This window comes from Akebia trifoliata, chromosome 10, assembly GCF_017979445.1.
Source record: "Akebia trifoliata isolate Shusen 1 chromosome 10, ASM1797944v1, whole genome shotgun sequence".
Taxonomy (NCBI): Eukaryota; Viridiplantae; Streptophyta; class Magnoliopsida; order Ranunculales; family Lardizabalaceae; genus Akebia; species Akebia trifoliata.
Genome location: NC_141384.1, coordinates 8,062,585 through 8,134,673, shown reverse-complemented (window position 1 = coordinate 8,134,673; position 72,089 = coordinate 8,062,585). Strand labels below are relative to the sequence as shown.

General features: G+C 34.1%; 1 protein-coding gene across 1 annotated transcript; it reads left to right on the top strand.

Moving 5' to 3' along the window:
• Nucleotides 1-28,577: 28,577 nt before the first annotated feature.
• Nucleotides 28,578-58,956, top strand: LOC147393055 (pyrophosphate-energized membrane proton pump 2-like). Its single transcript, XM_086456710.1, has 15 exons — nucleotides 28,578-28,712; nucleotides 29,631-29,976; nucleotides 35,313-35,516; nucleotides 37,706-37,857; nucleotides 37,964-38,111; nucleotides 38,199-38,331; nucleotides 40,643-40,815; nucleotides 41,990-42,110; nucleotides 53,285-53,472; nucleotides 53,624-54,061; nucleotides 54,536-54,700; nucleotides 54,795-54,950; nucleotides 55,460-55,571; nucleotides 56,886-57,105; nucleotides 58,562-58,956. The coding sequence occupies exons 2-15, from the start codon at nucleotides 29,884-29,886 to the stop codon at nucleotides 58,659-58,661; spliced, it is 2,403 nt and encodes an 800-aa protein (XP_086312836.1). The 5' UTR covers nucleotides 28,578-28,712; nucleotides 29,631-29,883; the 3' UTR covers nucleotides 58,662-58,956.
• Nucleotides 58,957-72,089: the final 13,133 nt, after the last annotated feature.

Here is a 72,089-nt window from a genome sequence, read left to right as displayed (position 1 = left end):
TCACTTGGTGAGTATTGGGGTTATACCCCTAGTGGTATCGATTCGTCAAAGAGTTACATAGATTTTTGTTTTGAGTGTTAGAAATTTTGTTAGAGTGAGGAACCTCTGTAAAATCCTGTATATAAATTTTCTTCTTCCGCACTCTGATAATTCGTACATTATTAGACTTATATAGGCTTCCGCTAGTATTATATTTTGTATATATATGCAGCATTGTATGTCGTTTATCAGGTGCAGGTTGAACGCCTTGGAATGCTAACATAAACAGAGGAGACTATGCCGAAATTTCGAGGTGCCACCTAGTACCTCGAGATCTGACATAGGGATTTGTGTTAGCATTCGGCGGGGCGCCACAGATGGTATCAGAGCATAGTATTAGATCCGTATGGGATACAGATCTGCTATGTTTTGGAGAATTGGTTGATACCACAGATATTAAAGCGATAATCATAGAGTGTTACTAAGAATTCGGTATCCGAGCTCTCCAGTAGTTCCGTATTGGAATTACGAGTTCTTCCGTGTCTAGAAGTCCATATAGCCTAGTAAGCCTAGGATTGGATTCTAGGTTCATTCTGCATGGTAGGAAACTGGATATCTATTCTCAACCTTGTATTGTTAATTTCTCTTTTGTTTTCAAATGAAAATAATATATATATGTACCTATTTTGTGAGCTGTTAAAGAGTTTGTGAATGCCTGAAGGGATAGTGCGTCATATCATACGGAGTGGTGTACTATCCTGGGATGTACGGTAGGGACCACCAAACTCATACGTGGTATGGGACGCGTATGAGAGTGGAGTCACAACTGGAATCCAGGTTTATTCCTCTCTATTTTTACCTGTGAACTTGTAATGTAAAGGTGGTCGTATACGAATGGTTTGTATATTTGGGAATCACATGCACGCCTGATAGGCATAGACGAATATGATTAGTCAGTTATCAGTAACAATCTATAGTCGAACGTTCTGACACATCGAAAAGAGACTCATTGCTTACGGTCACGTCAAACGGCCAGCCTGAGCCGGATAAATGGTTAACCAAGCGTGGTAAACAACGAGCAGCCACAAAATCAAGAACCAAAAGTCAGAAAAGAATTGTAACATCATGTCCCGACTGGGAGCAATCCAGTCGTGAATCCCAACTCTCTAATTCCAATACTCCACCATTGTGTATTTTGTATCTGTTGCTTATTTTGATATATAAAATGAAATGCATGTTTAATGTTTCCATTTGATCAATTAGATTTGTATAAAAAGATAATGTTATAGTGAGTAATGCAGATTGATGTAATGTCAGTTTTAAAATGATTAGTTTCTCATCCCTGGCTATATGTACCAATTAATCGTAGTTTTCTTCTGTAAAATTTTGTGTATTTTAAAATGATTTAGTATGTTTATTCGTTCATGTTAGAAGAGGTTATTGGCAGAAATTGTGTTATTCCTTACTGGGTAACCATTGTTACTCACCCTTTCATTCTCCATTTTTTAGTTTCAGATCCGAAGCTTAGCGAGGCAGGAGTAGAACATGAGAGAATCATCTGGTGGGTTAGATAGACAGCCAGAGTCTGTCACTTGGTGAGTATTGGGGTTATACCCCTAGTGGTATCGATTCGTCAAAGAGTTATATAGATTTTTGTTTTAAGTGTTAAGAATTTTGTTAGAGTGAGGAACCTCTGTAAAATCCTGTATATAAATTTTCTTCATCCGCACTCTGATAATTCGTACGTTATTAAACTTATATAGGCTTCCGCTAGTATTATATTTTGTATATATATGCAGGATTGTATGTCGTTTATCAGGTGCAGGTTGAACGCCTTGGAATGCTAACATAAATAGAAGAGACTATGCCGAAATTTCGATGTGCCACCTAGTACCTCGAGATCTGACATAGGGATTTGTGTTAGCGTTAGGCGGGGCGTCACACATTCTTAACTCTGTAATATTAATTTCTTATTTATTTTACAAAATAACTATATATATATATATGGGACGGTTCAGCAACACTAAAGTTTGCCAAGTTTGGTGCCAAACATTTTTCAAAATATGGGTTAAAAGCTTTGGAATGAGCTGATTTTTTGTGAGGATGATCTCTATGATGAGGAGATCATCCTCACCAAAAATTAGCCTATTCTAAAATTTCTAACCCCATCAAAAGTGATTTACAAAAATTGGACGGTCTACAATTCTTCAACTTGTAAACTAGGCTTAGAAGTTTCAAAATGAGCTGATTTTTTGTGAGGATGATCTATTCACTGTAGAGATCATCCTCACAAAAATTAGCCTATTCCAAAACTTCTAACCCCATCAAAAGTCATATTTTGAAAAATGTTTGGCACCAAACTTGGCAAACTTTAAAGCTACTGAACCACTCCCATATATATATAGCTATTTTGTAAATTGTTAAAAAGTTTGTAAATACCTAAAGAGATAGTTCTTTATATCATCTGAGTGATATATTATCCTGGGATTTTCGGTAGAAACAACCAAACTCATACGTGGTATGTGACGCGTATAAGGGTGGAATCACAATTGGAATCCGAGTTTATTCGTTTATATCTTTTTCAGTGAACTTATAATATAAAGGTGGTCGTATACGAATGGAAATCACATTCACGCCTGATAGGTATATACGAAGACTGCTTGTTAGTGATCACTAATAATCTATAATAATCGAATATCCTGATACATTGAAAAAAGACCCATTGCTTACGGTCACGTCAAACGACCAACTTGAGCCGAACAAATGGTCAACCAACCGTGGTAGTTAGTGAATTTTCCCTTCTACGATAAGCAACTTTTTCTTCAACCCCTAATTAAAAATACTTCGAATTTTCTCACCAAATTTAGTAATCCTCAAGCTCCTCAACCTTACCATGAATTATAATTTGCCTTCTCCCCTAAAAGAAAATCTTGGCTCCGTCCTTGTGGTCAGTTATTCCATATAGAAAAATCTTCCCGAGCTATTTAAAAAAACATACGTAATAATAGTCAAATAGACATTTAGATTAAAAGTTACACCAAATTTAAGACTAAAGTTAGTAAGACATAATTGTGTAACAAATAACTATTATATCATAAAAATTCTCTTGGACATTGAAATGATCCACTATTGCAGATGGATAGATTTTTGTAAACTATCCCAATATATATAATATTTTAGTAACAAAATGTTAAAGTAATTTACTATGATATTGATGTGATCTACTATTATAGATGGATATATCTTTGTGAGCTATTAAAAATATGTATAATAATGGCCAAACATACAACTAAATAACTAATTCTTTACTACTTAAGTTTAGTTTAACAAGACATCAATAAATTAGTTAATCACTTCAATATAACAATGAATCATTTGAAGTCATAATGATTCACTACGACATCGAAGTTCACTTTTATTGAAAATAAATAAATCTTTATAACAACTGAATCAAAAAGAATATCATGTTTGAGTCATTGTTGTCTCAACATCAATAATATAATGGATCCTTTCAACATCATGGCGATCCGTGGTAATATTAAAATAGTTTACTAGGATACAGTAAATGGATTGATATTTATGAGTTGTCCAAAATAATACATAATAATAGCCAAATAAATGCTCAAATTAACTTATTCTATGTATAAGTTTAAGGTAGATATGATATAATTATCACACCCTTAAATCCAACACAAATCCCAAGAATTCATATGCTAGATCTCAAAACATGATTATCTATTCCATCACATTTTAACATATAATAATAAGTAATAGCACCTCGCATATGGACAAGAACAATCCATTCATTCCCCTCACCTTAACTACAGACAAGACAAAACTTGTGGGACCATTTTACTTTTTACCTTACTAACCCCTCATTCTCTTGGGGCCACAAGGATTTTTACCTTTTTGACCCCATTTTATCATTACCTAGCACTTTATCCTTGGGTCCAAGATAATGCCAAACCTTTCATCTTTGATCATTATTTATTCTACGTTTCATCCCACTAACCTTTCTTGCTTTTGGGATCAAAAGGATCTTTTATTATTTTGACCTTACTTTAGCATCACTCAACATTCTACACCTTGGTCTTAAGGTAATTAGGTCATTTCCCTTATCTTTGACCTTGGTCACTTTGACTCCATAAGAGAATAATGACTTTTATACCCCTACTTTGTTGAAATTTCTTTTATGGTATTTGACCAATAGGTCCATCACTTCTCACATTTAAAAGTATTTTCTCCCAAATTCAACCATATTTGACCAAGACCAAGGGACCTTAACCCTTTCTCTCTCTCTCTCTCTCTCCCCCCCCCCCCCCAAAAGAGAATTCTTTAGAACTTCATGTACCTTTACTCTTTTGCCTTTTGATGATCTTAATTAATAAGTTTCAAATGGATAAGAATGACCATCAAGGACAAGATGATGGAAGGCAATCCGTTCATTCAATGTAATTTTCTTGGAAATATTGTGAACTTGAAAAAATTTGGACTCTTTTGTTGCCAAAGGTCTCCAAAAAAATTTACAAATAGAAAGTTGTTCTAAGGCAAAGAAGATGTAAGTTTGAGTATCAAAATTCTGTCCATTTGATTTATCAACCATTTCAGGAGCCTAAAACAATAAGGAAAAGGAAAAAAAAAGAGAACATAAGACCAAGGTAGGGTGAACACCCCATTTTTTAATTTTTGTGCCAATTATGCCCTTTCAATCACTTTCTTATCTTTCTCCCTTCTTTACTTTTATGCACATTTAGTTCTTCGTAATGTAATGTAATTTTTTTTTTCTTTTTAAAGGCATAAAGTTGAAGAGAATAAATCGTCACCATATGAAGTTATCTTCCCTTTCTAAGTCTATCATAAATTCGTAGATGGTATTTAATTATTCATAACAAGTTGACTTTAGTTGACTTAAGTTTCAAGAATTTCTTTTAAATTTCAAGCTTAGTTTTTCATCTTTAATAACATAAGGAAGAAAGAGTAAACCTTCACTATGTGAAATAATCTATATATACTAAGTCCATGAATAAGTTACACTTGGAACATAGCATGTATACACCACTCTTGTAGTTTTCAAAGTAATTAAGAGTCAAAAGAATGATTCTTTCTAGGCTTACTATTAAAATTCTAAGTCTACAAAAAAACAGTCCCAAAAGGACACACTTTCATGTATAAGGTGAATGCCCCAAGTGGATTCATCCAACCCATAGATGTGTCTATAAAGCCTAACCACCAAAAACATACTCCCAAGAGAGTACATATATATGTGGTTTATGTTCGAGATTCAAAAATGGTGAAATCTTATTAGATTCACACCAAAATCTCAAGTTCAGACAAATTTATAGCAAACATATATTTTCTTACATGGCTTGCACATTGATCTCATTTGTTAATTAAGAGACTAACCTATACTTCATTTGATTTGTGAACATTTATTATTTTTCTAAGTTTCTAAAAAAAATAGTTTAAACTTCATATTTGGCCAATCTATGGTAACCACCAACTTGGTGGATGGGACAAGATGCTTAACACCTTCTTTGTCATATAATTGAACCACCTTATCCTTTATCTATAGGTGAATACCAAATTTTGAGTCACTATTTGCTAAAAACTTATATTTCTAAAATCATTTTTGTGGTGTTTATTCACACCTCAAACCCTTTGAATGGTAGCGACTCATAAACTCAAGTAGATGAGGTTTTATGTCTTAAACTCTTACCCATAGCCCATATCTACAAAAGTAATTTAATTTATTACCTAGACAAGGATATAAAATTATCCTCAATGTGAAGGTCTTAGTGGTTAGTTATCATTTGTGAATCTTGACTAATTGAGGTTAAGGTAGTCAATTATCAAATGGTTCACACCCTCATCATAGAGATAATTTACAAAAAATATATATATTTGATGAGGGTCTACCCTTATCCTTAATGAGGTAGATTTAGTGGTAATCCACCCTCACATGTGTTTTGGAAAACAATATTATATTGTGGTTAGTATGGTAAATTACCTCTTAGATATTTTTAGAAAAGCTTTTTAGCTTAAGGGTTTCAATTGCTCAAGTTACATTTATTTACAAAACATGTCTTGGAGAAAGCTTAATTTGAATGATGAATAGAAATACGAAACAAGGAAAATTCCTTTCATTTATTTAATGACAAAGAGGGTAATCAAGCTTATCAAGAAAGATTAAGGTGCATAAATACCTTAATATCTTCTATTCTTATTATTCAGCTTTTGAGGAGCCTTTCTTTGAGGAGTCATTCGAAGAGGTTCCTAAAGAAGATCATGTCGATGTCTTACCGCCGTCGTCGATTTGAGAATTATTAAAAGATTTTAACGATTATTTGAATAAACATGTTAGTTTGAGAGTTTTGTAATTTGATGTAGGGCTGTTAACGGATAGGTATCTGATCGGATACTACTATATCTGAATTTGAATTTGAAAAAAAAATACTATCCGAATTCGAATTCGAATCCGATCGGATATCTCTAACAAACTTTCGAATTCAAATCCGAAAATATATATCGGATATCCAATAATATCCGACCAATCAAAATTCGCACAGTCGAAACCCACAGATTTCATCTGAAAATCACTCCGACGGGTTCAGATCGTAGAGAGAGAGAAAGAGAGAGTATGTATTTGAATGGTCGCCGGCCGGAGTAGATGTGTCGGAGTTCGCACAGTTGAACTTGAAACCCACATATTTCCTTCAAAAAATCACTCCGATTGGTTTAGATCGGAGAGAAAGAGAGAGTAGGTATCTAATGCTCGTCGACCGGAGAAAATTGTGCTAGCGGAGTTCAATCGAAACGAAACCCACCATTAACGACGTCTGGTGTTTAGAGACGAAGGTTGTTTTGAGAAGATAAAACTTTGAAATATGTTTTGTTGTATGACACGAATACTTACACTATATATTTACATATATAAGGTTTTGTTGTAAAACATAAATATATAATATATGTATTATTATCGGAGCGGATATTATCGAATCGGATATCGCAATATCCGAATTCGTATCCAAAAGTTATTCGAATGTTAAAATGACATCCGAATCCGAATTCGATATCCGAATATTTGAATTCGAATTCGAATTCGGATTTCGGCTATCCATTGACACCCCTAATTTGATGTATTATGAGATTGAGGATTTGGATTATGATTATGTTTGATGACAGCTTCTGTATACTCTAGATATTTATAGATATTAGTTTTTTTTGTTTGTTCCATTGCGTATTTTTCATTCCATAAGTATATTGTCTGTGATTTTTCTATAAGGTTGTGTGTATGTTTATCTCATACCCCGAGATTCTAACGGATAAATCATTAAGATTCGTGTTGGAATTTTGGGGCATAACATTTTCTTTCTTGATTACTCTTTCATCAATGTTCTACCGTAGTAAGGGATTGATTCATCCGCCTTGCCAATTTTTGGATTGTTCTTGTGATTAGTCATGCAATCTTATGATGTCTACATTATGCCAGGTGAAAGAAAATTAATACAAAAGTCTTCAAAATATCTTTAAAAAAGCTAACATGTTGATTGAACTAATTTAATTAAACATGTGTAGGTTGTGAGAAAACATCTAATGAAGATGGGTGTATTATTAAGAAATTGATATTCTTTTTTTTTTTTGTTTGGCCTGAGTTGGAACTCTAACTCCTTTGCAATGTATTTTTATTTCGTAATATACATTTTTAAGTAATTGTGCAATTTAGAAGATTTTTAGCCATACAATCATGTTTTAATTATATAATAAGTATTTAAATTCTAAAAAATTAATTATTTTAATCAAAATCTACAAAATCCCAGTTGACTTGGTCGAGATTTTCAAAATATTGTCTGAGATATCTCGTTGTACATACTAAATTTAAAAGGGTACAAGGAGGATAAAATCTTAATATTGTATTGTGCCAATTAATATTAACTGATAGTCAAACCAACCACCTAAATCACTGTTCTTGCTCGTTTGGTGGTAGTTTCCGGTATATTGTGTCATTAAGTTTGGTGTCATCATTTCATTTCTTTGAATACTAAGTAGTGTTTTGAATACTCAAGTTCCCATGCTTCTAAGCCTTTAATGGTCTTTCTTCGAAGTAAATTTTTTTTTCAAGAATAACAAAAATGTCATTTTTTCATGATTGAGTCCTCTATTTATAGACTACACTCTGGGATCCTAGGCTACTCTTCTTTGGTCACCTGTCCCTCAGGTGACTTTATGAAACTCTGGACACACCAAAGTAGCAATTTGTCTTATTTATCACATATTCTCTTTTGTCATTTAATGTTAGATTTATATGTGTCCCCTTCATCATGCAAGTCTATGCTAGCGTCAGGGCCTCCCTTTGATGTCAACTCTTTTGTTTGGTACCCAGTGGACTGATGACACGTTTCTTCTCTCTTTCCCATGTAGCCTTATTTTCATCCCACATCACTAGCCTATACTTGTTTATCTCATGAGATGATATGAATGTTGAGACACTGTGTATATATGTATCATTGCTAAACGAGATTGAGATAACTTGGGCAAGTCATCTCGATCTTAGATGAGATTTAAAACCATGTGTTAGATAGCAGGAATCCAAGATCAACATTTGAACATGATAATAGAAACACTTTCCCTAAGGTTAATGAGTGGTGTCATAGGCACCCCGATTATTGTTGAGAAAATTAGTAATTTGCACATTTGGGTTGTCCCAATTTTTAGGATTGTTTGTGAGTTTATTTATGTTTACCTACTCAATAGGAGTTTGTTTATCTAGTTAATAGAAGTTTGTTTTTAAACAATGGGTAGTGCCTATTTTCATGTTATTATCAAGTATGTATTAGCCTATATATAAGTTGTTTGTTGATCAATAAAGTAATGCAGAAAATGTACATCTTCTGCTTTATCTACTGTTATTGTGTAAAAGCTTCCATATTTTGTTTCTAACAGTGATATCAGAAATAGGTTCATAACCTATAGGTTTCAAGTTTTGAGAAGAGTAAAAATGCAATTGATAACTTCCGAAAATTTTGTGCAGCCAACCATTCCATACTTTGATGGTCACTATGACCATTGGAGCATACTCATGGAGAACTTCTTGAGATCCAAAGTATATTGGATGGTTATTGTTTCTAGAGTAGCAGAACCAACAGAAGGTGTTGTGTAGACAGATGCGCAAAAGACAGAGCTTGAAGGATTGAAGTTGAAGGATCTTTAAGTCAAGAATTATCTCTTCCAAGCTATTGATTGCTCATTTTTGGAAACCATTTTTTTGCAAGGACACCGCCAAGCATATTTGGGATTCCATAAAGAATAAGTACCAAGGTACAGTAAGGGCTAAGAGGTAGCAGCTTCAAGCACTTCGTTCAGAGTTCAAAATGCTTCGAATGAAATTAGGAGAGTCAATTATAGATTATTTTTCAAGAACAATATCAATCGTTAACAAGATGCGGATCCATGACGACAAGGTAAAGGATGTGACCATTATTCAGAAGATTCTTCGATCCCTGACACCAAAATTTAATTTTGTTGTCTGTTCTATAGAAGAAGCTAATGATGTTGGTGAACTTTCAATTGATGAATTACAAAGATCTTTGTTGGTTCATGAGCAAAAAATTAACCAGCAAGAGACACAAGAACAAGCATTGAAAGCCTTATTAGAAAGTAACTCTACACCCAGTGGAGCTGATAGAGAACGAGGTAAAGAAAGCAAAAACAACAATGATCGTGAGAACCAACAATAACGATCGTGAAAACCAACAACAACATCATCAACATCAAGAAAATCAATTTCAAGGAAGAGGCAGAAGACGTGGCAGCCACCACTCAGCAACTTATAAACCAAAGTCAGTAGATAAGTCTAATGTTGAATGTTACAGATGTCATAAGTATAGCCATTGTAATTCAAAATGTCAAACTAATTTGAACAGAAAAAGTGGAGAAAAAACTAACTTTGCAGAAAAAGAAAAAGAGGTATATATTTTGAAGGTGTGTCACGTGAAAGAAGAAACTCAACAAAATATGTGATATTTAGACACTGGCTGTAGCATCTACATATGTGGAGATAAGGAGGCATTCTCTGACTTAGATGAATCTTTTCGCAGCTCTGTTAAGTTTGGTGACAATTTTATGGTTTCTGTTATTGGAAAAGGAAAGGTAATAGTCTAAACCAAAGGAAATTCCACCCACATTATCGCTAATGTTCTTTTTGTACCAGAATTAAATACCAACTCACTTAGTGTGGGTCAGTTGCAAGAAAAGGGATACGAGATTTTTATCAAAGATGGAGTATGTCAGATTCAAAATGCAAAGTTGGGCTTAATTGCCCAAGTTAACATGACAGCAAATCGTATGTTCCCACTTTATCTCCACAACACTACTCATTTAGGACTCTCAGTGAAATTGAAGGATGGGGCATGACTATGATACTTCCGATATGGGCATCTGAATTTTGGTGGATTAAAAACACTACAACAGAAGAACATGGTGAAGATTTTTCCTTAAATTACAGTTCCTTCTCAAGTCTATGAAGAATGTGTTGCTAACAAACAACACCGCAATCAATTCCCACAAGGAAAATATTTGAGAGTGAAGAAGGCATTGGAGTTTGTTCATTATGACATTTGCAGGCCAATAACACCACATTCTAATGGAGGTAAAAGATATATAATTACCTTCATTGATGATTATAATTGTAAATATGGGTTTATTTTTTGCAAGAAAAATCTGAAGCCTTTGTATCTTTTAAAAGTTATCAAACGCTTGTTGAGAAAGAGGTTGGTAACCCAATAAAAGTTCTTCGTACAGATCGTGATGGAGAATATAACACACATGAATTTGCAAATTTTTGTGAGAACCATGGTATCAAGAGACAACTTACAACAGCTTATACACCCCAACATAATGGTGTATGCTAGAGGAAGAATCACATTATTTTGAATATGGTGCGAAGCCTTTTGACAATGAGTGGCATTCCAAAAAGTTTATAGCCTAAAACAATTAATTGGAGCATTCATATATTGAACAAAATTCCCACACATGCTGTTCAAAATATGATACCAAAGGAAACATGGAGTGGAAGGAAACTTGCTGTAGATCATTTTTGGATTTTGGGTGTATTGCCTATGCCCATATACCAGATGAAAAGAGGAAGAAGCTAGATAACAAGGGAGAAAAATGTTTTTTTTCTTAGTGTTAGTGATAAATCTAAAGCTTATAAATTATACAATCTTAGCACCATGAAAATAGTTATCAACTATGATATGGTTTTTGATGAAGAAGGCACTTGGTCATGGAATGAAAATGGTGTTAAACAAAATATTCCAACATATTTTGATGATGATGAGAAAGGGCAGCAGCCTATGAAGAATGAGCAAGAATTGGAAGCCACTCAAAATGTTCCAATACCTAATCAAAACCCACTTGTAGCTGAATCACAAAGGCCTCAACGTGTTCAAAGAAGACCAACATGGGTGACTGATTATGAGATATCTAGAGTTGATTAAGGTGATGGCCCACTTACACATTTTGCTTTGTTTTCAGATTATGATCCTACCACTTTCGAAGTGGCTATCAAATAATCAAAGTGGTGAAAGGCTATGGATGCTGAAATTACATCCATCGAAAGAAATGATACTTGGGAGCTATGTGATCTTCCAAAAGGTCAGAAAATAATTGGTGTAAAATGGGTTTACAAGACAAAGCTAAAGGAAAATGGTGAAGTTGACAAGTATAAGGCATGCTTGGTGGCTAAAGGCTACAAGTAGGAGGTTGGTGATGATTATAAAGAAGTCTTTGCTCTAGTTGCAAGGCATGACACAATCATATTGGTGATTGCATTGACAACTCAAAACTTATGGCCTATCTTCCAGCTGGACGTAAAATCAGCATTCCTCCATGGAGATTTGAAAGAAAAGGTATTTATTGATCAACTTCCCAGTTATATGAAACTTGACAATGAGCATAAAGTGTATAAGTTAAATAAGGCTTTATGTGGATTAAAACAAGCTCCACGGGCTTGGTATAATCGTATAGAAACTTATTTTCTGAATGAAGGATTTCAAAAATGTCCTTATGAACATACATTTTTCATAAAGATTGAAAAATGAAAGAAAATGCTCATTGTTAGCTTATATGTAGATGATTTAATCTACACTGGAAATAATACAACCATGTTTGAAAGTTTTAAGAAATCCCTGATGGTTGAATTTGAGATGTCTGATCTTGGTATGACACATTACTTTCTTAGCATTTAAGTGGTGCAGTCTTTTGCTGTAATATTTATTTCTCAAAAGAAGTATGTGCGAGAAATCTTGGACAAGTTTCAGATGAAGGATTGTAATCTTTTAAATACACTATCTGAGTTTTGTTTGAAGCTAAACAAAGATAATGGAGGAAAGAAGGTTAAGAACACTCTTTACAAATAGATAGTGGGAGTTTAATGTATTTGACGACAACAAGACCTGATATAATGCATAATGTAAATGTGATTAGTAGGTATATGAAGTGTCCTACAAAGATTTATCTCTTAGCTGCAAAAAAAAAATTTCGATACTTGCAAGGTACTAAGGAGTGTGGGTTGTTTTACAAAAAGGGAGAAAAGTCAGATTGATTTGGCTTTACGGATAGTGATTATGCAGGAGATTAAGATGATCGAAAAGACACATCTGGGTATGTTTGCATAATGGGGATAAGAGTGTAGACACCCCATTTTTGCATCCGCCTGATTAATCAACTTGTCAACCCGATCGCAATGGTTCCCAATGATGGATGATTATTCCAATACTTTATTTTATTACCAGATATGTTTCAGAAATCCGGGTGAGGTATCTCAAACTGACAAAACCTTAGAAACCACGCTACGCTAGAAAAATACGACCCCAGAAACATAGAAATCATCATCTTGCAAACCAAAAAGAAACTTCACGATAAAAATCACTAAAAATGATCAAATTACTAAAATACCCCTAACATCAAAATAACCCTAGAGCCTACGTTACGATTAGGAAAACTCATTCAAACACATAAAATAACAAATCGAAACCAAATAAATCATTTCGTCAATTTTCACAGAATTCGACAAAATTACGAAAATGCCCCTCATAAAGTTCACGACCATTTCATACAAAAAACTTCATAAATGATAAAAATCAACATTACCATTGAATTTCTTATGAAAAATTGATTCCAAAACATCCTGGAACATTGAAAAACGACTTAAAACGTAAAAAATCATCTCTGAGGGTAAAACGGTAATTTCACAAATTTAATAATTAAAATTTTCGAAATTAATAAATAAAATATTAAATAATGTAAAGTGAAACATTAATAAAATTAATTTAAAATTTTAAACAAAAAAACTTGATCAATCAGGCTTTCAGGCAAAATTGTTGATGGTTGCCAAGATATTTATTCAAGGACTCCTCCATCTAGGGGCCCAAAGAATTAAAGATATAATAAAAGGGGGTTCTCCAAAAAATTAAAGTCAATCAAGAAAGACTCAAGTCAAGATATTAAAGTCAATCAAGTAAGACTAAAGTCAAAATTAAAGTCGATTAAGCAATACTAAAGTCAAAATATTAAAGTCAATCAATTAAGACTAAAGTCAAAATCTTAGAGTCAATCAAATAAGACCAAAAGTCAAAACCCTAATAGAGTTCTAATTAAATAATAAATCTATTTAATAGAATTTTAACTAAAATATAACTCTACCTAAAATAATTCTAATTAAAATACAATTCTACCTAATAGAATTCTAACTAAAATACAACTCTAACTAAAAGAATTCTAATTAAACACTAATTGTATCTAAACAAACCCTTAAAAAAAATCTATAAATAGAGGTCCTCACACCCTATTTTCGTATAAAAAAATAAACCCTAGGAAAAGTAGGTCAAGAAGCCTCCCCAACCTTCCCAAAATCCTAATTTTGAAGCCCTAACTCCTTACCTAACATCCATACCTCAATTTTAACTCAAAAAATAACCAAAAACCCTTCCAAAACACCTTCAAATCAAAAAACTCACAGATCTAAGAAGAAGATATCTCAACTTGGAGATCAGAAATCAAATCCGGTGACGGGCGAATAGCAAGAAAATACATACGTAGATACTCTTTACTGGTACTGAGGGAATCGTTGTAATCGGCAAGGTAACTTTCTTTTATATTTATTTTATTATAATTATTTTTTACTTTTGGTCTATTTTGCAATGTAACCAATTTTTGGGAAGAAGTAGAGATCGACACTTGCCGGGCGGGGTTGGTGCCTAACACCTTCAAACTCCGTAACGTGATCCCTGGACCCGTATTTTCTTTCATAGATTAGTTGTCATTGATTTTAGAGTCAATGATCGGTTCCTAGACCGTAATAACTAGGTGGCGACTCCCAAACCTCAAGGGTCAAAAGCGGATCCGCGCACCCGGCGGATCGAGGGCGCTTTCAGTGGCGACTCTACTGGGGACTATTGAGGATCAGACTTGAAAAACCCCAAGTATGGGAGTATTGCCAGGATGACCTAGTTTTTTTTTATTTAGTTCGATTGATTTTATTTATTTATTTATTTATTTTTGTGACTTGATTGTGGATGATTTTGGGTATTGTATTTTTGTCCAATTAAGGGTCATTTTTTTATGACCCCCTAAATAATGAGATATTCAAATTGAGATATGAAAATGATGGAATGATAAAGGTTGGGACAGCAATGTTAAAATATTTTTACAGAATATTCTAGTGAGAATTACGTCTGGATACCTGTTAATAAAATTTAGATCCCATCGAGTAGATTAATTTAGAACCTGAATTCACTCGATTTCATTATCGGGAGCCTTGGATATCATCGATGCAAGTTCAATATGTAAATCTGGAATTGTTGCTGAATGAAGATTGGGACAACAACGTTAAAACGTTTTTATAGAACATTCTAATAAGAATTAAGTCTGGGCACCTTTAATAAAACATAGATCTCATCGAGTAGATTAATTTAGAACTTGAATTCACTCAATTTCATTATCGAGAGTCTTAGATATCATCGACGCAAATTCAATCTGTAAATCTGGAATTTCTGCTGAATGAAGATTGGGACAGTAATGTTAAAACATTTTTACAGAATATTCTAGTAAGAATTAAGTCTGGGAATCTATTAATAAAACGTAGATCTCATCGAGTAGATTAATTTAGAATCTGAATTCACTCGATTTCATTATCAGGAGCCTTGGATATCATCGATGCAAGTTCAATATGTAAATCTAAAATTGTTGTTGAATGAAGATTGAGACAGCAATGTTAAAACGTTTTTACAGAACATTCTAGTTAGAATTAGGTCTGAGCACCTGTTAATAAAATGTAGATCCCATCGAGCAGATTAATTTAGAATCTAAATTCACTCGATTTCGTTATCGAGAACCTTAGATATCATCGATACAAGTTCAGATTGTATTTTTCTAATCACAGAAAATCCAAATTTATCTAATGTTAACACAGTTAATGTTTCTCAGAGCAAGCTCATTTGGCATTATGATCTTTTTCTTTGATTTTCTTTTGGGGTGTGTTTCTAGTTTTTTTTTCATAATTAAAAAAAAAATAGGGTTCATCGCTCCTCATCTCAACAATTATCATTCTATCATCAATATAACATCTATTGAAATCTTGATTTATTTAGGATCACCCAAAACAACCCTTGATTGGACCAAAAAATATTAAAAAAAGTTGTGCCTAATGCAGTGATTGGATTTGATCAATTATCATATGCTATGTTCAATTATTGATTTGCCATGATTTATGTATGCAGGAGATGTGCATGTTTTAATTTTGAATTGAACCATATTGATATGTTTTAATCTTTCTTGATTAATGTACACCTTTGTTTGTATGGTTTAATTGGACCCATGGGCCCATTTATTTGGAAAAAGACCCCGGGCATACCTCATCCTATTTTGCACACACCACGTGCACGTTTACTGTTTTGCGTACTTACACGTCCCATATAGCCAACGTGGCACTAATGCGTGGTCCGGTCTCTTCGAAAATGCAACGTTATTCATGAAAATCACAACTCCAATCACATATCTAAGGGTATATCAAACTGGGGCATCAATACCGTCTGATCAAGTGATTCTGAGAGGTATATTGATGCACCCAAACTGGAGCGACCTGAACCTTTGACCTATTGTAAGCTACATAGTCACATGTCTCGTTTGCCAATGTAGTACTAGTACGTAGTCGGTCCCCTCGTGGGATGCCAAACCATCTATAAAAGCTACAACTCTTAACTCATACCCATAGGTATATAAAAGATAATCCAAGTATATCAAAATCGGTGCCTAAGAGAGATCCTGTCCCGTTGTACCCTACTGTACGAGGGGGATAGACTACGTCTATTCTAAACGAGAGGTATTTAAGTGGGCCCTTCCTCAGCATTGTGTGCCACCTCTCAACTGGGGATCAAACTGGCTATTTTTGACTTCAAAGAAGTGAGTTGAGGTTTTAGATTATCACATATACTGTATATCAAACCAAGTCACCACGTATCGAGAGGTATATAGGTGTGCTTGGGCAAGGGTGGCCAGATAAATTGCATTGCACGTAGTAAACCTAGAGTCTAGAAGCTTTCATATAGGTCACGACCTGAACTGACTATGGGTGTTCCCGGGTTGCTCAATTTAATCCAACCAACAGGTAAGTGGGTGAACTGATTCAGACTGATCAAATAAAACCCGTAATATCGGTCTGACCCAATCGGTGAAATGTACCGATTAAGTTGAACCACTTAAACCAGTTGGCCCAATTGACAAATGGATCAAACTTATCAATACCAAATCAGTTGGACTAATTGGTTTCACTTTTAAAGATCCAGACCACTATGTATAGAAAGATTCGATCTTAGGATCAAATTAATTTGTCTAATTAAATGTTCAACCCCAATCAGGGGTAGACCCGTAATTAATTTCTTTCACCCTTGTGGTTTTTATAGACTTATAATACATTTGGACTTAATATTTACAACCAGACCTGGGCTAATTCAGATCAAACTTTTTTTATCATGTGGTTAAGAGTCAAACCTTCAGAGTCAATAGGTAACATTGGTTTACTTCCAATCAGGTTGGGTCTGTGAAAAAAGTCGTCTTTCTAGAGTACCATTATCAAGTAGTCAGTCTTTGCCACGAGAAGAAAAGAATATCATGGATGAAGCTGCACTCCGTCAGATTTTAGAATCTTTTCAAGCACAGATTATTGCTTCTGTTCAAACACAAATCGAATCCCTGAAAATTAAAAAGAAAAAAGATAAAGTTATAGAACCTCAGGTCGTGTTTGACCTGGTTGAAGATTTTAAAGATGATCAAGTGCCCGTTGACCCTATATTAGCTCATCGAATAACTCAGGTAGAAACTGCATTGAAGAATATCAAAGACCTTGACAATCTCGTCCTTAGATTATGGGCAATGACATTATTTCCTACAGTTTGTCTGCCAGAAAAGTTCACAATGCCAGATATGGATAAATTTGATGGGACTGGATGCCCTAGGACTCACTTAAAAATATATGTTGATATCATGCAGTCTCAGGATCTGAGTGAAGAACATATGGCCCAATTTTTTCAGAGAACCCTTACAGGTCCTACTTTACGCTGGTTAATGTCACTGGACTCGTCTCAGGTAAGAACATGGCACGAATTGATGAAAGAGTTCATTGATCGATATTCCTTTAAAACGGACATTGAACTCACAAAAAGAGATCTAGAAACAATTAAGCAGAAGCCCGGGGAAACCTTTACAGAATTCATTGCTAGATGGAGAGCCAAGGCCGCTCAGTTATGGGACCGACCTCAAAAAAAAGAGCAAGTTAAGATTATCCTCAGGAATCTTACTCCCAATTACGCCAAGTACTTGATGCCTCAATACTTGCCTACCTTTCAATCCCTTTTTGAAGCTGGAAATCAAGTCGAGGACGCCTATTCTTTAGGACTCTTTGGCAACTCGTCTGAGTCAAAATCCAAACACTTCAAACCTAATGTCAATTCTTTACAAGTGGCCAACACCTCCTTCGCACTATCTCCTCAAGCTACTCAGCATTTACAAGCTAAGCCTAGGAGACAGTTTGCCAATCTTGGGATGACCATTAGTATTGCTTATCAAAAATTGATAAAAAGGGGATTGCTGATACCTTTACAACCTAAGCCTTTGCCTAATCCTCTTCCCCCAAACATGGATAATGGACAATTCTCTGAATTCCATCAGATGCCTGGTCATGTTCTTGACAGGTGTGTTACTCTCCGACATGTTATCCAAGACCTTATTGAGAAAGGAAAAGTCATCATACCCACTCCTACTACTCCCAATGTTAAGACTAACCCTTTGCCTACTTTTCAAAATCAGCCACCTCCTACTCTGAACTTAATAGTCATATCCAAACTCGAATCAATTGACCCAGTTTCCTTCATTCACCTAGTTGGTCTTAACAGCATTCGCTCCATGCCAGAATGAGCACAACTACCCTAAGGCAGTGACAAAACTAAAGAACAGAGAAATTATTGAAGCAACGGGTTGTCGCGCATATGACAGGGGCTTGAATCAGAATATGAAGAGATAGTAAAAGCAGGCAAGTTCAAGTCATCCATCGAAGATAACCGAAGTGGCATAGATTCTAGAATTGTATCCTATTCATAATGATGTCGTCTTTTAAGTTTTCTTAGTTTTTTTAACTTTAGTTGCGTTAGTCTTTAAATTCAGTCAGTCATTTTTATTTTTTGGGTTTTAGTAAGGTTTGTCAGTCTATGTTCTTTTCAATTTCAATAAATAAAGAAGCTTTTGATTATCCTATGTGCAATAATGATATGAACATAAAATCTAACATGAGAAATGACTTAAAGCTCATTAATCAAATTTGATAAATATTAGAATTAAAGAGTACACTCAAGAAGTGCAAATTGGTGATACATTATCCTCAAGAAAATATGAGAATAGTAAACTTACTTGAGAAATTCAACAATGTTTCTTGCATGATCTCATAAGGATATATGGATGGATCGCATAAAAATATAGATCGAGACATAAAGTCAATAGTGATTTCAAAGTCAAAGATTATTGGTCAAAAATGAAAGTTTTCATTCATAAAAGGATAAAAGATTTTCTTGAAGTTTTAGAAGAGTTGAATAGCCAGAAAACTCGATCATACTCGATTTCACAAAAAAAGACTGAAGAATATTCATTCTCCAAAAGAAAGCTTTACTTGATAGAGCAATCCAGATATCGAATTCATGAAACTTTGACCAAGTCAAGCAGTATTCACCAAAGGAGGCCTTCTTTGGTCAAACCATTTTCCTATCTTACCAAAAAAATATATAACCTTCTTTAGCCTCTCGCAACCTCTAAAACAGGCAATAACCTTTTTTTTTTAAACCACACCGACCAACCTTGCAAGGGAGTCTAGGTATGAACTACGTTTTGACCTGATCCCAAAAGAAAAAAGAAATAGTTGGGGTACGTAGACAACCTAAGAAGTTACTTCAGGCTTGGTCAGACAAAGAATAAGTGTATTTTCTTAAGAAAAATGTCATCTAAAAGGAAAATCCCCTATTGAAAGGTTCAAAAGAAAAGAATGTCAAACTAAGGGCATTATAAAAAAGAATCAAAAGAATTGATAAAAAGAAAAGAATGCCAAAGTAGGGGCATTTAGAAAAAATTAAAATAATTGACAGAAAAGAGAGAATATCAAACTAGGGGCATTTTGGAAAGTTGAGCCTTATATCTTTTATTTCTAAATCATATCCTAAACCTACCTATTAAGTCCTCCTAAATGTTAATTGACTCGATTAAGGTGCAGAGAACCAAGAAATTATTGAGTTGGTTATTCAAGATCATCAAGAAAAAAGAGAAGCCCGCTAAGTCAAAAACCCGAAAAGGCGATTTAGGCAAAATTTAGGGCATAACCATAAAAAAGAAAGCCTGCTAGGTTGAAAACTTGAAAAGACGACCTAGGCAAAAATCAAGGCATCATCAGAAAAAAGAAAAATAAAACCCACTAGATTGAAAACCTGAAGAGGCGATTTAGGCAAAAATTAGGACATCATCAAATGAGAGAAAATGTCCCATCAAGAAGAAAAATTCAGAAGGAAGCTTGTGCAGAAACTAGAAAATACATAACCATTCAAGTCACAATATTCGTTTTTCAGCCAAGAACTCACATCCGACGAAAACAATGTTGAAGTCGAAAAAATCAGAAGTCATCTTAAACATTGTAGGATCTTCAAGAATATGTTTACTTGTTCAAGTGTTGACTAATGGAAGATGTAGAACCATCAACCACTTTGAAGAGAAAGATCTTCTATTCTAATATTTATCAAGATCTTTTTTAGTCCAACTCAAGCATTTTTCAAAAGAAATTCGAAAGAAAATTATCAATCCCTTATTGCACATATGATAATCTTAAGAGTCTTAAATTTAAGAGAATGTCAGTTCTTCTATCTGTCATACATCAGAGTCCATATTTTTCAAGAGTAATCCATTCCATCAGTCTCGTAGTCAAGTCACAGTTAAAGTCAACCTTGAAACTAGGGGTATTTTTGAAGGTTATTTTAATTCCAAAGTTTTTGTTCTTAATCACATGATAAAAAGAAAATCTTACAAAAGCTTAAAAGTCCGACGAAGCCCAATGATAATTATGAATCCAGATGCATGATAAGCCAATAAAGGCCTGATCTTTCAAACTTTGAGTTCGATTTTGAATCATAGAATGAATTAATAAGATTGTTTAAGTTCCTATAAATCTAAGCCCGAGAAACGTGACTTAGTAAGTTCGAGTCCGAGAAACGAAACTCCAACTTTTTGAATCATAGAATGAATAGGCTTTTTGAAGTGCCTACAAACTGAAGTTCGAGTCCGAGAAACGAGACTCCAACTTTTTGAATCATAGAATAAGTGGACTTTTTGAAGTGCCTACAAACCTAAGTTCGAGTCCGAGAAACGAGACTCCAACTTTTTGAGTCATAGAATGAATAGGCTTTTTGAAGTGCCTACAAACCTAAGTTCGAGTCCGAGAAACGAGACTCCAATTTTTTGAATCATAGAATGAATAGGTTTTTTGAAGTGCCTACAAACCTAAGTTCGAGTTCGAGAAACGAGACTCCAACTTTTTGAATCATAGAATGAATAGGTTTTTTGAAGTGCCTATAAACCTAAGTTCGAGTCCGAGAAACGAGATTCCAACTTTTTAAATCAGAGAATGAATAGGCTTTTTGAAGTGCCTACAAACCTAAGTGTGGGTCCGAGAAGCGAGACTCCAACTTTTTGAATAATAGAATGAGTAGGTTTTTTGAAGTGCCTACAAACCTAGGGTCGAGTCTGAGAAGCGAGACTCCAACTTTTTGAATCATAGAATGAATAGGTTTTTTGAAGTGCCTATAAACCTTAGCTCGAGTCCGAGAAACGAAACTCCAATTTTAATAGGATTGTTTAAGTTCCTATAAACCTTAGTCAGAGTCCGAGAAACGAGACTCTAGCTTTGTTTGAATCATATTAAATTAAAATGATTGTTTTAGTTCTTTAGCCCGAGAAACGTGGCTACAAAAGGTTCGAGTCCGATAAACGAGACTCAAATTTTTTCGAACTCTAAAAAAGAATTTCAAATAGGATTTAGCAAAGTTCCTACATTGTTATGACTCCAATTACCTCATTGCTTTCATTGCATAAACATATCTCAATTTTGAATCATTATCGTCAATGAGAGAAGAACTTTAGGACCTGACACATTTTTACTCAGTAAGCATCACACCATTGCACACACTTGTATAGTTGTTACATTAGTCAAGGAAATTTTTTTAAAATTCAAGGATCTGACACTGTCAGTGAAAGTTCTCGCTCAATGACCTGACAACCTTTTAGTTCGAAGAAAGTTTTACGCTCAAGGATCCGAACACCTTGACGAATTGCTAAATCAGGCTGCAAAATGAACTGTCACTAGCTTTGGCATTCGGATATCGCACTATCTACCAAAATAGATTTGCTATCTAGTTTGCTTCAACTTTCTACCAAAGAGGGGCATCTCTAGACGCCCCATTTTTGCATCCACCTGATTAATCAACTCGTCAACCCGATCGCAACGGTTCCCAATGATGGATGATTATTCCAATGCTTTATTTTGTTACCAGATATGTTTCAGAAATCCGGATGAGGTATCTCAAACTAACAAAATCTTAGAAATCACGCTACACTAGGAAAATACGACCCTAGAAACATAAAAATCATCATCTTACAAACCAAAAAGAAACTTCACGATAAAAATCACTAAAAATGATCAAATTACCAAAATACCCCTAACATCAAAACAACCCTAGAGCCTACGTTATGATTAGGAAAACTCATTTAAACACATAAAATAACAAATCAAAATCAAATAAATCATTTCGTCAATTTTTACAGAATTTGACAAAATTATGAAAATGCCCCTCATAAAGTTCACGACCATTTCATACAAAAAACTTCATAAATGACAAAAACCAATATTCTCATTGAATTCCTTACGAAAAACTGATTCCAAAACATCATGGAACATTGAAAAACAACTTAAAACGTAAAAAATCCTCTCCGAGGGTAAAACAGTAATTTCACAAATTTAATAATTAAAATTTTCGAAATTAATAAATAAAATATTAAATAATGTAAATTAAAACATTAATAAAATTAATTTAAAATTTTAAACTAAAAAACTCGATCAATCAGGCTTTCAGGCAAAATTGTTGATGGTTGCCAAGATATTTATTCAAGGACTCCTCCATCTAGGGGCCCAAAGAATTAAAGATATAATAAAAGGGGGTTCTCCAAAAAATTAAAGTCAATCAAGAAAGACTCAAGTCAAGATATTAAAGTCAATTAAGTAAGACTAAAGTCAAAATTAAAGTCAATTAAGCAATACTAAAGTCAAAATATTAAAGTCAATCAATTAAGACTAAAGTCAAAATCTTAGAGTCAATCAAATAAGACCAAAAGTCAAAACCCTAATAGAGTTCTAATTAAATAATAAATCTATTTAATAGAATTTTAACTAAAATATAACTCTACCTAAAATAATTCTAATTAAAATACAATTCTACCTAATAGAATTCTAACTAAAATACAACTCTAACTAAAAGAATTCTAATTAAACACTAATTGTATCTAAACAAACCCTTAAAAAAAATCTATAAATAGAGGTCCTCACACCCTATTTTCGTATAAAAAAATAAACCCTAGGAAAAGTAGGTCAAGAAGCCTCCCCAACCTTCCCAAAATCCTAATTTTGAAGCCCTAACTCCTTACCTAACATCCATACCTCAATTTTAACTCAAAAAATAACCAAAAACCCTTCCAAAACACCTTCAAATCAAAAAACTCACAGATCTAAGAAGAAGATATCTCAACTTGGAGATCAGAAATCAAATCCGGTGACGGGCGAATAGCAAGAAAATACATATGTAGATACTCTTCACTGGTGTTGAGGGAATCATTGTAATCGACAATGTAACTTTCTTTTATATTTATTTTATTATAATTATTTCTTATTTTTGGTCTATTTTGCAATGTAACCGATTTTTGGGAAGAAGTAGAAATCGACACTTGCCGGGCGGGGTTGGTGCCTAACACCTTCAAACTCCGTAACGTGATCCCCGGACCCGTATTTTCTTTCATAGATTAGTTGTCCTTGTTTTTAGAGTCAATGATCAGTTCCTAAATCATAATAACTAGGTGGCGACTCCCAAACCTCAAGGGTCTAAAACGGATCCGCGCACCTCACGAATCGAGGGCGCTTTCAAAGAGCTGTTTCATGGTCATTAAAGAAACAACCTATTGTCACATTATCAACCACTGAAGCTAAATTTGTTGCTGCAACAGCTTGTGCTTGTCATGTTATTTGGCTAAAGTAGATTCTTAAAGGGTTGCATTTCAAGGGGGATGGGCCTACTCAGATTTATTGTGACAACAGTTCAATAATAAAGCTTTTAAAAAGTCTTGTTCTACATGGTCGAAGCAAACATATAGATGTGAAGTATCATTTCTTGAGGAATCTCACGAATGATGGAGTCATTAATCTTATTTACTACAAAAGTGAAAACCAGATTGCTGACATTTTAACTAAGGCAGTATTTGTTTGCGCTATTTTTCAACGCTTATTGCTGATAAAAGTTAAATTCAACACTTTTTGTCAAAACAGCGTGTTTGTTTACTCTATATTTTCAGCGCTAATTGTTGAAAATAAGTGAAAAAAAATTCTGCACCATTTTGATGTTGAAAAAAAGTGCTGAAGTGGTAAGCACTTCACTTTTTTTGACATAGAGAAATATGTCCTTCGTTTTTTTGAGCATGGATAAGTATGCCCTTATCTTAAAAGGATATGACCTCTTATATCCCATATATAAGTATATAAAAATCTCACAAAATAATAAACTCGTACCATGGCTAAATTATTTTATCTTATATGGGTTAAAAGTTTTGGAATGAGTTGATTTTTGGTGAGGATGATCTCCTCATTAGTATAAAAACACCCCACAAATTAATAAACCCACACCATGGCTAAATTATTTTGTCTTATATGGGTTAAAAGTTTTGTAATAAGTTGATTTTTGATGAAGATGATCTCTACAATGACGAGATCATTATCACCAAAAATCAGCACATCCTGAAACTTCTAACCCTATCAAAAAAAATTCAAGATCCGTAAATCATCCATTTAAAAAAAAAAATCATTTTTGATGAGTTAGAAGTTTCAAAATGGGCTGATTTTTGTTGAGGATGATCTCTAGATCATATAGACCATCCTCACTAAAAACTTGCTCATTCAAAAAACTTTAACCCACATAAAAACAAAAAAAATTGGCTATGGTGTGGGTTGCCCTTATTAATTCATAGGGTGCTTTTATAATTACACATCCTTCATTTCCATCGAAAATTATTCATTCAAAATTAAGTTTTTTTAATGTTGATTTCAAATTTTTGTGACTTGTATGACATTATTATTTTTAATTTGAAATTTGTGGGCTTTTTTAAATAGAAATTATTATTTATAAATTGAAGATTTGAGTATTATTTATTATTTAAAAATGAATTGTATGTTAATTTTATTAGAAATAATATATTTTATTATGTTTGATAAGAAATAGGCATTTGAAACATGCAAACAATGTATAATATGAGTGTAAGGGTAATAAAGACAATTTACCAACTTCAGTAATGTGTAACAAACATGATTCAACATCTAAACAAACAACTTTTTCAACACTTAAATTTAGCGCTTATAAGTTTCAGCGCTTAATGCTATTCAACACTTATTTTTTTCAGTTTAACAAACAACACCTAAGCCTATCAAATTTCCTGCATTTCAAAAGCTTAGAAAACTACTTAGTGTTTGCACTTCAAATGATTAAATTTGAGGGATGGGACTTCAAAGTTTGATTCTTATCTGAATGTTATGTTTGGAACATCAGTTTACGGGAGGGATTGTCCTAGTTTTTAGGATTGTCTGTAAGTTTGTTTTTGTTTTCCTAGTCAATAGGCGTCTATTTACCTAGTTAATAGAAGTTTGTTTTTGAACAACGGGTAGTGCCTATTTTCATGTTATTATCAGTTATGTATTAGCCAATATACATACATATATATATATATATATATATGGGTCAGGTTCAAGGGCCATATGAGAAAACATATGAGAAAACTTTCGACGGTAAATAAAATTTTAAAATATGGGTTAGAAATTTTGGATTGAGCTGATTTTTTGTGAGGATGATCTTCTCATCATAGTGACCATCCTTGCAAAAAATCAGCTCAATCCAAAACCTCTAACCCTTATTTTGAAAAATGAAAGTTTTCTCATATGTTTTCTCATATGGCCCTTGAACCTGACCCTATATATATATATATATATATATATATATATATATATATATATAGGTCCCGTTCAGCAACACACATTTTGGCAAAACATTTTTCAAAACATGGGTTAGAGGTTTTGGAATGGGCTGATTTTTGGTGAGGATGATCTCTACGGTGAGGAGATCATCCTCACCAAAAATCAGCCCATTCCAAAACTTCTAGCCCCAGTTTACAAGTTGAAAAATCGTGGACCGTCCATTTTTGTAAATAATTTTTGATGGGGTTAGAAGTTTTGGAATGGGCTGATTTTTGGTGATGATGATCTCCTCACCGTAGAGATCATCCTCACAAAAAATCAGCCCATTCCAAAACTTCTAACCCATGTTTTGAAAAATGTTTTGCCAAAATGTTTGCCTAAATGTTTGTTGCTGAACATTTCCCTATATATATATATATATATATTGTTTGTTGATCAATAAAGCAATGCATAAAACGTACATCCTCTGTTTTTCCTACTATTATTGTGTAAAATCTTTCATATTTTGTTTCTAACAATTATTACTAGGGGCAACTCAAATTAAAGACAATTTTTTTTTGTCTTATATGGGTTAAAAGTTTCAACCCATATAAGACAAAAATCATCTCATTCGGAAACTTCTAACTAGGGGTACACATTGGATTGGGTAAATCCGAGAACCGAACCAATCCAAACCCTTTTGGATTGGATTGGATTGGTTCGGATTGAGTATGGTTTGGTTTGGGTGTGGATTGTAAAAAAAAAAAACAATCCGATTGTTTTGGTTCGATTTCAGATTAGGGTATAATAGAACCGAACCAATCCGAGAATAGAATTAATCTGAAGTATTTATTAATATATATAAATAAAACCCTTTCTTAGTTTCGTTCTTCTATTATCTATTTCCTTCTTCTTCAAATTTGAATAAAACCTAGTCGTCGTTCGTCTCCTTCACCTCGTCACTCGCCACCTCGTATGAAAACGAAGAGGTAACTCATCTCTCTCTCTCTCTTTCTCAATTGTGTTAGTATGTTACGAAGAGATAACTCATCAAAGTCTTCAACTTCATCTCCTCTATTTTAAAAAATAAAAATAAAAACTCATTAAAAAATGTACACAAATCTCTCTCTCAACTCTCAAATGGATTTACCCATTTATAAAACAACTTTCTCAAAGAGTTTGATTCATTATTTGTTTACGAGAATCTTTATGCCATTTTTATTAAATGAGATATACTATATGAACCTAGACTAGGATTTGTTAATCTACCGTTTATGGATTAGTTTCCTTACTAATCCATCCAAAATACTAATTTTAAAATTGTAATTTTTTTTTTAGTCTTATTGAGCTTCCTCTAATTTTTAATTTATACAAATTTCAGTCAAAATTTATTCATAAAATCATTTTCATTTTAAAAATATGCATTTTTTTTATGATGTAATCCATAGGGTTCATCTTTTGAAGGAAAAAAATACTAATTTTTCTATTATGAAAGTATGAGAATCGAGAATCGATCCGAATCAATTCGAACTAAGGTTAGTTTGGATTGATTTGATTCCAAATTTGTAGAACTGATCATGTTTGATTCGATTTCAATTTTGCCAGAATCCGAACCATGTGCACCCCTACTTCTAATCCCATCAAAATAAGTTAAAGACTCGTAGATCATCATTCTTTTTGTAAATCATTAAAAATCAGCTCATAATGAAATTTTTTACCCATATGAGACAAAAAAAACATTGGCTATGGTGTGGGTTGCCTTTAGTAATAATTGGGGTACCCCTAATACTAGCCAAGGTCAACACCACTTTGAGGAGGGAAATAAAAGGTTTCCTCAAACAAGGCCTCAAAATATAACTCTATGGGCTGGTTTTGTCGCGTCAACTTATCCCATGTGGCAAGATTCATCCCAATAGAATTTACCCACGTGGCAAGATTTTAGGTTACTTACAAAGTTTAACCCAAGTTGTCCCTCTAAATAAGCAAGAAAAGGCCACATCAGCATTATAAATATGGACGGAATTTAGAAATGCTCCTCCACATTTTGGTAAATATTAAAGATGCCCCATGTCTTCAAACTCATAACACGCCCCTTGACTTAGGTGGTTTTCTATAAGACCAATGTAAATGACCTAAATGCTTCCTTCTGCAATCCTTAATTGAAAATCCCACGATTTTCTCTCAAAACTAATCATCTTTAACCTGTCTTATACTATAGTTTTTAACCCTATGATTCTATCTTCTTTTTTTATCCACTTTCAAACCTCAAAAGAAAATGTAGAAAAACGGATTTTTGAATAGAAAAATAAAGAATTTCTACAAGATATTGAAAACTTCTTTTTTTGTTTTTTTGTTTTTTCAATTTCACCCTAAAAGTTAACAGCTTGAATACTTTTTTTAGATTTAACTCTTCTTTAATCCTAAAATTCTCTTTCCACCTTCAAATAGTAAGAACTAAATAGGATTTTTGGATTGAAAAAACCAATAATTGTATCCAAGACATTAATACAATCATTGAAGATGAAATTGAATAGTTTAAAAATAATATACCTTAGAAGTTAACAACTTGCAAATGTCATACTATTTAGGAGAAAAAAGGGAGTTACAAGTTGAAGAGAAGGGCATTTAGGTAAGTTTATCTTTAGTCTCATGAACAAAACCTAAGTCAAGAGGTATGTCATTAGTCTGAAATTAACAGGGGGTAATATCGAATTGATTAAAATGTGGAGGGGTATTTCTAAATAACTTTTTTTTTTCTAAATATATTACCTCTTCCCCAAAGTCCTCGACATCTCTCTCCGTTACTTTCTCTCTCTAAACTCAAGTACTCTACTCTCTCTCTAAAGAACTTCCTTTAATGGCGGTTACAGAAGCTCTCCACTCTCGTTGAAAGGTGAGTGATGGCATCGTAGTAAACTGAAAAGTTATTCTTGATTCAGCTTTCTCTCAGTATTTCGACTAAATTGTTTTGAAGATCTTGATTTATGTGTGTGAGAGATCTTTTGAAATTAGGTTTGAATTCTGGTTTAAAACATTGACAATCTAAGTTTTTTTATTTTTATTTTTTATACTTAGATCTCAGTGATTCCATTGCTTCAATTAAATGAATTTCACAATTCTGCATGACGATCGAATTTGGTTTTCTAACGTTTTGGTTTAGTTTCGGTTCTGAATTTCGAAATTTTCTTCTGATTTTGGAACCCTAGGTTATCGATGATATTGTGTTTTCTATGTCCTAGAAATTTAATTCATGGATGCAAATGTTTCTTGCCCAATAGGCCTGAAGTCTGTATTTCTTATGGAAGAGGAAGGATAGTTTAATTTATCGAATATGAACTTTTCTTTTGTTCAAATTTTAAAATGAGAGATCTATAGAGTGAAATTTAGTGGTGGTTTGAATCGCTATTTTTGCTCCCCAAAATTGAAACTTTATCATGGTTTTAGGGTTAGAGATACATATCATGGGGTTGGTGGGATTTAAGTAGGTACTGTGGCTGTCTATACCCAATAGAGAAATGCTAGCAAGCAATGTCTGAGAAGCATCGAACATACTATTTTTTTTTGTCATTTTCTGGGGTTGAATCTGTTTAAAACCTCTATGGCATTGGTTCTATCATTCCTCGTTGCGTATATATTTCGAATAGGCTTCACCAATCCAATCTTGAATGATGAATGGAACTTCTAAATCTTCACTGTCTTACTTTTTTACATTTAAATATGCTAATTGGGGATATGGTTTATTAGTATAATGTGTTGTGGTTTTTCTATATAAGGTAATGGTGTTCTCACATTATGATTATGGGTCTTTCAGGGAAGCCACTTCGTGTTGAAGGACCTACAAGACTTTAAGATTTTGAAAGAGAAATTAAAGGAAATTTTACAACTTCTAGAGGAAATCGATATGTAGGGCAGTGGTTGATGGCTCCTTTAAGTTCTAAACATCAGTGATTCATATAGTATCGTTCAAAATTCAACAACCAGGTTCAGGAAGTGACTTGCCCCAAGGTGGGGAATACAACCCTTTCCTTGTTGCTCGAAGGGTTAATTCCTCCCATACTGTTGTGATGGACAAAGATTTGGAAGATGGAATTCTGCTGCCTTATCAAGATAGGCCCAGGATTTTTCCTATTATGCGTAGTAAATCTTATAATCCATTGGTAAAATTCCCCTCTTTATCTATTCATTCATTCGCTTGTTTGTGTGTGTGTGTGCGTGCACGCGGAGGGTAGCATACTTAACCGACCCTTAATATTTGTTAATTTGGTATTTGTGCTGTCTATGAGTAAACATAGTTCTTGTGGTTTTGGAAATTATTTACTTTTTCTACTCGTAGCACCAATGGACCTGCTTATGCTTGAAGCAAGGACTTTTTGTAGAGGTTTATGGAGCCATATAACGTGAAATTAACCATATGCACACTTTTTTTTATTGGCAATCGGTATAATAAAGTTATTTTATAGTTACATTACTGTAGTTGTATAGAAATTGGGTTAAGAGAAGAAAAGAGGAAAGAAGAAGAAGAAGAAGTTTGCTCAAGAACAACTAGGGTCGATTGACCAATTTCTATATTTTATATAATAATTAGAGAAATTGCATAACTACCCCTACACAAATAAAAAATAGATTAATATCATGTCTTTCTACACTCTCCTCAAGTTCAACATAGACATCGATCATGATAAGCTTGCACAATATAGACTAAAGTGAACTTTAGAGAGCCCCTTTGTAAAAACATTAGCAAGTTGGTTAGAAGGAATAGATAGCAAACAAATCTCTCTAGACAGGAGTTTCTCTCGAACAAAGTGTCAATCAATCTCAATATGTTTAGTTCTATCTTGCTGGATTGGATTGTTAGCATCGTCACAGTACATCTTCATAGAAGAAGGAACACAGATGCCAAGATTCTGAAGAAGAATTTGAATCCGTTATAGTTCAGCACACTCTGAGCCATAGCTTGATATTCAGCTTCAGCACTAAAACGAGTGCAAACAGTCCGCTTCTTACTCCTTCAAGTCACTAAGTTAAATACTGCTAAATCTTTCCGAAGTGAGAGAAAGAGGAAAGACGTGCTAGCGCGCCACAACTAACATAATAGCCAGTTCCAAAAACATAAGTGCGCTCCAGAACATGACGGAACTACACCTGATATCAGTAGTCTAGTCAGTTAAGCTGTAATTAGCTAGTAGCTAGTTAACTGAGCCGCGGGAACCTCTTGGCATCCGGTGTTATTCTGTCAAATCCCTCCGCAACGTAAACTCTTTACAGATTCTACATTTCCAGACCTAGTTGTCCTAGCTTTCAGAAAAGGGAAGAGACTGGGATTCTTCCGATGCCCAATAAAGGTGGATACCAAGCAATCTCATTCTGGGTCTGGGGGAGACCCAAACAACTGCTATTGAATGCCCGCTTCCTTTACTTCGTCCTTAGAACACACCCGTAGAATCAATAAGCCATAAGTTGGATCTATTAAGGTTATGCCCTACAATCTGTAAGCCTGGGTTATCAATCACGACATGGGAAGCCATCTGGAATTGATAGTTTTAGCATGATTCCCCTAACGCCGATCGGATCCTATTCCGTAGTCTCATCCTTATATCCAGATCTAAATCCAAAAAGGAATACCATGAGCCAACTTTAGGTTTAGCTTCTCTGGGAAGGACTGGGACTCGAGATTGATAAATAGCGGGGGTTGTTGGAAGGTGCCTTTATTGATTTCATTCCCTTAAGCTGAACTTGTACGTCGAGCCCCCCTCTTTTTTAAAGGGCTTAGGCTAAGGTAGTTCAATAGTATAGCTCTAGTGCTCTATCGAATGAGCCCCCCTAATTCAACTTGATATAGACAGATTTCAGAATATCGGGTTTTACGGTATCTTGTCCGACTATGGGCAGGGACAAGTGTTGGAGTGAAAGAAGCATATTGGGCTAGGATGACCTGGATGGATACACGGGAGTAGGCCTTGTTGAGGCGCATCACTGGCATCTGTGGGTTGAGTAGATAAGAGTAGTGTGGGGGGGTGACGGGATGAACATGGTGCAGGGGTCGACTTTGGTTTCATATTTTTGTTCATATGTAAAGGGTTGGTAAGGTTTTGCGCGTTGTATCAACCACAAGCTCCACCACTTGTGCATGCCTCTGTCAATTCCTTTGAGTTTCGGTCTTACGATCGTACTCCCTAGATGAAGTGTTTCACGCGTTAGTTGGGGCTTAGGGAAAGTCTACTTTGCTGGGCCTTTTTTTCGAGCAAAGGTGTGTGGCATTTCACTAAACAAAATGTGCAATAACCCGAAGTAGATCTCCAATCCTCAATTGAGCCTGCTCAGTCTATGTTTGTATAGGCTTCCACTTGGAGATAATCACTTTTACTGAATAAAAGACCCTTTCCCAGACAAGTCTTCAAGTATCTCAAGATCATGCTCAATAAACTTAAAATGTGGGTCACGAGGAACATACATAAACTGACTAACTACACTGACTGCATTAACAATATCAGGTCGAGTGAGAGATAGATATAGGAGCCTACCACCCAGTCATTGATACACCCCTTTGTTAGGAAGAAGAGCACATTGAAACTCACTCAACATGTGATTGGGATCAATAGGAGTATATGCTGGTCTACAACCAACTTTCCCTGTTCCCCGAAGGAGATCCAAAGCATATTTACGCTGACAAATGAAGATACAATCCTTCGATCTGGCCAACTTTATACCAAGGAAATATCGAAGTTTGCCAAGGTCTTTGATCTTAAATTCCCTTGCTTGGTTAGACTTAAGGCTACAAACCTCATCTGGTCAATTGCCTATAATAATCATATCAATAACATAAACAATGAGAATAGTAAGTTGTTCATCTTGTGTCCGCTTAATGAACATAGTATGATCAACATTGCCCTGGATGTATCCATACCGACACATAGCCTGATAGAACCGATCAAACCTAGTTTGAGGAGATTGCTTGAGATCATACAAGGCCTTATGCAATCTTCACACACTACCCCCTGTATCATATCCTAGTGGAGGATTCATGTAAACTTCCTCAAGAAGGTCACGATTCAAGAATGCATTCTTCATGTCCAATTGGTGAAGGTCCCTAGAATAATGAGTAGCTAATGAGAGCAAGACCTTGATAAAGTTTAGTTTTTCCATAGAAGCAAAGGTCTCTTTAGAGTCGACCCCATAGGCCCGAGTAAACCCCTTTGCCACTAGCATGGCCTTGTATCGCTCGATAGAACCATTAGCCTTATGCTTTATAGTGAAAACCCACTTACAACCTACTGGAGTCTTTCCATCAGGCAAGTCCACTAGTTCCCAGGTGCCATTCTTGGTTAGCGTTTTCATCTCTTTATTCATAGCCTCTTTCCAATTTGGGTCACTAACAACATCTGAGAACCTAGAAGGTAATGGCACAAAAGATAGATCAGATACAAAAGCAAAATAGGATGGGGACAAACGAGAGTAACTGTATAACGAGAAATGGGATGAGACGTACATTGGCGGGTTCCCTTCCTAATGACAGTGAGAAGATCCAAATTAGATGGAGCAGTAATATCTTTGGATTCAACAGATGAGATATGATTAATAACATCAACAAGATTAGAAGACAAAAGGTATAACTTGATTTGGGAAGTCTGCTTTCAACTGGTTGTGAACTTCAACTAATAATACCTTTTTTTTCCTTTGCCTGTAATATGTGAGTAAGTCTCCATTTCTCTTTGGATTAGTCCTCAGAGCAGTATTAGTATCAATAATAACAATTGGTATATTCTGATAAACGGGGATTGAAACAGTCAAGATTGGAGTCGGAGAAGTTAAAACAGTTGGAATATGAATCTTTTGAGGATCGAGAGGATTCTCTTTCACACGACTCATCTCCCCCTGAAGAGAATGCTGAGAAGGCCCAAAATAGGATCTAGACTCGAAAAAAGTAGCGTCCTTGGTGATATACTTCCTCCCCGTGTGAGGATCAAGACACTTGTACCTCTTTTGTGTAGGAGAGTAACCCAAAAATATAATTTTTTTTTTGCTTCCCATTGTAATGAAGTGATGCTGATTGAATTTTCCCTGCCCCTAACTAGAGAGATTGATAAGTTAGTTAGTGAGGATGCGAGAGGAAATGTTTACTACAAAATTTAATGGTCCCTTTAATTTTTCATAGAGTATTAGCCTATTATGTAATGAATGAAACAAACACGAGGATGTTGAAATGGAAAGTCTAAGAAGGAAAAAAAATTGAACTGTCAATATTTGAGGTCTGTGCCACTTGCTTATGTAAGAAGGATGGAGAATCAGTTAACTACTTGTTCATTCATTGTATAATGCCCTGCGAGGTGTGGATTTATATTTTGGCATTGTTTGGTGTTTCGACGTGCTTCCCTGAGTCGATAAGATGTCTCTTTGAGTCTTGGATGACTTTGGGTTCTTCATTCGGATTGGCAAAGAGGATACTTTGGTTGTGGACTGTGGTATGTTGGCACCTTTGGAAGGAGAGGAGTCATTATATGTTGAGGCTAAGGAATTTTCATTGCACGATATTTCTGTCTCTATTCTGGGTTTTGTTTTCTTGTGGCTTAAAGCTTAAAAGAATTCAAAGCGGTCATCTTGGAGGATATTTTGGGGAGATTGGAGTGGGTGTTTAGATTAGATCCAATGTAATCCATGGTCAGTCACCTCGTTATATTTGTTGGTCATCTCGACTACTTTATTTATATATTGTATTTACCTATAAAAAAAAGTAGTGATACTACATACCTGACTTCAAATCTGGCCTTCATAACCGTCAAGAAAAGGTCAGCATTTGAGGAAATCTAAGAGTATCCTGAATTAGGGAAGCAAAATATAGAAGGAAGTCAAGACCAATTATGCTACTAGTGAAGAGCGCTTTGGTGAAGGTTGATGGCTCATAAAGGATCAAAAGGGAAACTGAGATGGGCGTTGTTAGAAGAAATTCGAAGACATATCCAGTTAGCAAAATGTGTGCTTCTTCCAAATTTCATCATGTTACCAAAGATCAAAATATAAGAAAAGGTATGACCTTGGATAGAGAGTAGAATGCGGAACATATTCGCTTAGTTGATTGTGGATCTTTGGATAGGGTTTTTCTGATTGACTGAGTCATTGGTGGGTCTATTCATTGGGAGGACCGCCTATCCGGAAAAAAAAAACACGTAGAGAATCTTCAGGAAATCATCGAAAGGGAAAAAAAAAAGGAATTTGTATAACACAATGTATTTTTGGATGAAAAATTTACATTTCTTATGACTTAATTGGAGTTATACTATCCTCAATTATTACAGTTGGTGTCTAGTAGTTACTAAATGATTAGTTATATCAAGTTGATATCTTTTTTTTAATTTATCAATATCAAGTTGATATCTTAACATTGCAATGTTTTCATACATTTTGGGTTTTGGGTTTTTTATTTTTATTTTATCATTTGTTTTATGATAAGCATTTTTTTTTCCATTTTTGTTGATTATTGATTGTTTGCTTTATGCAGATTTTTCGGGTTCTCATGGGAGTTGATGTCCGCGTACTTGCAATCTTTTTGTTCCTTTGCTTTGGAGCTGTATTCTACATTGGAGCAAGTACTTCACCAATTATTGTTTTTGTCTTCTCTGTTTGTATTATCAGCTTCCTTTTTGCTACATATCTTACTAAATGGGTGCTTTCCAAGGATGAGGGGCCTCCTGAAATGGTTCAGGTATGTTTAGCTGGTTTCATCTTCCTTATTTTGCATTGTAGGCTTACTATTCAGATGATTTATTTGTTAGTTCACTTTTTTTAGAGCATTTGAGGGAATTTAAGAATAGAACCAATAGGATATGAAAGGAGAGTCAACTTAGGTGGCTTGGCAAGTGCAATGAAAATCAATGATGGCAGCGGTTCAGATGAGAGCTTTGGTGCAAGTCAAAGGCCATGCAAGAGGAAGCTCAAAATCGACATTGATAGGTCTTTTAAGATTATACACACGTGGCTTAACAGAATATTTGAAACTCCTGCCCTCAATACTTGTTGCTCTATGCACTCAGCTGTTGTTTTTTCCTGGGGCATCTTATTATCAGTGTTGAGAACGCACTTGCTCTTTGTAGCGCAATATTACGTAGATGTTGTATTTTTCTTACATTTGTTTTTTCTTGGTGCTTCTTATTGTGAAAATCTTGGTAAATTACAACCTATTTAAAAAAAAAAAAGGAAAAAAAGACAAAGGAAAAACTTTAGAGTAAATGTATACATAGTACAGGTTACAAAGAATATTTATTTTTTAATTGGTAAAAGCAGATGGGAATCCCACTTTACAGAGGTAAAACGGAGAAGCTATTGTGAGGCAAGGTGCTCGGAAAGTGTAAGCCTCACAATCATGATATTTTTAAATAAATAATAATTTAATAGTTAAAAAAATTAATATTAAAAAAATTAAAATATTAGGATTACCATTGTATATTTCTCAATTTCAAATACACACAATCAAATTTTAAGTTTTAATCCATTACAATGAATAATGATATAAAATATTATTATTTTATATTTTAGCAAAATAGAAATGATTTGTATTTGAATAAGTGAAAGTCTTTACATTAAATGACTATTTCATATTTATTGCAAAAAATACAACTAAATATTATTTTTTCGATAACTTCATTTGCATAATACTAATTATGAAAAAAATTATTTATAAATCAACTCAACTCAAAGATTTTATTTGCATATTGCTATTTTGTATTTGAATTCATTTGTAAGTATTCCAATTGCATTGCAGTAACAAAGAAATATTAGTAAGAAAAAAAATGAACTTTATAGGAAAATCTTGGTTGGATAACAAAATAGAAAGAAAGAAGTACAGTATAAAGAAAAGAATTAGAAGTTAGAGAGGAAGAAATGCATTATTTAAAATAAAATAAAAAAAATTAAAGTGAGGCGTATTGTTCAGCCAAAAGGCATATGCCTCTCATTGAGGCGTGTGCCTTTTAGGTGACTCATGGTTTGAGGCATAGGCCTCAGTTGCTTTTTATGTTTCAACCTAATGCCTTAGGGTGTTTTTAATGAGCCTCATTTTGATTCGCTCCTTGAGGCGTAAGCCTCGCTTCTTAAAACACTGCATTGTACTATTTGAGATCTTGTGAAAGATCTATGGGTATTTTCTTTATTTTTTAATTTTAGGAAGCTTGTGATGAAAGTATTAGTATTGTTTCTACTTAATGAGTTGAGCTGTAAAAAGAGGAAGAAAGGACTTCCCCCAGCGCATCTATATATACATCTGTTTTCCCTTACTTTACACAATGTAAGGGTACTAATTCGAGTGTTTTTAGAGATTAATAATTCTTCTTCACCCAAGAAGTGATCTCCTGGAAATTGTTTGTGATTCAAAATGTATGTTGTGATGTGTTGCTTTGTGAGGTCTGATTCTTCTTATTTATTTAGTGCAATGCAAATCAAATTTATTTTGTCCGTTTTCTTCATATTTTCTTATGATATTTTATTTCCATTTCATTTGTTCTGCATTAAAAATTCCAAGCTCAACTTATGTTGGTTATCAAAGCTACTGGGCCCAATAGAAGACATCCTAGCTAGCATTCAATGATGCCTTCTGAGCATATGATCTGAAGATAGTATGAATATGATAAAATTTAAATTGTTTGTGTTTTTAGTTATCTACACTAGATTGTCCATATTAGCATCAATTTTTTTGTTTTTTTGTTTTTTGCTTTTGCGGTATCATATTCCAGCATGATATTCTGGTGTTTGGTCTGGTTTCCGTATATTTTTGCTCGGTCATATCCCGGACTTTAAAATATAAACCTCCTACATTTGGTTTAATCCTTGAAGAGACAGCAAGCAGTTGATTCCCTGGCTCAGTTGTGCAATTGATTGAGCTTATTGTTCACTTTCTAGATATCAGATGCCATACGGGATGGGGCAGAAGGTTTCTTTAGGACCCAATATGGGGCTATTTCTAAGATGGCATTATTGTTAGCACTGGTGATCCTTGGCATCTATTTATTTCGGAGCACAACTCCTCAACAAGAAGCATCTGGTATTGGGAGGTATGGTGTACTATTCACTTTTTAGATCATAATATTAGTTAAAATGTTTTTCCATTTCACATTTTATTGCTGATGTATATTTTATGTTCTTTCCATGCTGTTGCAGGTCAGCAACTGCTTTTATTACAGTTGCTGCTTTTCTTCTAGGGGCTCTATGTTCTGGTGTTGCTGGCTATGTTGGAATGTGGGTGTCCGTACGTGCAAATGTTCGAGTCTCTAGTGCTGCAAGACGGTCAGCAAGAGAGGCATTACAGGTTTGCTGCCTATGTAAACCATGTGTTTTGAATGGATCAACTGAAATATTTTAGTTTTTTCTATCTTATTGCATATATTATATGCAGATAGCTGTTCGTGCTGGTGGTTTCTCCGCTATTGTTGTTGTTGGCATGGCTGTAATTGGAGTGGCTATCCTTTATTCCACATTTTATGTTATGCTGGGAGTAGATTCACCAGGTTCGATGACGGTTACTGATTGTGAGTATCTACTTCCTTCGTTCCTTAACTTGTTAATTATGGGACATCTTACCTTCGAATAACATAATGATGGTTTTGTTTCCTTCATGACATTTTCTTTTGAATATTCAAGTTCCATTAGGTATAGAATCTCATCGTAATTCCTATCATTGAAGCATTATTCCAAAGATTTGGGGATGTTAAACGAATTCTAATCCTCCATACAATTCAGTCTAGATCCATATGATATGTGGTCGAAAGTGTGTTCATATCCGCTTTCACTGTCTCAATGCATATACTTTGGCTCTTCCTCTCACCCTATTAGACCTTCAACTTGCATATTCCTTTTAACTGGGGATGTAATCAGCCTTCCTTGAACATGCCCACAACCATCTCAATCAATTTTCTTTTAGTTTATTGCCTATTGGAGCTACTCGTATGTTTTGTTGAATGTATTCATCTTTAATTTTATATTTTCTAATCTTTTTACTCATCCATCTCAACATCCCTATACTTAATCTATTTAACATGATGCTTCTTGTTTTCTCAACATTCATCTCCATAAAGCATAGCTGGCTTTACTGCCATTCTATAAAATTTTCCCTTCAATTTAATTGGTATGTGTCTGTCTCATGGCACTCTATAAACGCACCTCCACTTTAACCATCTAGCTCTGCTTCTATGGGAGGTATATGTAAATCTGTTTATTGACCTGATTAGTGGGCTATGCAACAAGGACACTGAAATGAGTCACATGACTGACACAGGTATGAGGGGTTTGATATGAATCTTTTGGGAACTCAAGGCATTGACCATCCATTCAATGTATTATAAAATAATAATTTTATTTATTCGAAAGGAATCTTTGAAGAAAATGAACAATCACTTTAGAAAGTGATTATTAGTCTTTTGTTTTTCTGGTGTAAGCTTTTTCAGGAGTTCAAAGTGGTCTTTTTTTTATAAAGGAATTTCTGTTCAAATGGGGTCTTATGTGTTCGATTCCATGTTAGATTGTCCTTCTCTTGTATATTAGGTTGGTCTCCTCAACTTCCTTTCTTTTTCAATAATTTATACTCAAAGAAAAAAAGAAAACTAGATTTCTATCATGGAACGATGGTTGTGTTAACAAAATTATAGATCAATGTATGGATAATTACGTCAATCCTCTTCCAGAAGTCATTTTTTATTAAAAACGTTAAAATAAAGGGTGTGTCAGGGTTGTCTAGGTGTACATTTGTGTTTGACACCCAAAAAAAAATCTAAAATTGCAGTGTCCTTGTTATTTGGATTGTGGTTGAGTTTCAACTTCCAACTAATCATCTGGCTTGATTGAGACCACATTCGACAAGGGAATCATTTCAGTCACTTGAGTGTGATTGAGACCTGTCTAGTAACAAGTACACCGATGATCTGGGAGTATCCTAGATTCTATCTTATGGTTGAGGTCGTAGTATCTGTACGCATGGCAGCTATATGGTTATTGGCACTGAATCTAGCCAACCCGGGATGAGGGACAGGTGGGCTCTTCTTGGAGTTGAAGCATTTATACACGTGGCAGCTAATGCAGTGGTTTGAGGCTCCCACCTGTTTCACCACCTGTTGCTCTTCCTGGGATGGCTAGTTTCACAGTGCCCATAGCCCTTGGTCATATGACAAAAAGATGCTGGGTTCTCTCACTTCTTGCTATAATTAAAAATTAAAATATTGAAGGCTGTTTTATTGATGGGGAACATTGTAGTTCAAGGGTCCGATCTGCACAAGGGGAATATCCACATAGCCAACTAATAAAGAGTCCTCCATCTGGACATTTTCCATAGAGTCGTGATAAACTGACTCAAAAAAAGCCACTCAACTGACGTGGAATGTGCACAGAATCATAGATTTTTTCCTTGGGATACACAAGGGAAATTTCTATGGTTCTGTGCAGCTGAGTGAATTTTAAGTGTTTTTTTTTTTTGAGTCATTTTATCACAATTCTTTTCCATATGACAAGAGAAGTGGATACCATAGGTTGGTATAGTGTCACCTTGCAATCACCTTGGGGCTTAGCCAGGGCCAACACCTGGATTCACTTTGGGCATTTCGACAATGGTTATTGTATTCATTATAGGAATGCTATATTTGCCTTCTTTTATACATCTGTATGCTTCTAAAGCTTTAATTTCACATTGCTTCTTGCGGTATTTGCTTGCACTTCTGTTCCACTCATCCATTCTTTAGTTTGTCTATGTCAGCTTATCTTTGAAGTGTTTAGTGACTTATATTCTTTTTTCTAATCAACTGTCATTCTGGTCTCTCAGACATGTTTCTTGACTTTTATGTACTCTTGTAGTGCCTCTTCTCCTAGTGGGTTATGGTTTTGGAGCTTCGTTTGTTGCCCTCTTTGCCCAGTTGGGTGGTGGAATATACACTAAAGCAGCTGATGTTGGTGCTGATCTTGTCGGAAAAATTGAACAGGGGATACCTGAAGATGATCCTCGAAATCCTGCAGTCATTGCAGATTTGGTATTTTAACCTTTTTCCTTTACGGTTAAATCTAGCACTCCGGCATGTTTTTTCTGTTTTTAAAGGCCGTTTGACTTTTCTTCATTAAAGAGCCTTTTCATGAGCTTATCTTGGAATCCATGCCAATGTGAAGTCTTATTGTTACTTAGCATTTTGATTTCTAATTCGCTCAATGATTTATCCATGAGGGTAGCATCATCCCATTTGAAACTTGTTGGTGATAGAACTATAATTCTCAATTGCTTCAATACCGAGCTGTGTTGAATCACGAAATAGGGTTCACATTGTCAATCCCTATATTTGAGATAAGGCATGGATAATGATGTTTTTATACCAAACTGCATACAGGAAAAATCCGATTTGAAAAAGATAAGAAATAAGTATGTAAAGCTTACTTGGAATGTATTGATTTGTATTGCAGTGGTTGGATGAAGAATCACTTTAAAATTTCAGCTATTACTTCTTCGTGCATGTCTGTAAGTTAGGGTAAGGAATTTACTCCCAAACTGGTCACATGAGTGCTGGAGGTCTCATTCTGATATGCATATGCTTATGCCAATTGGACTTCAGAGTGGAGTTTGGTTACTTCAAACTTTGCTTAGAAGACGATGACCTTTTTCCTTCGAGGTTCTTGGTGGAGAGTATGGCAACATTGCCCATATACTATATCCACAGAGTTGGCAAACTACAGTTCTGATTTTTTTCCCCAATATTCTACTATAGTTATTAAACTGCAGTTCTGTGTTTTTTTTTTTTTCAATTCTTCTCTCCTACTTTTGTCTCTGGGTTTGTCTTAGCTCCTTCACGTACAATGATGATTTAATATAACTGATATGCTTTGCATCTGCCAGACTTGGCATTTGAAAATTCTTCCACTTTATGTTTCTTGGGCCATATAGAAGTGCTATGGTAATTTTCTTGGGGTGATTTCTTTGGGAAGCGGAATCATTTGAATTTTAGTCATGCTTGCCTGGAAATGGAGATTTGGTGCATTCTTTCTCCCCTTTTCTTTTTGTCCCTGAAAAATTAGATGTTTTCACACCATTCTGAATTTTCTTACAAGTTTGGATGCAGTTGTTTTGTTGCATCAAATATATAATATGATCCATCTCAATCGAAGTCATGAATGGTTCTACTAGTGGGATGACTAATATTATTTTTTGTCATTGGGCAGGTTGGAGACAACGTGGGTGATTGTGCAGCTCGTGGTGCTGATCTTTTTGAGAGTATTGCGGCAGAGATAATTAGTGCTATGATACTTGGAGGAACAATGGCTAAACGGTGCAAAATTGAAGGCAAGCACTACTTCTAGATGATAATAAATTAATGTCTAGTGCTTGCAACATCAATTCATGCATGAAATTATAGATTATGTTGATATAATGACCATCTTGTGCTGCTGGTAGCATTTCTGATTGTGTTTATATGAAGTGCTATCATATGAGCTAATATTTGTATCAAATGCTTTCAATTGGAGCAGTGTTTCTAAATGCTAAGGTGCAAGCCTTGCAAGCATGCATTTAAATAATTAAATATACATGTAAACCACAGTATAAAAAAAAATATTCATAGAAACATCTCAATTTGGAGAATAGCATTCCTCCAAAGGCTATTCTCCTCAACTCCAAATCTCCACATGCACTTCCCCAAAAGCGCTTTAGTCATCAAGCCCAGCTTGCGGAACCCTAAACCACCATTCTTTTTTGGAGTACAAACCTGCTTCCAATTGACCAAGGACGCTTCGTCTTCTTACCATGCAAAAGAAACTCACGGAACACTTTATCTAGCTTCAATTCCACACTCTTTGGCATTGTGAACAAAGAAAAGAAATACCCAGGATGGTAGACAAAGTGCTCTTAATCAAAGTTGTCTTCAACCCTTGGATAAATACCTCACTTGCCAACAACTGAGCCCTCCCAACTCTTTCCAAAACTGGATCCCACAAAGCTTTGGAGTTTTACAAAGCTCCCAACAGTAACCCAAGATAAATAGAAGGCAACAGACCAGATTGGCATTCTAGAGCAAGAACAACTCCAAGTTTTGAACTGTACCAACTGCGAACACCGCATTCTAGAGCAAGAACAAGTAACTCCAAGTTTTGAACTCTACCAACTGCGAACACCTTAATTTTTTTATGGTTCACTGGGAGCCTAGATGCCGCCACAAAACAACATAGGATTGCGCACAACACTTTTACCTGACTAAGCGAGGCATCCACAAAGCGTATCATACACAAACTAGAGATGAGACACAACTGGCCCAGCCGAACCTACTACACATCCACGTAAGTTCCCATTGTCTACTGCCCTCCTCAACATTGGCTTCAAAGCCTCATCAATGACGATAAATAGAGAATGAGACAACACATCCCCGTCTCAAGCTTCTGAAGAAGCCATGGGGCATCCCATTCACTTGAATAGAGAAAGTAGGCAACGACACACACTTCATCACCCACCGGATCCACTTCTACCCAAAACCGATATGGCACAACCTATATTCCAAGAAATTCCAATTGACATGGTCATACGCCTTCTCCAAGTCAATTTTACAAACTAGCCCTGGCTTCCTTCTTTGTTTCTGATATATATTCGCCTTCAGGAAGTAATGATGATGGCCCACACTTGTCAATCTCACTCTTTGTTAGGTCAGACTCATAGATTTCTTCCTCGATTTCCTCATTACTTGCCTTAAGTTCAGGCTGATGGACAACAATCCCATATATTTTAGTGTTATAGTTCGGGTACTCCAATTTATAGTGTCCAAAATGGTTGCATTTGTAATATAAGTTATGTTGCTTGAGATCTTGACTTGTTCACGTACTTCCTTGCACTCTTCGCCTTCTTGTATAATACAGTCATAGACATAACGAAAGTATGCTCAAGAGAGGCTTGTTCGACATAAGTTTGAGTTGTTAGCTCCTTTGAGAAGAACATACCTGTTGGGTTCATCTTCCCTTGACGTGATCTGCTGGTTCGTATTACTTGAACGTAGGCCCTGATACTAAATTGATACTGAACAGGGGGAAGAGAATGTAATACGGTTAGGGAATCTGGTTTGAGAGTGGGTTAAGGAGTTGGGCTACAATAGTGTTATCGTAAAAGTTTATGGTAAATTTAAAAAGGGTTTGAGACATGGGATTTAATTACGACATTTTGCAATTATAGTTGAGACTTATGTATATAGGGTAAATGAAAGGATTAAGGGTTGAGAGAAGGGGTTTCAAGCACAAAATGTTTTATTGGCCATTGTTAAAGGTTTCAACAAAAGCCAATTGGGAATATAAATTCAAAGTTTTGCAATTACGATATTTTGCAATATGGTTTTGTAGTTAGGTTTAAGGGGTATGAAATATGGTTAGGTAATAGAGAATATGGTAGATTTGGAGAAGAGATCAATGGTATAGTTTTTTATGATTTATGAAGGATTTTATGGGTTTCTTGATGGGGTTAAAGGATTCTTGAGGGGTTCTTGATGGATTCTTGTTGGGTTCAAAACAAAAAAAATAAAAGAAAATAGAGAATAAGATTAAAAAGAAAAGAAGATAGATTTACCTTGGAATCACCTCGATGATTTCCATGGCATGACCAAATTGAATGCGCCAACATTCAAACCAGGAAAACAAAAACTTCAACTTTTATTTATTTTTTATTTAGTTAAAGCCCATCTATAATAACATAAAGATGTCTTTAAATACTAAAACAAAACTCTAAAGAGAAAAATACCTTAACCATTCTTAACTTAAAGATAACAATTACAAAAAATATCCTAATTTTTGTAAATTTATCCCCCTTAAATTTTCAACTCATATAAACAATTAAAAAGACATAATGAAGTTACCAAACTATCCCCAACATCTATTCTAAGACCATGGACTAACAAAACATAAAAATAAAGCTAAATATTAATCCTAGTCACCAAATGGACCCTCCGAAACATAAAACTAAATAAAATATAAGATTTAATGACCCAATGGAAAATGCCCATGATCTCTGATGTCCCCATCACATGGAACAAGCAAGTTGATGGTTACAAAAGTACGAGAGGAAGACCCACAAGAATGTTGATTGAGATATTGAAATTGGATGTCAACACATTTTCAATAACCGAAGCTATGGCTCTAGACTAAATTGAATGGAAGAACAAGATTTGTTTAGTCAACCTAAATTCTTTGGGATAAGGCTTCAATGATAATGATGACAATCATCATTGTCAAAATCTTCTTCCAAGGATTTGGAATGAGTAAAGTTAATATCTATTACTTCTTGATGCAGGACGAAGAGGGAAGAAGATAAAATATGGGGGTAGGAACTTGGTTTGGGATCGAGTAAAGGATTTGGGCTAAGATAGGGTTACTTTAAAAGTTTAGGGTAAATCCCAAAGGTTTTGGTTTTAGGTTTTGATTACAACATTTTGCAATTATGGTTAGGGTTTACTTTTATATGGTAATGGAAAGAGTTAAAAATTGAGGTTTGTAGGTTAAGGATCAAGGGTTAAGGGAATGAGGAAAGGATTAAGGATAGAGGAAAAGGGGTTTCAAGAATTCTTGAATTCAAGGAAATTAAAAGAAAATTAAGAGAAAGAAGATTACATGAGAAAGAGAAGGGATAGAATGATAGGATCTTGAACAATGAAGAAATCACACCAAGACCGGTGAAGATATCACACCAAGGAACTCCATTGAAAGAAACTAATTTTTATTCATCAAAAGTCTTTGTAAAACAAATCTTAAGACATTCTATATAAACAAAACCATATCTAAGAAACCTAATAACATTAAAGAACCTAATCCTAGAGTCCTAACAAGATTAGACTACTAAAATGGAAGCCAAATCAAACAAGGATTTGATATTCACATAAATAAAATGTAATTAAAATTTAAATAACTATACCCTTTCAACTACTAGGAATTAGTGATAGGCCCCTAGTATTCTCATAATTGTGAATAAACCTAGTGCTATAAAGTCCTTGGCTGCAAATAAAATGTTAAAAACATATCTACTCTTCAAGCTATGTTAATGTATGCAAATAGAAGAAAGAAGAGAGATTGGGAGGGAAATCCTAGGGGCATAGAAAAGTCATCTAACCCTTTCCCACGCCCTCTATTTATATTAATGGGTTGGGGCTGGTCAATAACCATAATACCCCTACGTTACTAAAATCATAACACTCCCTCTCTCAAGCTAGAGCGTAAAGATCAACTAGCTCCAACTTGGAACAAATAAAAGTCACACGATTATAATTAAATGCTTTTGTGAACGCATATGCCAATTGGTTTTTAGATTTTACATATGGTGTATAGATTTCATCATTCAACACTTTGGCTTTGTGTGGACTGTGGATACATCTCTCTGCACAAGAGTAGGAGCCCAACCTCTCTGCGCAAGAGGAAAAAACCTCTCTACACGAACAGGTTTTTGGAACTTCTCACTAGAGAGTAAAAACCTCTCTGCGGAAGAGCAAAAACCTCTCCATGCAAGAGCAAAAATGTCAAGGAGTTGTATCCAATGTTTGTTAGCTCCCTGCAAGAGCAAAAGTCATCAAGGAGCTCTATCCAAATGCAGTGTTTGTCTCTAATAAAATGACAGTCTAGCTCAATGTGCTTCATTCTTTCATTGAACATAGAGTTTGAAGCAATATGCACTGCAACCTGGTTATCACAATGCAACATCATTAGAATTGTCATCTTTAAGTCTAGTTCACCAAGAAAACTCTTTAACCAAGTCAATTCACATGCAAGAAGTATTGCCCTATATTTAGAACACCAAGTTGCCACCCAAAAACATGCAGTGCCCAGATGTAGATCTCCTTTCTGACTATGAATCTGCCCAATCAACATCACTGTAATCTTCTAAGTTCAAATTACCTCTGGACCTATACAATAATCCATGAATTGGTGATCTTTTAAGATAACGCAAAGCCCAAATAATAGCTTCCCAATGTGTAATTTTGGGTGTCTCCATAATTGACTTATCACACTAAGTGCAAATGAGATATCAGGATGGGTGATGGTCAAGTAGTTAAGCATACCATTTAACCTTATGTATCTACTTGGATCATCAAATAACTCTCTTTTATCCACCACCAGTTTGGAATATGATCCGTAGGTGTATTTACTGGTTTACACCCCCAACAAGCATGTCTCATCTAGCAAATCAAGAACATACGTTGAGACAAGCTAATACTTATACTAGATTTGGCAATTTCAATTTTCAAGAAATAACTTAGTTTGCCAAGATCCTTGGTAAATTGATGTTGTAGGAATATTTTCAAATCAATGCTGAATATCATCTTCTGTCACCATTATATCATCCACATAGACCACCATCATGATGGTGTCCATAGAGCCTACACGCAAAAATACTGAGTGATTTGTTTGACATTGTTTCAACCCAAACTGTTTCACCACTTCACTGAACCTACCAAAACATGCTCTTGGGGACTATTTTAGACCCCAAATAGCCTTTTTACGCTTGCATACCATATCAAATAACTCCCCTTGAGCAACAAACCTAGGTAGTTGCACCATATAATTATAAACCTCTTCCTCCAAAGCACCATGCAAGGATGCATTTGTCATCCAATTGGTATAATGGTCAATTGGAATGGGCAGCTAGAGAAATAATAAGACAGACAAAAGTAACCTTCGCCATACTAGAAAAAGTTTCTAAATAATCAACGTCATAAATTTGATAATAGCCTTTGGCAACATGGCAAGCCTTTAACCTCTCAATGACCCATCAAACAAGTATTTCACAATATAAACCTAGCGATAGCGCTTAACTCGTTCACCTTGTGGCAATGAAACTAATTCCCAAGTACCATTAGTATGAAGGACCTCCATTATAGTCACCATTACCCTCCTCCAACCAAAATGAGATAGTGCCTCTTGTACAGTGCGAGGGATAGACACAATGGAAATAGCATAATAAAAAACATGATAGGATGAAGAAAGACGTGAAAAAAGACACAAATTTAGATATAGAAGGTTGTGTACTAGTACAAACTCCTTTACAATATGCAATTAAAAGATCAATATCAAATGATGAAAAAAGTTCCTGATCTATAGATGGAAAAGACGATGGTGGAGGGCTTTGTATCAGGAGAAAGACGATGAGTGGAAGTAACCTTTTTCTTCATACGAACATATGTATTAGGATATGGAACAATACCCTGACCATTGTTTGTCTCACTTTCATCGATAGTAAATATAGCATGGCCAACAACGGGAACTGGTAAAAAAAAAAAATGTTATCATAATTTAAAAGGTTGTTGAAGTAGGAGGTAGATTCAGAAAATGTGACATTCGCACTCACATTTGACTTAAGAAGCAAAGGATCATAACAACGCTAGCCTTTTTGGGTAAGAAAATAACCCAAAAAGACACTTAATGGCACTTGAATCAAACTTATCAAAGCCCGGAGAAGACTGATGTGAGAAACACATGTGACCAAGTGTACGTAGAGGTAAAGAAAATAAAGGAAGTCTTGGAAAAAAGCGTGGAGTGAGGAGATTGACCGTCAAGACTGGGCATGGGCATTCTATTTATCAAGTAACATGTGGTGAGAACATCGCCCCAATATGGTTTTGGAACTCTCATATGAAATTATAAAGATCTAGTAACTTTAAGAAGGTGTTGATTTTTTTCCGTCCATCTACATGTTTTTGCTAAGGTGTGTACAAACAGGAAATCTGATGAATGATACCATGGGAAGCCAGATAAGAACGAATATGATTCTATATGGTCAGTCATATTCTTTGGCTTTGTCACAGCGAAATATATTTATGGGTACACCAAATTGTGTTTGTATTTTACCATGAAATAATTGAAAAATGGAAAATAATTCAGATTACAAATTGACTTATTATACTCCTGACTATATCATAAAAGATAATGATATCTTGGTAGCATTCCTAAGTAACTCCTCAACTTGGAGTTCTACTTGAAGTAGGGGCTGCGGTAGTTGCCAAATCTTCTACATGGGGGTGTCAATGGGCCGGTTCCTATGAAAATTAGAACCATAACCACTATATTTTTTCCGTTTCGGTTTTGATTTTAAAAGAAGTGGAACCGGAACCATCAAAAATCACGGGTACTCATCAGTTCCGGTTCTTAAGAATCGAATGGGAAAAAGTATTTCAAAATCATTATAAAAAAAGTTTCCTTCTAAAAAATAACATATTATTTGCAAAGTATCAACTTAATAATAATTTATTCCACTAGAAAGATGATTTAATGACTTATTTTCAAAAATTAAAATTCATCTCCTTTACACGTAATAAATTTAACAAGTGACCCATTTTAAACTCTAATATTTAGTTTCTAAGAAATTTGAAGAACTTTATATAATATAATTTAATTTTAAAACATAGGAAAACCTTCAATCATGTATAATGTAAAATTAAATGACACAATAAATCGGTTCTGAGTACCCATAGGTATCCAACAGATAGAAACTAATGGTTCTGGTTCCTATCGTTTCGGTTCCATATTAGACCCGGTTCTAATTGATTCCAATAAAAAGGGAACTGGAACCGGGGTTTTTCGATTTTGGTTCCATGTTAATGGGTACCCATTGACACCCTTCTAGAGGTACATGGACAATTGTATGAACTTATCCATAGTCACCAAAGTGTCCAACTTATTGAAAAAGTCACGATTAAATCATGATTTTTTCCTTCCCTGATTTAATCACGACTGTTTTAATAATATGTGACTTTTGCGAACTTCACGATTAAATCACGAATAATGAGGACGCAAATGAGAATGATATTGATTTGATGTTTTTGATCTGTTAAGGAATCCTAATTCGGACTCATAATTGTCATCTTTTTTTATATTTTGAATGGTATAATTCTTGAATATGTTGTGGATCTGTGGTTACTTGTTTGTGGATATATAAATGGTATCAGTATGGGAATTAGTGATTTATCATTCTAGTTTAATATGGAACTTAATGATATAATATAGGAGCATCTACTAGTAGGACCAATTATATAGCCCTAACCTAGCACAATTTTTTCCCTACTTTTTTTCCATGTTTCCCGATTTTACCAAATTTTTCCCTTGCTGACTTATTTCCCCCTTGTTGACTTATTCCTGAACCCCAACTTGGTGACTATGAACTTACCAACCTTGATCGTTACAAAGGATTATGCTACCACATCGAGCCTATTGCTGGAGAGGAAAACCAATATAGTTGTTATGTAACCTTTAGACCTTTTTGAGAATGATCTTTCATTAAATAAAGTCATGTCATTCTTGAAAAATCATCTACAAAGGTAACAAACTAACGAGAACCATTATGAGAACAATTCGTTTGGGACACCAAACATCTTAATGAATAAAATTAAAATGACTAGATGCTCGAGACCTAACTCTAATGGATATGAACCACGATGATGTTTTGCCAACTGACACTATTCACACTCTAAACTAGTTATGTGGCACAAACTAGGGACTATCTTCTGCAACAAACGAAATGAGGGATGACCAAGCCAGCAATGCCATTGATGTGGAGTAAGTGTAGCATCAAGAGCTGGTGAACCTCCACCACCATCTAAATAATATAGTCCTCCAGATTCATATCCTCCCTCAATTGTCTTCTTCGTCTTTAGATTGTAAAAAACACAAGAAGATGGGTAGAACATTACAGAACAATTAAGAGACTTTGTTATTTTACTAATGGGCATCAAACTGAAAGGAAACTTTATATTACACTAAAGATAATGGTAATGGGATGACAATACATATGCCATATACTTTAAAAGTCGTCCCATTAGCTAAAGTAACAAACTGAGACAATGACGAAGAATACTGAATAAAAGAAAGTACACCTGAAGACCTAATTATAAGGTCTAAAATACTAGAATCAATTACCCAAGGAGATAAGGAAACAAGATATGATATACCTCAATGTGCTAATGTTGTTGTATTGGAGGAGGAAGCCACAAACTAATGAGGCTGAGTCAACTTGGAGTACTCTTCAAAAAAGATAGTAATCATCTCTCCAGGAGAAAAAGTGCAACTATCTGGGATGAAGTAGAACTACCACCACCACTATAACCACAAAATGCATGATTAGCCCAATTAGTTGGCTGTCCATGTAAATTCCCAGCAAAAATCATTTGTATACTCGTGAAGGCCACAATTTGTGCATTTCTGTGGTGCACCACGACCATGTCCACGTCCACGTCATCCCCCTGAATAACGACTACCCCTTGACCTCCACCACGAAAGCCACAACCACTACCACGACTACTACCACATACTCTACCACCATCCCCAAAAACTACCATAGTTGGTCTATCTGGATCAATAATCATTGGAGAGGCATTAGACCCACCAACTATAGCTTTTTGAGGTCGAGCAAATCCCTTCATCAAGGATGCAAGTTCTTTACTCGCTAAAATCTGATATTGGTTCATACCCAAATTTTAGGCTAAAAAGAAATCCAACAACATCTAGCTCTTTTCTCTGTTGACACAGCACCTCTAAACATGTGGGGAGGGTTTGATACACACTAAGTTCATTCTAATTTTTTTTTTTTTTTGATAAATATAACTTGTATTAATTAAAAGAAGATAAGGAGGCTGAGGTAGCCCCCAAACAACAAAAAAGGAGAAACAACAAAGCGAATAAAAAAGAAAGCAAAAAAACACAAAAACAACGGGGGGCTAAGCGCCACACATGATTTCCCAATTAAAAACAAAATCTTCGAAGCTTACTCCCTCGAAATCTTTCTTCAACTTGGACCAAAGAAAGAGTAATCCCAAAATCTCTAAGATCACTGAATGAGACGAGCTCTCCTTGCCTTGGAAAACTCTGTTGTTGCGCTCTCTCCAAAGGCCCCAAGTAATAGCAAACGGAAGGATAGCCCAAAGAAGTCTCTTTCTAGAGAAAAATATATTGAATCTCCACCCCTCCAGAAGCTCAAAGAAAGATAGAGGAAAAACCCAATCCATCTGGAACCGAGATAAGAAAAACATCCATATAACTCTGGAAAACGAACAATGAATCAGAATGTGATTGACTGACTCTCCATCCCTAGAACAAAGAAAGCAAAAGTTTGGAGTAATCCACCCTCGATAGATCAGATTATCCACCGTGAGAATTCTACCCAAAGAAGCAAGCCAAATAAAAAAAGACACCTTAGAAGGAACAAGATTGGACCAAACGACAGATGGAGCAAACGAAGTATCCCCCCTCGGTAACGAAGTATTCTAATTATTTTGCAAGTGGGAATAGTATTGTGTAATCCTTTATCACCTTGCTGTAATGAAAAATATTCCTGTGCCGACTGATACATCCTAGGAATTTTATTCTCTTGAATACATCTTAGCAACCTGAGTCCAAATTTCTTTTGCCAGTGATAGAAACATCAGATTATCACTGATTGTGGACTCCATGTTGTTCCACAACCATGTCATAATTTGAGCATTCTCTTGAACCCATTTAGAATAACGAGCTTCATTAGATTTGGGTGGATCATCCTTTAAAAACTTCAATTTTCCCTTGAAAGTTAGAAACACCTTAACGGATTTCGACCAGGGAATGTAATTACCACCATTCAACTTAATGGATGTCACCTAAATATTAAAGAATTCAAAAATTACCGTAATACCATTTTTATTTTCCATCATACACTGTAAAAATCACCGAAGAACACTAGTAAAGGTTCCAATATCTAGAGATCACAAGAGAACATCACTAGAACCACTATAGAACACAAGCAGGAGCTACTGCCCTTTTCAAAAACCCATAAAAGTACTCCCACCAGCAACTGCACCGCACCAGATCATCCCTAGGATGAATCGCACTACTCAATCATAAAAAAATACCCTTTTTCATAGTTTCAAATATGGCTGAGCCAAACTATGGATTTCATTGACCATCAACTATCCACACTCACCACGTAGTGAATATTAGAAAAAAAAAAAAACCCTAGAACCTTAAGATCACTCAGATTTAACAAATCAGCTGTTGTAGAGACGAGAATAAAGAGCAGGAGAGATCATTACCTTACTTACAGTGGATTAATGTATCAAAAGGGGCTTTGATACCATGTTAATGCATGCAAATAAAAGAAGAAGAAAGAAGAAAGAAGAAAGAAGAAAGAAGAAAAGAGATTGGGAGAGAAACTTTAGGGGTGCATAATCTAACCTTTTTCTGCGCCCTCTATTTATATTAATAGGTGGGGGCTGGTCAATGACCATATACCCTCACATTACTTACATCACATCACTTTGTGAGGATGATCTCTACCCATTCCGAAACTTCTAACCCATATTTTGAAAAATGTTTGGCTCTCTTTGGGGCCTCCAAACCTTTCCCATATATATATATTTATTCCCATTTGTGTGTGTGCATGCGTCAACCTTTCTTTACATTGATTGTTTCATTTAACAAATTCTATATATTTCTCTACAATCTACATATGCAAATGGTAATTCTTTCTTTTTCTCTCTGCAGATCCATCTGGGTTCATCTTGTTTCCGCTTGTTGTTCACTCCTTTGACTTGGTAGTATCTTCCATTGGAATACTTTCAATCAGGGGTACACGTGATTCCGGAATGAAGGCTCCTATAGAGGATCCAATGGCAATTCTTCAAAAAGGATATTCGATTACAATATTCTTTGCTGTTCTAACATTTGGCTTGGTATAACAACCATTGGAAGTAGTTGATGATCTATTGTCTTTCTTGTTTAGTTTGTGCAATATTTTTGCCTCAATGTTTTGTTTAGCTTAACAACAGCAAACAATATGCTTATAATTTTCTTCTTTCTGATGCAAATTTTTCTTTTTTACAGTCAACTCGTTGGCTTCTTTATACTGAGCAAGCACCTTCTGCATGGATGAATTTTGCCTTATGTGGCTTGGTCGGAATCATTACAGCATATTGTTTTGTCTGGATAACCAAGTATTACACCGATTACAAGCATGAGCCTGTACGCATGGTAGCTCTTTCCAGCTCTACAGGGCACGGGACTAACATAATTGCTGGTGTCAGTTTGGGTTTGGAATCAACCGCTCTTCCGGTTCTTGTCATAAGTGTATCTATTGTTTCAGCTTTCTGGTTGGGTCGCACTTCAGGTCTGGTAGATGAAAATGGAAACCCAACTGGTGGTCTGTTTGGGACAGCTGTAGCAACGATGGGGATGCTCAGCACTGCTGCCTATGTTCTTACCATGGATATGTTTGGCCCAATAGCTGATAATGCTGGTGGAATTGTTGAGATGAGTCAGCAGGTAACACTTCATATTTAAATTCTTTTGAAAATTTTGGTTCTATCAATAAAGAAAAATCTTCAATTCTTTTCAGAGCTTCTGTTGGCACCCCCAACTTTTACTCATTACATCACAATTTTAAAAAGTGTCAGTGGCTGAAAATAAATTAGCGTTGGGCGGCAGTAGAAATTCCCTCTCTTTTTTTGTTTAGCTATCTATTTGTTAGATTTAGGATTTTATATGAGCCTAATCCTAATTGTAAATAACCGATGAACTTGTTTGAATGTGTTAGAAGGCCATGTGATGTTGAGGTAATAACTTGAACCAAGCTTTTGTAGTGCTTGAATTGGAGTGTTTTAACTTTAACTAGGGAGTGATAAATAATTTAAGAAATTGGGGTGTAATAAGTAAAAGTTGGGGTGCCAATAACTGCTCTCATTCTTTTCCATTAAGATTTGGGCCTTTCCTATCTTTACATGAAGTTCTCTCATACAGCCTGAAAGTGTTCGGGAGATTACTGATCTTCTTGATGCTGTGGGGAACACCACAAAAGCTACCACCAAAGGATTTGCTATTGGATCTGCTGCACTTGCTTCCTTCCTCCTATTTAGTGCTTATATGGATGAAGTAGCATCATTTGCTCAAACACCTTTCGAACAGGTAGGCTAAATCTGTAATTTCACCTTTAACCAGTTTCTTGATTTTCCAGATGCACTTATGTTGTGTAACTCACTTTCCAAGTGACAATTTTCAGGTTGACATTGCAATTCCAGAAGTTTTTGTTGGGGGATTGTTGGGCTCTATGCTTATCTTTTTATTTAGTGCCTGGGCTTGCTCTGCAGTAGGTCGCACGGCTCAAGAGGTTGTTAATGAAGTCAGGAGACAATTCATTGAGAGGCCAGGTATAATGGTGAGTATGTAAACCCTCCTATGTATACTATATGATGTTTTTGAAGCGGGGTCTTTCTGATGAGTCCGACTAGCCTTACTAAGTTAGTAAGGATTTCACCCTTACTAAAGGTCCTTGGGCTAAACTTGTAGCATCCAAAACCATGATCCGATGCTTCAGGGTAGTAGAGGTCAAAATTCTATGAATTTTGAAACAAATTCCAAAATAAAAGTTATTTTTCCCTGTTGAATTATAATTTTAAATTTGGGAGTTAGGTGGAAGTTCGGTAGCCATCCATTTTCAAAACCTTGGATCAAGCTCAAAAGAAAACTTTTTTTGAATTTTTTTGGATTTGAATTCTTCCATGAAATCTAGAGGGTTGTGGTGTTGGATTGCCAATTTGGTAATCCATTTGAACAAAATGTCCTTAGTAAGGCTTAAAATCTTACTCAGTAAGGAAAGAGTTAGTGTTTTCTGATTCCTTTTTCTTGTGAATGGAACATGACATTAGTTTAACTTGCTTTTACAAGGACTATAAGGAGAAACCGGATTATGGTCGCTGTGTTGCCATCGTGGCATCTGCATCTTTGCGGGAGATGATAAAGCCTGGTGCTTTGGCAATTATTTCACCCATAGCAGTTGGTGAGTCTCTTTTCTCCCTGTTTTCATTGTGGGTGTCTGTGATATGCATGTCTTTAACATCAATGGGTGCCATCATATTTAGTGTCTTTCTGTATAAAATTTATGTCCATAGCTTCACCGTTTGACCGGCAAAGCCTTATCCCAAATATCTGGGGTTGGTTGAATAAATCAGGTTCCTTCATTCAATTCTATCTAAGGCCTTGTGTTTGGTTAATTTAAGTGATATAGTATCTGCTCCCACAAACTCAATCCATATCTTCTTTTGAAAAATCCAATAGCTGCATCCGCATAGGCACTGAAACTTTTGGAGCATTAAACCCTTCAATTAATTATAGAAAAAACTGGAGAGGAGGCAGTGTTTTTATCCTTCCTCAACAGTTTGTGTCATCAGGGTTTTCCCAGCCTAGAGAGAAATTTCTCTATTAATTTGTTCTCCACAAGAGTTTCTTGCATAATTTCTTTTCCATTTCTGTAAACTTCATAGCTTGTGTACTTCGTTGCATAAATTCTTCTATAAGAGTGAAGTATGTCTGTGAGATTCTAAAAATCCATGGACTATTTCTTATTTTTCGGTTACCTTTCCTTATCTCATCATGGTATATGAATTGCCCTCTCTGGATGATATTTCTTTGTAGCAAACATAAAATAAATGTATATATTCTTTCATCTATAGGTTGTACGCTACATATCATAAGGTATTCAAATCTGTTACTATCCTTATTACTTATTATTATATGAAATAATTAATTTTTAAAATTACTTAAAAGTACAATGGTGAGCCCACGAATCCTATTTTAAATTTTTGTGATCTTAATGGGAATATACAAACAAAGATCATGACTTAAAAATGAAGCTAGGTCGGCCAGATTGGAACACTATATGAACCATTTTTGACAAATGTGTCATAAATCCTTTTAGTATTGAGGTCCTTCATGGAAGTATTTGGGTCCCTAAAAAGGTAGCATTTAGCCAATCTTCCTATATTGTATTTTGGAGAGCTTGCAGCAGAGAAGATTAAAGCTCCCCTTAGACCATAATTATCAAAAAAAAAAAAAGCTCCCCTTAGACCATGCTTCCATTTTTCTGTAGTGACCATCATTGTTGAAGATCCATGATCTTCATTATTATGACCAGTAGTTGTAGAACACCATGGCTAGTGCATCTGATATTGTGGTCTTGGTTTTCTTTTCATTATCATCTAAGTACAGAGTAAGCTAACCTAGAGAAGTAGAGTTTCAGATTAGCCCTGTCCTTATGGTGCCTCCTGTTCTTACATGAGCCATTTTTGTAACATTTATCACTTTTGACTTGCAGGTTTTCTGTTTAGGGTATTGGGGCATTTCACAGGACATCCTCTATTGGGGGCTAAAGTGGTGGCGGCTATGCTGATGTTTGCGACTGTATCCGGTATTCTTATGGCTCTCTTCCTAAATACTGCTGGTGGTGCCTGGGATAATGCGAAGAAGTATATAGAGACTGGTGCTCTAGGAGGCAAGGGGAGTGATTGTCACAAGGCAGCGATTACGGGAGATACGTAAGTTAAAAAAAATTCTACCTAAAATCCTTCCAATGAATTAGTTGCTGAACACCTCTGTTGTCAAAAGCCCCGCTTAGACCCCACATACCCCCGTTTTTCCCACCTAGGCCATCCAAGTGCCAAGACCTTACCGCTCTAAGTCGGGTTTCAAAAACTGGGGTTAAAATGATACTTCTATGAAATTATTTTGTATAAATTTTGTTTTAAAGGGTATTTAATCAATTTTAGAACATGAGGGATTTTTCAAATATTTAGCTAAATTTGTGAGTTGTGTCGAAGATTAAAAAAAATAAATTAGTAGGTGGCTTGTGCAAACACACAGGTATGGAACAATTTAGGATTTATGCACTATTAAAATTTCTTCAAAAAATTAATTTTAACAAATGTTAAATAGATAATCTTATATTTTCATATTTTATCATTTAATAAATTGTAAAAGTCTTTTTGTAATATAAAATATTAACCAAGGCTATTTCGAAGAAAAAATAATAAAAAGCTATTTATGTTATTTTAGGAAACTAAAAACTAACTAATTGGGGTCGTGGGATTGTAATTTTATTCATTTTGACAAGGATGACCTTGATAAATAAGTAGCTAGATGAAAAGGTTGGGGTACTTTTGGTCTTTCAAATTTTGGTGTCAACAAACACTTATTCAACTTTATCTTATTATAATAGCAAAGATATATTTGCAATTAAATTATTTTCATTTTTCTTACATATTAGTTGTGTTGACTTATAAGTTGCTTAGTAGTTGATAACTTATTATTATCTTGGTAATGACATTTACATTATTTTCTGCTCTTTTTTGTATGACCTTTACTATATATAAAAAATTGAAATATTAAAATTTTGTCACCTCGCCCCCCTCCCCCCCAAACCACCACCTTGACCTTAACTCATGGTGTACAAGTCAATGCAGGATCATACTTACTTTCACATATGTTATTGTGTACATGCATCATATGTAACTTCAAATATATTCAATTTTATATTCATACTTCTTATGAATTAGTAATAAATATGATACATTTAGATTTCTTACTCTCTCTTTAATCTCAAAATGAAGATTTTTTATTATTCTCTCTTTAGATTTCATTAGCAATAAACATGATACATTTAGATTTTCATATAGTTGTGGCATGTATCTACTTGTTGGATTTATTATTCTCTTTAATCTCAAAGTGAAGATTTTTTATTGTTGCAATCCTACATTACCTCTTTGGCAATCTTCTTTTGGATAACCTATAGTATGTATTTTGTACCATCTTATGAAGAAAAAGAATAGCTGTTGATCTTCATTGTTTGGGATATCTAAGTGTTTTTCTTTTTTTCTTTTTCACTTTGTAATTGCATGGCTGTGTTTTGGGAGACTGGGTTCTCACTTCTTAGATTTGTTTCAATCTTCATCCTTTATAAAATTCCTAATATGGCTTCGTTTTACTTCATTGCAGTGTAGGCGACCCATTCAAAGACACCGCAGGGCCTTCAATTCATGTTCTCATCAAGATGCTAGCAACAATAACACTAGTTATGGCACCTGTCTTTCTGTGAGAGTTCTCCATACTTTTTGTCCCCCTTCAACAAGGCATTTTCTCTTCTCAAGGTTTGATGTTTTAAAATGCAATATATATATCTAAATTGAGGGTGCCCTTTCTACCTTTTTTTTTCCCCTCTTCTTATTTGAATAAGCGAATATAACATGACTACCCATGTGGGTCCTTTCAAGTATAGCTCATATTCTTCTAGCTACGATATGAACAACTTCAGATTTCTAGGTCTATTTGTACCCAGATAATATGCACATCAATTTTTCTGTGAAAGATCTCTTCAGTGTGATTTGAGTGCCGGTACCCATGGTTTGTTGTAGGGCTGTCAATGGATTGGGTCCCGATCAGATTGGAGTCGATTTGGTACTGATCCAATAAGGATCGGATATGGTAAGTTTCAGATCGGATTTTTATCAAATCCCAATGTTGATATCAGATCCAATCCATTAACAATCAAATTGGGTCTGGATCGGGGCAAACCCGATTTTATATACAAAACCTAAGTAAACTTTATATATCTCAACAAATGTATAATATAATTTATAAATTTATCTGACATTATGGGATCGGGACATGGTTGATCTAGATCCTATCCAATCAGATATCGGATCGAAATCTTGTTAGATCGGATCCTTATCAGAATCCAAAACATCAATCCAAACCCAAAGTTATTGGATCAAAACTGATCTGATTTTATGTCAGAACTGATCCATTGACAGCCCTTATTTACTGGCTGAGATATCTTAGGTCAAAGTTTTATCTGATTGAATCGTTGCATTTAGTATGAAGTCATCGAATGATAACAATTCAACAGTAGAGGAACATTATACAATAATCTAACTGATGCAGTTGTTTGAACCTGTATAAAATTCACTCCGGATACTTTTGTATGGTATATAAGTCGGTATGACAGTTCTTATGATACCGTAGAGAAGCTCTAGTCTTCTATATGGACATGATGCACTCTAGAAATTAGGGTTCTGATGTTCTCACAATTTGTGAGCTTTATCTTTTTCCATTACTCAGCTTGAAAAATGTTGGACGAAAGATTTTATTTTTTTTGAAAAAACATAAAGAATCTCATTTAATATATCATATTAAGTATATATATATATATTTTAATTTTTTTTAAAATATTTACTAGTAATGTGTCCTAAAAAATAAATATTATAATGAATTATTGTTGAGTATTACAATTAGAGACAACAATTAATGATTAAAAATATTACTGTAATTATAAAATTAATTTGAATCCATCAAAAATAGAAGAAGCTGTGAAAATTAAAATATGTATTGTTTATTTAATTGCTAATAATTATATTTATCAAGAATTGTTTTCTCGTAACTAATAGAGGTGGTGACTAACATGGCAATGATAGTGATATAGTTAAGCTATATTGATAGTACAAAAAAAAATGCAACGTAACAATGGATGTAGGGCGAGTGAAAATATAACTACAATGGACCATGGTGGAGCTGTGTATAAAATTTATTGGTAAAGTGTTTATTTTAATGAAAAGTGTTGATTATAATTTTTAAAAGAGGTTTTTTTTAACAAGAGAAATTATGTAGTGATGGATTAATTAAAGCCAAAGGAAGCATTCAATAGTAAAATTGATATTTGAATATAGGGTAGTGCTCAATGGCTAACTTTTTGGCAAAACATTTTTCAAAACATGAGTTAGAAGTTTTGGAATGGGCTGATTTTTGGTGAGGATGATCTCTACGGTGAGGAGATCATCCTCACCAAAAATCAGCTAATTCCAATACTTCTAACCCATGTTTACAAGTTGAAAAATCATGGACCGTCCATTTTTTGTAAACTGTTTTTTATGGGATTAGAAGTTTTGGAATGAGCTGTTTTTTGGTGATGATGATCTCCTCACCGTAGAGATCATCCTCACCAAAAATCAACCTATTCCAAAACTTCTAACTCATGTTTTGAAAAATGTTTTGCCAAAAAGTTTGCCATTGAGCGTGACCCTTGAATATATATATATATATATATATATATATATATATATATATATATATATATATGGGTCAGGTTCAAGGGACATATGAGAAAACATATGAAAAAACAATGTAACATTAATAAATTTTCAAAATATAGGTTAGAAGTTTCGGATTGAGCTGATTTTTTGTGAGGATGATCTCTATGAAGGGAAGATCATCCGGAAAAAAAAATCAGTCCAATTTGAAACTTCTAACCCCATTAAAAGTGAGTTAGAATGTGGACCGTCGACTTTTTATCAATTTTTATCAATAATTTGTAAATCACTTTTGATGAATTTAAAATTTTCTGATTGAGCTGATTTTTTGCGAGGATGATCTTCTCATCATAGTGACCATCCTCACAAAAAATCAGCTTAATCCAAAACCTCTAACCCATATTTTGAAAAACCCTTGTTTTTACATATGGCCCTTGAACCACCCCCTATATATCTAGGGTTGGTACCGTATACCCTTATTACGATTCACATTGCGACACACTGTTTTGTCTTATATGGGCAAAAATATTTGGAATGGGCTGATTTTTTGTGAGGATGATCTCTATGGTGAGGAGATCATCCTTGTCAAAAATCAGCTCATTATGAAATTTCTAGCCCCATGTTTACAAGTTGAAAATTTTTAAACCGTCCAATTTTTGTAAATCAATTTTGATGGGGTTAGAAGCTTTGGAATGGGATGATTTTTTGCCGGGATGATCCCCTCATTACAGAGATCATTCTCACAAAAAATCAGCTCATTCCTATCATTTTTGCCCATATAAGACAAACGGTGTGTCGCAATGTGAGTCATAATAGGGGTCGTAATAACGCCATCCATATATATATATATATATATGGGTCCCGTTCAGCACCCTAACCACACACTTTAACAAACGTGTTTTGTCCTACATGGGTTAGAAGTTTTGGAATGGGCTGATTTTTGGTGAGGATGATCTCTATGGTGAGGAGATCATCCTCACCAAAAATCAGCTCATTCCAAAACTTCTAACCCCATCAAAAATGGTTTACAAAAAATGAACGGTCCACGATTTTCAACGTGTAAACATGGGGCTAAACATTTCGGAATGGGCTGATTTTTGGGGAGGATGATATTCTAATCATAGAGATCATCCTCACCAAAAATCAGCCCATTCCAAAACTTCTAACCCATGTAGGACAAAAAACGTTTGTTAAAGTGTGTGGTAAAACTTAGGGTGCTGAACATTTCCCATATATATATGTACATATAGGGAAATGTTCAACAACAAACATTTTGACAAACATTTTTCAAAACTTGGAGATCATCTTCACCAAAAATCAGCCCATTCCAAAACTTCTAACCCCATAAAAAATGGACGGTCCACGATATTTTAACTTGTAATCTGGGGTTAGAAGTTTTGGAATGTGCTGATTTTTGGTGAGGGTGATCTCCTCACCGTAGAGATCATCCTCACCAAAACTCAGCCCATTCCAAAACTTCTAGCCCCAGTTTACAAGTTGAAAAATCATGGACTGTCCATTTTTTGTAAACCATTTTTGATGGAGTTAGGAGTTTTGGAATGAGCTGATTTTTGGTGGTGATGATCTCCTCACTGTAGAGATTATCCTCACCAAAAATCAGCCCATTCCAAAACCTCTAACACATATTTTGAAAAATGTTTTGCCAAAATGTTTGTTGCTGAACATTTCCCATACATATATATATGGGTCAGGTTCAAGGGCCATATGAGAAAACATATGTAAAAACTTTCGTTTTTAATAAAATTTTAAAATATAGGTTAGAAAATTTGGATTGAGCTGATTTTTTGTGAGGATGATCTCTATGATGGGAAGATCATCCAAAAAAAAAAAAAATCAGCCCAATCTAAAACTTCTAACCCCATTAAAAGTGATTTAGAATGTGGATCGTCGATTTTTTACCAATTTTTATCACTAATTTGTAAATCACTTTTGATGGATTTAGAAGTTTCTGATTGAGCTGATTTTTTGTGAGGATGATCTTTTCATCATAGTGACCATCCTTGCAAAAAATCAGCTCAATCCAAAATCCCTAACTCTTATTTTGAAAAACGAAAGTTTTTTCATATGTTTTCTCATATGGCCCTTGAACCGCCCCCTATATATATATATATATATATATATATATATATATATATATAGAGGGTCAGGTTCAAGGGCCATGTGAGAAAACATGTAAGAAAACTTTCGGGGGTAAATAAAATTTTAAAATATGGGTTAGAAATTTTAGATTGAGCTGATTTTTTGTGAGGATGATCTCTATGATGGGAAGATCATCCAAAAAAAAAAATCAGCCCAATCTGAAACTTCTAACCCCATTAAAAGTGATTTAGAATGTGGACCGTCGATTTTTTTTCAATTTTTATCACTAATTTGTAAATCACTTTTGATGGATTTAGAAGTTTCTGATTGAGCTGATTTTTTGTGAGGATGATCTTCTCATCATAGTGACCATCCTTGCAAAAAATCAGCTCAATCCAAAACCTCTAACCCTTATTTTGAAAAACGAAAGTTTTCTTACATGTTTTCTCACATGGCCCTTGAACCTGACCCATATATATATATATATATATATATATATATATATATATATATATATATATATATATATATAGGGTCACGTTCCTAAGACTCATATTGAGACTCACATTGCGACACATCATTTTGTCTTATATGGGCAAAAATGTTTGGAATGAGCTGATTTTTTGTGAGGATGATCTCTGTGATGAGGGGATCATCCTGACAAAAAATCATCCCAGTCCAAAACTTCTAACCCCATCAAAATTGATTTACAAAAATTGGACGGTCTATAATTTTTCAACAAAAATTGGACGGTCTAGAAGTTTCATAATGAGCTGATTTTTGGCAAGGATGATCTCCTCACCATAGAGATCATCCTCACAAAAAATCAGCCCATTCCAAATATTTTTGCCCATATAAGACAAAACGGTGTGTCGCAATGTGAGTCCCAATATGAGTCTTAGGAACGCTGTTCATATATATATATATATATATATATATATATAATTTCTAACTTATATTTTAAAATTTTATTAAAAACGAAAGTTTTTACATATATTTTCTCATATGGCCCTCGAACCTGATTTTTTGTGAGGATGATCTCTATGATGGGAAGATCATCCAAAAACAAAATCAGCCCAATCTAAAACTTCTAACCCCATTAAAAGTGATTTAGAATGTGGACCGTCGATTTTTTACCAATTTTTATCACTAATTTGTAAATCACTTTTGATGGATTTAGAAGTTTCTGATTGAGCTGATTTTTTGTGAGGATGATCTTTTCATCATAGTGACCATCCTTGCAAAAAATCAGCTCAATCCAAAACCTCTAACTCTTATTTTGAAAAACGAAAGTTTTTTCATATGTTTTCTCATATGGCCCTTGAACCGCCCATATATATATATGGGAAATGTTCAGCGACAAACATTTTGGCAAAACATGGGTTAGAGGTTTTGGAATGGGCTGCTTTTTGGTGAGGATGATCTCTACGGTGAGGAGATCATCATCACCAAAAATCAGCCCATTCCAAAACTTCTAACCCCATAAAAAATGGTATACTAAAAATGGACGGTCCACGATTTTTCAACTTGTAAACTGGGACTAGAAGTTTTGGAATGGACTGATTTTTGGTGAGGATGATCTCCTCACCGTAGAGAACATCCTCACAAAAAAATCAACCCATTCCAAGACCTCTAACCCATGTTTTGAAAAATGTTTTGCCAAAATGTTTTGTCAAAATGTTTATTGCTGAACGGGACCCTATATATATATATATATAAGGTGGCATTCGGAGGTCCTAAAGAGAGTCAAACATTGTATCAAACATTTTTCAATATATAGGTTAGAAGTTTTAGAATAAGATGATTTTTTGTGAGGATGATCTCTACGATGAGGAGATCACCCTTACCAAAAATCAGCCCACTTTGAAACTTCTAACCCCATCAAAACTGATTTTAAAAAATCGGACGGCCCACAATTCTGCAACTTGTAAACTAGGCTTAGAAGTTTCAGAATGAGCTGATTTTTTATGAGAATGATCTTTTCACCATAGAGGTCATCCTTACCAAAAATCAGCTCATTTCAAAACTTCTAGCCCTTATTTTGAAAAATGTTTGGCATAATATTTGGCTCTCTTTAGGGCCTCCAAACGCTTCCCATATATATATATATATATATATATATATATATATATATATATATTGTTAAGGTGTAGAACACCTCCAAAGCGTTATGAATTGAGTTATATATATATATATATATAAAACTCAATTCATAACGCTTTGGAGGTGTTCTACACCTTAACAATATATTTGGATTGAGAGAAATGGAGAGAAGAGTATATATATATAACTCAATTCATAACGCTTTGGAGGTGTTCTACACCTTAACAATATATTTGGATTGAGAGAAATGGAGAGAAGAGTAGAGAAAATACATGAGTTTCTCTCCATTTCTCATTGTAAAGCGGGAAGAGTAGAGAAATGAAGGGATCGACTAGTTGCACACCACTAATTGTTGATTGCACATCAATCTTTAAAAAAAAATCTTTTATTTTTTATTTTTATAACCTCTATTTTAACAAACCGCTTGCTCGTGTTTTGTGATTAATTTTGCTCATATTCTCTTTGGCTCCAACTTAATTAAGGTACTGATATTCTAATCTCTGTTTAGAAATTAATATGAACCAAGTATTTCAAGGGATCGCAACTTTGTAAACGTGATTCCAAAACGACAATATTTCTTTCAAAAATTATTGAACCAATAATAATTTGTAGATGTAAGTTAGAAAAAGGAGTGCAACATTATTTAAAATTATTTTTGAAGTGTAATCATCCAAATGGAGTGCAAAGTGTAATTCATAAGTCATGGAGTGCAATTAGTAATGTGCAGTATGCAACTAGTCGGTCCCTAAAAATAATCATTTTAAAAAAAGAGCCAACTTTTTTAATATTACAAAAACAAACCCAACCCGTCCAACATGCGCGTTTTGGCAAATAACTAAAAGGACATTTAAAAAACTCCGGTTGGCTAAGACGTTTTTCAAATGCCCAATTCTTTAAAAAAAAAAAAGTTGCATTGAATTAGAAATATAGTCTTTATACAAAATAATAAATGTAAGGTATTAATTATAGGAAAATGTTTAACACACAATCATTTACCCAACAATTTGGCCAACATGTTTTGTCCTACATGGGTTAGAAGTTTTGGAATAGATTTTTGGTGAGAATGATCTCTATGGTGAGGAGATCATCCTCACCAAAAATCAGCCCATTCCATAACTTCTAACTCCATGTTTACAAGTTTCAAAATCTAAAAATCGTCATCTTTTTATAAACCACTTGTGATGGGGTTAGAAGTTTTGGAATGGGCTGATTTTTTATGAGGATGATCTTCTAACCGTAGAGATCATCCTCACCAAAAATCAGCCCATTCCAAAACTTCTAACCCATGTAGGACAAAACATGTTGGGTAAATGGTTGGGTAAATGATTGGGTGCTAAACATTTTCCTATAATTAATACATAGTAAAATTTAATATAATGTTTTGTATATTTTATTATGTATATACACAATTATTAAGGGTATCAATTGCTCCGTTCCAGGTTGATTCATAAGGTTTCTAGAGCAAGCTTCGTGCCGCACTGGAGTGATCCAATATGTGGTTCCGCACGTTCCACCACTTCTCCGTTCATTTCCAATACTGATCGTGAAACACCATGAGCAGCAGGATGTTGAGGTCCGGAATTCGAAGTGAAATTTTTGATTTGCCTGTTCCTAGTCGTCATGGGAAAGAAAGGCAGAAAAAAGAAAGAGATTATTCCCTGAGAGCTTGTCCAGTACCACCAGACCACCATGTTTTTTTTTTATCTAGAGTTCTAAAATTAGAATTGGAATCGCCAAAAATCATGGGTACCCATCTGTTCCGATTATTAATATATGGATAAGAGAAGAAAAATCTTGAGTGAAGGTATTATTATATTTTATTTAGAGAGTTTGTGCTGTCACACCAACTTTTGCTAATGCCACCCCCAAATTGTGTGCTAATTCTTTGATTACGTATGAATTGTGGTTGTGTTGATGGGTGAGTCAGTTAAGAGAAGAAAAATCTCGAGTGATGGTAGTATTATATTTTCTTTAGAGAGCTTCCATTTCCACACCAACTTTTGCTAACGCCACCCCAAGATTTATGTTAATTCTTTGGTGATTTACAAATGAATTGTGGTGGCGTTAGTAAAAGTTGGTGTGGCAATAAAATCCTTTATCTTTATATGCAATTTTTTTATCATAAAATTTAAATAAAAAAAATGACAAATTATTACAAAAAATATATATATTTCAAGAACACAATTCATTATCCATAAAAATATCATTAACATAATTACAATTTGTTCTAGTAAATATATGAGTTGACCTTCTTTAAAAACCAAAAATCCATCTGGTTTACAAGTATAAACTTATAGGAAAGATAGACAATTTAAATTATATGAAAACATAATTTTTTGTATTGTAATACCTATTAAGTTTAAAAGGTACAAAACCTTCAACCATGCATTAAAAACACCTGTTGAACAGGCGTTTATCAATTTACGGCATGTTGGAGAAAATAATTGAAAAACTCTTGTTGGACCGGAGTTTTATAAAAATGCATGTTTAACTGATGTTTTGGGACCTTTTTTGTAAATTTACAAAAAAATTGGGTCTATTTTGTAAATAATTATTTTATTTTGATTTTTTTTTCTAATTTTTTTTTTTTTGAATATTAAAACATGATGAGTAAAAATTAACAATTTTGAAGGAATAATAAAAGAAGAAACATAATTATAAAAAATGCTAATGTTTAAACAAGTCATTATTTTATTTTTAGTGAGAAAGTAAAGTCATTTTGATGTTAGTAAAATATAATTTTATAAATGTAAAATACTATAATAAAAGTATTTAATGCACAAGTATTGGTTATAGTGATATTTTTGTAAAAAGATTAAATACATAAAAGTCAAATGCCATAATTTTTCTATAAGAGATATGAAGAAACTAAAAATATTAATTATATTTTAAGAGTATTTTGAGAAAATTAATATGGAATTGTGTCAATAATAGCCACCCTTCTTTGAAAATAATTAATAATAATAATAATAATATAGATGATACAAAACATTATAAGCAAGACTATAGCGATGTGATTTTTGACTATAGAAAATCTCGTTAACACAAAAGTATGGCGTCACCACTATTCTTTTTTAGAAAATGGTGTAAATGATCATTCAAAAGTAATTTTGAAAAAAATTGATTTTCATGGCATAAGAGTGACTCTCGTACATATAACAGGTGTGATTTACCTAGAATTTAGGCAAAAAGGTCAAGTTAGAAAAAAATGGAAGGTATTAGGTACCTTATTCTCTCCCACCCTAGGGTGATTACCTTATTATACTTTGCCACTTTTTAAAGTATTAAGATTGAAGTAACATGCATGTGGGTATATGCAATGAGTGAAACAATGTACCCCTTTGATAGAGGGTATTAATGTTGGTGTGAGACATGGAAGATCATCCTATGGATAAGGATACCCTCATGAAAGTCTACACCCTAAGAATGCATGATTGAGATTAATGTAATATTGGCCTAAGAATTTTAAAGACCTTCCATGAGTGGAACTCCATCAATATTATGGCTTTAAGACTACATGTGAAATTACAAGAAACTTAGTGGCTCACCTCAAAAAAAGGGGACACTTCTTATCATCATCGTTATACAAGGGTGTACATTATGATAAATGTTGATGTGGGTTTAAAGGGGATTCAACCCCCACCCTTTCAGTTAAATCATCTTAAACATTCCATACACAAGGTTGAGGTCCAACTTACTGGTAGTAGGAGAGAGTGTTTCACTACATCCTAAGGTTATCTAGGAAAGTATGGTAAAGATAGTGAGACATATAGAAGAGGAGAGAGGGAGAATGCAATACTTTAATTAAATATAAACTTGAATAGCAAAAACAAAAAGCAAATATAAACCTATCTCTATCTTGAGAACTCTTTTTTTTTCTTCCTCTTTTTTAAAGTCCTTTAATGGAGGTTTTGAAAATGGAAAATAGAGAAGTTTAATGATTTTTTGAGACGGGAGAGGTTTAGAGATATTTGTATTGGGAATATACCCTGAATTTTTTTTTTTTATTAGTTTATTAATTAATAAATAAATTTTACGATTATTTACCATTTAATTTATTATCATCACACAAGGATATATGACTAATTTTCGTTAATAATGAGATGATTGATGAGATATGAAATACTTTAAGGTCCTCGGATAAATTGTAATATAACTAAATGATCAACTTAGGGTTGACATGAGAGAATTAGATACATAGTTTGTATTATATGAAATTGTCACAGTTATGGATGAAGTTGAGCACTTCATATATATGGCTACCATATTGTTAGGGGGTATACATTTGATGTATAATACCACATTTTCAAGGTATCATGATGTTGATCACGCACTCAACAAATAGATGCTTCTTAGGACATTGACTGATTGTGCATAAATTAATTCTTTTTGAAACTTACTATCAGGATATAATTAATTCATAACATAAACTAAGTTTAGAAATTCCTTTGATTTGAAAATCTTATTTATCATTAAATGAGAATCTATTTAATTTAATTTTGTTAATGGTAATTCACATGGATGAATTACAAAATAATATTAATTAGATAATTGAGTAATTATTTGGATGATGATAAGAATTCAACAAGGAATCTACAACCATTAATTTGGGGAATATCCAAGATTGGGAAAATGATGATTATGGGTAGTAAATCCTGATTAGGTGAAATTTTAATCGTTGTATTAATTGAAAAAAATTATATTTTATTCAATAAAATATATTATTTGTAATATATTTTTGAAAAGAGTTTTTCTAAATTATTCATTGATCATCTTAAAGTCATAATATCGTACATAGAAACTAAGAGTTAGACAATAGAAAATATTCTCAAAGGTTTCTAGATGAGATATTTTACTGTAGAGAAAATTATCTACTTTAAAAATTTATGTGAAGGACCTATCAGTTAAATATCAAATTTTAGGGGTTCAATTGTACTTACTATACATATCCCGTGTCATTTATGATTTTGTGTACCTATTTAATTTAAAGTCATTAAATTGGTACAATTTTAATCTGAAATATAATATCCCAGAGTGATATGAATCTATGCTTAAATCAAATTATTTATTCATTCTTCTCATATATATATATATATAGCCCAAAGTCCATTATTTAATATTTTTTAAAAGGCCCTTAAAGGTTAAGGGTATTTTAGGTATTTATTTAAATATTTTATTTGGATAAAATTAAATCCTTAGAAGAGGGATTTATTGTGAGATATTCTTACGCGAATTCTCTTTGACCAAATAAAAAATCCTATTTTATAGGATTTGTTAAATTTGTCCTCTCATATTTTTAACACTTTTTAAAATTCAAAAATTGATTTTAAATAATTTAATCGGATTTGGGATATCTTATGAGATATGAAATCTTCATGGATTGTGTCTAGTTCTTTGGATTTTTCAAAATTCAAAATTTTTTGAATCTTTAAATAGATGAGGGTGACTTTGATAAAATACACAACACAAAAGAAAGAAAATTATTCTTTGGATTTTACACACAAGAGACGGTCTAGAGAGCTTGAGGGATACAAGTTTGAATATAGAGAAAATTAAAAAAGGATAAATCTCTGACGAGAAGCAAATTCACTAAGTTCTGAAGATCATTCAACTTGAATTCTTTATTCTTCATCATCGGATACTCTAAGAGGTAATTTTTCTTATTACCTAGAATTAAATTGAATGATAATTAATGTTAAGCAACAATATTTAAATGATTCAGATTTATCGATACTTCCACTGAAATTAATTTTTCAATTTTTTTTTTAACAATTTGAGCATAAGTTTGAAGCTCAGAGAATGATCTTCAAGCATTGATTTTTTCAAAAAAGGGAAGTCTTCTTCTATATAACTTTGGAAAAATATAAATCGCTACAAATACAAAATTTTGTGTTTGCAAAGATTTACATTTACTGAATTTTATGTAATTTTACGATTATGGTACTTAGTTGTGTCAGATGCAAAACTTTACGCTTGTTTGGTTATCCTGCAAACGCAAAAAAAAAAAAAAAAATCTTAACTTTTTTTAAATTAAATAATAATTGATATATGATTTTATTTCTTTTTAAAATAAATCTAAAGATAAATTAAATTATTTCAATTAAAAGTCTCATATAACTCATAGAATTGTTCAAAATTCAATAAATTAAAATTCTAAGAATTATTCAAAAACCAATAAGATAAGTTAAACTATATAAAAAAATTATCTCCTACAGCTCCCCAATCACTTCACGTAAGGACTCTAACTTCTTCTTTTTATATTTTTCACTTTTCAAGGTGAACATTTCTGTAGCATAGAGATATTTCCTTATTATTCCAAAAACTGCCTCTAGATAGTCTTTACTAAATATTTATCTCTTCATAACTTCCTCGTAAACTTCTTTGAAATAAAGAAATGGTCAATGGTCTTCCTAAGCTTCTTCATATTTTTATTAATCCCTTACATCATCTCTTTAACATCTTCAATAGTTGTGACTTTTTACTGTGTCATCTCTTTTTTATAGAAAATATTTTTTTACCATCATGTTCAACCATCACATTAAAATCATCTTCAAGATCTTCTAAGCTTTGATCTGATTGTGTAGCATTATCTCCACCATCATTTGAATCTAAATTCATATATTTCATACTTCCAAATGTATAACTTCTCGTGGCATTATCATTGTCAATGATCACTGATAATTTTTCAAAGTTTCATCGTAGTCTTCTGTCTCGAAATTACTTGAATTTCTTGTCTTCGTTCTAAAATAATATATAAAATGCTGTAAACTAGTTTAGAAAAATATGTCATATTAAAAAAATAATTATAGTAAAATTCAAACTAAAATGTAATAAATACTTAATTAGATTTTGTAGAAGTTGATCCCATTGATTATCTGTAGCTAACACGACCTTCTTGATGATGTCCCATCCAAATCTAGTTTACCTCTTAGTTCTAAAAAGTTCATGTATTCTATCTTCATCGTACGCAGACGACTTTTAATATTTCTCTTTATAACATGTTGTCGACATTTTTCAAATGTGATGGAAATGATAGGTGCTCAAACACTAGTATCCCAATGACTGTCACTCTTCTTCCCTTATCTTGCATCTTCAACTAACATTTCAATCAAAATATTATTCATGCTGGTATTCTATCTCAACTAACTTTTAAAGTTTACTTCACATTTGTCTTCATTTTATACAGAATCCATATCTAATAAACACATCATTATAAGTAACTTCAATGATAACCACCA

Coding starts and splice junctions, on each gene's coding strand:
- LOC147393055 (XM_086456710.1), top strand. CDS start 29,884: ATGGACAAAGATTTGGAAGATGGAATTCTGCTGCCTTATCAAGATAGG. Junction 53,473..53,623: donor CTGTTCTAACATTTGGCTTG/GTATAACAACCA, acceptor TCTTTTTTACAG/TCAACTCGTTGGCTTCTTTA. Junction 54,062..54,535: donor TTGTTGAGATGAGTCAGCAG/GTAACACTTCAT, acceptor TCTCTCATACAG/CCTGAAAGTGTTCGGGAGAT.